The sequence below is a fragment of the Haliotis cracherodii genome, unplaced genomic scaffold (assembly GCF_022045235.1).
Source record: "Haliotis cracherodii isolate W230 unplaced genomic scaffold, xgHalCrac1.p SCAF_7, whole genome shotgun sequence".
Taxonomy (NCBI): Eukaryota; Metazoa; Mollusca; class Gastropoda; order Lepetellida; family Haliotidae; genus Haliotis; species Haliotis cracherodii.
The window spans coordinates 54,703,637-54,775,725 of record NW_027266330.1 but is presented as its reverse complement, the minus strand read 5'-3'; the positions used below and the strand labels follow the sequence as shown (position 1 = coordinate 54,775,725).

Genomic DNA, 72,089 nt, shown 5'->3' with positions numbered 1-72,089 from the left:
TGGACTTATATAGTCCGTTAACTCCCTTGCCTCAGGAAAATGTATGTGACCCAGGATGACACGGTATGTGACCCAGTATGTGACCCGGTATGTGACCCAAGTACTCCTGAGTCTACACACAAGGACAACTCTGTACTGTTATTTTCTTGCAGGTTTCCCAACTGAAGGCTGTGTTCATCTGCTGAAGACAGGTGTAGTAGACAGACGCATGGTCCTGAATTGTGAGTACCTAAACTGAAGATCAAAAGAAAGTTCACATAAGAAAATGTTGATTAACCCCCCAAAATGCATGCAGTCAAATGTTTGTAAGATGATGTAAACCATTGCCCGTAACGCAGCACACTCGCTTCCAAAGAACCAAGACCATGCAGCCATCGATGCACGTGCTGCGACCAAATAAAAACGTAAACATGTTTTTTGGTGCGGTATGATACCTGTATAAAAGTAGACCGAAAGTGTCCGACACAATCACATGAACCAAAAAGACACCAAACAAATGCCACGTTTAAATGCAGAACTAAGAGAGAGAGTGTCATTGGTATGGCCATGGTGGTGACTCAACAAGGTCAGATTAGCTTTCTAAACAACGTCAACGTGCCTGTACTGAGTGCGTGAGTGAGTGAGCTTGATTTAACGCCGCTTTTAGCAATATTCCAGCAATATCACGGCGGGGGACACCAGAAATGCCCTTTTGTATTGTACGCAGGTCGGGAATCGAACGCGAGTATTCGGCGTGACGAGCGAACGATTTAACCACTAGGCTACCCGACCGTCCCGTGCCCGTACTGCTTTGGCCCTTACGTTCTCCCATCGAGCACTTGTGGGATGATCTGGGTAGAGAGCTGAGGAGACGACCCAACCATTTAAACAACTTACAGGAACACATTCCGGCAATCGTCATCTGACGTTTGACGCCATCCATGAGACATTGAGGCGTCCATCCTCGCCAGGGGAGGTCATACGCGGTTTTGATGACGTCAACCCAATGCCACCTTAGTGTCCGCTGATGTTTCCACCCATTTATTGGCCACAGCCAAGGTAACGAACTTCTTTGGGTCTTTGCTTTCATTTTACATTTGATCAAATTGAATGTCAACTTTCTGTTGATCCTCAGCTTACATCATCCGTTAAGTGGATATATACCCACACATTCAGTCTACTGAATCACTGCACAGTCACAAGTTACCAAGAATACATCGTAGTAGACATCATTGAGGAACTGGCATTGCTGTCATCATCACAAACACTTTTGACATACATTTAGAAAAATATCTTCCCTTAAGGAAAATGTGAAACAGGCACCTTATAACTAGAGACAAGTGAAACATTAGCGTTGTGTAATATGAGTCCATGTCTATTTCTTTTAAACATGGGTAGATAAATCTCACACCCAAATAATTCAAGAGAGTGTCTCAGACCTTGCCTCAAATCGTTCAATGGACTCTGCTTTTATGATTATGGAAAGGGTTTGTCGCTTTTATTTATTTTCTTTCATTGATTTCTTATTGCAGATCCTCTCCCTCCCGACCGCTTAATATTATACCACTGAAAACAAACAGGGCCCGGAAATCATTCACGCCAGCCAGGATTAGTCTTTTAAATGATTACATGTTTAATACTTTTGAACAGTTCGCTGGACACAATTTTTTTCCTGTTATCCCTTTTATTAAAGTTTACTATTGCTGTGATATAAATACATATATTTTAAAATACCAATCCTTGTCGTCACATTGAAAGCATTTAATTTTCTACATGTTTTCACTCGTGGTTATATTAGTAAGTGTCTTATTTTCTTATGTACATACGAGTATTGAAATTTCAGAGATTTTCTTTTTTTGCATATTTAGCACTAATCGACTGTGCAAAACAGATTTCCCTTTGTCTTATCTTATCTTATCTTATAATATTCTGGAAAACTTAAGTTGTTTCTGATTTGTTGACAAATAATGCAAGCACAGGTAGACATTGTGTCGTCATATGAAGGTTCGAATACAAAAAAAGGATATGTATGTAATTAATATAAAAATCTGTTAATCATATATTTTCATAGAAGAGCCGGAGGTCTCACCAGCAAATACAATCCTTGCTCCATGCAGTTTTTACTGAAAATTGACGATAGGATGATGTCACGGAGTGTATTATCCCCCGCCACGAGGTGGGGTGGGGGATATTGGAACGGAGCCCGTCCGTCCCTCCGTCCGTCCGTCCGCTTCTCAAAGCGGACACAGTTTCTCAAAAACCATTAAGACAGAGAAATGAAATTTATACACTGATTATACTGGTCATGACATCAGATGGGTTCAAAAATTGGTGTCGTAAATTCATTTTTTACAAAGGTATGGCCCTTGCTCCATGCTTTTCAACTTTGTGCATACTGCGTGAATTGGGACACGTTTTCTAAGTAACTACAGGCCTTAAATGAATGAAACTTTCCAAGTCTCTAAATACTGAGTTCGAAAAGTTGTCTCCTCATTAATACTAATTTGAGAGTCATAGCCCTAGCTCCGTGGGTTTTTTTTCAAATAAGTTCATACTTAGTGCAAAGGGGAAAAGTTTTCACGGACACTTCTGAAGTCACTCGAATGAAAGATTGCAGCCTCATCTAAAGGATACTTTAGTTTGAAAGTTGGTCCCATAAATTATCTGTTTACAGACTTCTGGCCCTTGATCCAGGTTATTTTACTTGGTGCACAGTGTGTGCAATGGAGACATGTTTTCTCAGAAAATACTGGAGTTAGCTTATTTGTTGCTTAACGCCGCACTCAACAATATTCCAGCTATGTGACGGCGGTCTGTAAAGAATCGAGTCTGGATAAGACAACCCAGTGATAGACATCATGAGCATCGATCCACACAACTGAGATACGATGACATGCATCAACCAAGTCAGAGACCTAAACCCCCGGTCCCGTTAGTCGGGTCCAACGATTTACTTATCAAGACCGATGTGGCCTTTTGTGTGTATTAATTTCACATGAAATTAATTATTCTGATGACATAAAGCGGCGTCAGTGACCATCTCTTCTTGAGGCTTCATGTGACTTTTTTTATACTTAATATTTACTACTGTAGGAACAAACAAAATTCTATTGTGCCCCATGGCGAGGAGTGATGACATTGTTTTCATTTTAGTGTAGAGGCGATCTTCCTCATAATTAACAGAATGTCCCTTGTTTATTGTGTTATGGTTTGTGTCCTGTACTGATAGTGCTGCCTGTCTACTATCTCCCAACGTCAACCCGCCGAGACACGTGGGTACACAAGCCCCGACATTGCGACACCAGGTCACGTGACACTGTGATCATATCATTGTTTGACATGCAATCTACATGTCCCTCGTTATACCACGTTGACTCGTATAAAACGGTATACGCCTGTGATTGCGATTATTCGACCTCTGAATGTTTATCAAGTCTGTTTATCCCTGTTTTTTTAGTTTTATATCAAGTCTGATCACTGAATGTTGATGTCTTGTGTCTACCGCTCTGATTCATTTAATAACTTATGAACCATTCACTAGATCTCGGGGAAGAATAGGTCTTCAGCTACCCATGCTTGCCGTAAAAGGTGACTATGCTTGTCGTGAGAGGCGACTTACGGGATTGGGTGGTCAGGCTCGCTGACTTGATTGATGCATGTCATCGAATCACATAATGTCAATCAGTGGATTGTCAGGTCAAGACTCGCTTATTGACAGACCACCGTCATATAGCCATAAACAACAAACAAACAAACATATACCAGACCCATTAAGAACTACATTTACATTCGGGTTAAAGTATTGTCAGTTAGTCCAATGTAAACACAAATCATTGATCCAAATGTAATACACATAAGGTTTTATTTTCGTACAACTCCAATGGATTATGTTACGCTAGTCATATATCAGGACAGCGTACTTAGCTGTGAATTCCAAGCATGTAAATATCATTATAGACCGAAACTGTCACTATATTTGTCTCATGTTTATTCGCATGTAAACTACATTCATATTTTTCAGGTTTACACCTAAAGTATGACAAAGACAGAGTCAATCTCGACTATGTCCACATCAACACAGAAGGAGACCTGGTCAACAGGAGGTCGGACACCAGATCTGCAGGGGTGGGGAGACTGAAGAAGTACTGGGGCACATGTAGCACTGCCCCCCTCCCCCGGGCTGGCTGTCCCCAGTACTGGGAGATGAAATGCAGGGTCAGCCTGGATGAAACACTCACAGAGTACAGGCGCATCCTGGAGGTTGGTGTGTGCAGGGAGGAGCAGAGGGACGTGTGGCTTTGGCTAGGTGAACGTCCCGGCTCCTACAGCATGTCCGTCTCCCACTGTACTACACACGGCAGGATATGCAGGAAGACATGGAAGGAGGGGAAGAATGTGCTGTGTCTGCCTGACACTCTCCCCAACACAGCAGGGGCATCACACACACTACAGTACGGTGTCGTCTATGATGACGCCAGGAAGAAGATTGTCTTCATTGATGTGAAGGAGAATAAAGTGATATCGACGTCAAACAATGTAGACACCAGCCAGCCACTGTGGCCGATGTTCGGGGTGTATAACCCACATCGCCTTACTGTCAGCATGACACTTGTAGTGGGCAGCGACATCAACATGACAGAGGAGAAGAAAGCAATGATTATCAAGGCACTGTCGTGGTGGTGAGTGAGTGAGTGAGTTAAAGCTTTACGTCACATCGGTACTATTTATGCCATATCGTGACAAGAACATTTAAAATACTGACATTAAAATAAAACACATGTCATCGACGGACAGTAGAACAACTAGCATATCACAGTTTATAAGTAAAACTAGTTTAGAACAATTAAAAGAATAACCTATTATTCAACAATACATTATGAAAAACGGGCTAGAGATCGCCAGCAACCAAAGTTAGGCCACCTCACTGGGGCCAGTGGCGACTTACAATACTTCTGCTACCTGCACGGCTCCCCAGCAGGATTTACAACATCCCTTCAGATGCTGGCGATGGTACGCAAGTCGTGGTGGTGACAATGATTGTCAAGGCACTGTCATGATGATGGCAATGACTGTCAAGTTACTGTCGTGATGGTGACAATGATTGTCAAGGTACTGTCGTGATGGTGGCAATGATTGTCAAGGCACTGTCGTGGTGGTGACAATGATTGTCAAGGAATTGTCGTGATGGTGACAATGATTTTCAAGGCACTGTCATGGTGGTGACAATGATTGTCAAGGCACTGTCGTGATGGTGGCAATGATTGTCAAGGCACTGTCGTGATGGTGGCAATGATTGTCAAGGAATTGTCGTGATGGTGACAATGATTTTCAAGGCACTGTCATGGTGGTGACAATGATTGTCAAGGCACTGTCGTGATGGTGGCAATGATTGTCAAGGCACTGTCGTGATGGTGGCAATGATTGTCAAGGCACTGTGTTGATGATGGTGATTATGAACACATTGTGATTGTCAAATTGATTTGGTTTTTAATGATATGTTATGTTTTGAATATGTTGTATTCAATTCAATGAGGATACTATAATATTTAGGAAAATCATCACATTTTAAAGAGACCCATAAAGATTCCTGGGTAGAATAGGTCTTCAGCAACCCATGCTTGCCCTAAAAGGTGACTATGTTTGTCGTAAAAAGCGACAAACGGGATCGGGTGGTCAGGCTTGCTGACTTGGTTGATGCATGTCATCGATCCCAATTGCGTGAATTGATGCTCACGATATTAATCACTGGATTGCCTGGTCCCCAGACTCGATTATTTACAGACTGGCGTCATATAGCTGGAATATTGCAAAGTGCGGCGTTAAACAACAAACAAACAAACAAACCATTTTATGGACGCCTCCAGCATTTCTTTAGGGCATTTCGCAACAACAGTGAGAGTGAGACTTTTTTTCCCTGCATTCGTCTCCAGGGAGAAAATTCCTGAACATAGTTGAAGCATGCTTCAAAGATTACTGATGTGTCTGCGAGTGTAGTTTTACGCGTCTTGAAACAACATTTCCGCAAAATCACACCAGGGAACACCAGAAATTTACTTCCAAGATTTTACCCATGCATGTGTGGAATCAAACCAGGGTCAGTGGTCTGACGAGTGAATGCTCTTACCACTGAACCAACCCCCCCCCCCCTGATTATTGTGGAAATAATGGTTCACTTTCCCGTAATGTTCTACACCTGTTCCTTATAAGAGTTATGAATGCACACTATGCTGTCGGAAGAGGCGACTAACGGGATCGGGAGGCCAGGCTTGCTGACTTGATTGATGCATGTCATCGATCCCAATTGTGTGGCTCAATGCTCATGATGTCAATCACTGGATTGTCTGGTCCAGACTCGATTATTTGCAAACCGCCATCATATAGCTTGAATATTGTTGAGTGTGACGTTAAACAACAAACATTACATATATCTCTACTATAATTTATTTTCTTAATGTTGAAATCGTGTCTCCATGGCAACAGACTTGAAATGGAATTGAAGGGTGGAATAACCTAATAGATGTTTTATATTTGTTGACTTCTTGTGAAACCTTGTATGCTAATTAAAATGTTGTAAACTGACGGAAGGCATAGATCGTGTTCCATGCCGAGGTTATAAACTTTCAGTCTTTCTCATAGAAAATTAAGATCAATTAGTTTATGCCTATATTTTTTTAGAACTGGGCTTAGATTTAAATGTGTCATGTCTATAGCTATTTATCCTTATGTATAACTGCTTTATTAGGATTTGTACATGCATACAAAACGCCTTCGCCATTTGAGTATATGTATGAACCCAGTGAGTGAGTTAAAACTTTACATCGCATCGGCATTATTTCATCCATATAGCGACGAGACCAAGTTAATACATTTACAATTTAGTTTTTTATGCAAAGTTATAGTTAACAACAATTTATTAAACATATTTTAGCATAACAATATCATGTATACAGTTTTAAAACACGGGCTATAGGCCACCAGCAACCAAAGCTGGGCCACCTCGCTGGGGATCATGGGGACTTACAGTACCTTGGCATCCTGCATGATGCCCCGGCAGTATTTACGTCATCACTTTGGCTGATAGTGGTTGTGCACAATACTAGTCAATATTAACAAATAGTCATCAATGAGTTGGCTTACAAACACTGGTTGATGATAGTTACATCTATTATGAAAGGATTACGTGTCACACAGGAAGACAATAACTTTTCGCCACTTCAACCCTCTGGACAGAGCCTTCAATAATGTAAGTTGAAAATAGCATCACAAAAACAAGCATTTAATTATTCACATAAATATTTATAATTTGTTATGCAGACTACTTTCTTTCAAGTAATTTAAGTAACCCAAGTAGGTATGACCGATTGTTGCTTTTAATTCGTGAAGTTTATTGTTTCCGACCTGGGTGTCCCACTTCTTTTGCATGAAATCCCGAGTAGAACTCTTGATGGTTGGTTTGTCGCTGTACAGGATCAGTAGTGGAGATAATGGTTTGTCAAGAGCTGCAGCATTGGCTTTTGAGTTACCTGTTATGTCTACATGACTTGGTAACCAGCAAAAGATGATGTCGCATTGGCCAGTAAAAAGATCATTATAGATTTCTAAAATGTCGGAAAGAATAGGGTGATATGATGAGACACTTTTAAGTGCCTGAAGGCAAGACAACGAATCAGAGAAGATGATGACGTGTTTAGATTGGTTTGCTGTTTGATATAGCTGTTAGGATTGCTTTGGCCTCAGCAGTAAAGATAGAACAAGAATCTGGGATTCTTGAGGATACAGTTCTGGATCCAATGACGGTGGCACAAGCAACTTTGCCAACACCTCTGGACCCGTTTGTAAAATTGGACCTGTGAGAATTATATTTGGAGCGTAATTGGTTATATGGTTGTTGATATACCAACGGATTGGTATCTGACTTTTTAAGATGGTAAGAGTGAGGTCTACTTCTGGCCTTACCATCTGCCAGGGAGGAGAAGACAGAAGGTGATATAATAATATTTTAGCTGCAGTGATGTGGTAGAACCAGGTTTGATAGATTTCGAAACAGGTTTTCATATTGAGGGTGGAAAACACAATTGTATGCTGGATTAGAATTATTTGAGTGCAATTTAGTGATATATTGCAGTGAAAGTTTAATGCGGCGCTGTTCGAGTGTAAGTTTGTCAGCCTCCACATACAAACTGTCCATTAGAGAGGTCCTAAATGCTCCAAGACAGAGCCTTAAGCCCCGATGGCGTATTGTGTCTATTTTTTCCAAATTGCCTTTGCAGGCTCCACCATAGACAGTGGAACCATAGTCTAGTTTGGAGCGTATTAACGATCTGTACAAGGGAAGGAGGGTGGTCTGATCCCCTCCCCACTCGGAATTTGAAACGACTTTTAACAAGTCGAGAACCTTCAGACACTTTGCCCTTAGATATTTGAGTACCTTCTAAAAATAAATCTGGATCCTTAATCGGTTTGTATTTATGACAGAAATGAGTACAGATTGTCTTGGATTTTGAGAATTTGAAGCCATTTTCGTTCGCCCATTTTTGAATTTTGTTAAGCTGTCTTTCTATTGTATTCATATTCTTAACACGACAGGAAATGTTGAAATCGTCCACAAAAAGTGAACCATCAACGCTATTGTTTAACACTTTAGTGCGACTATTAATTTGGATGCTAAAAAGTGTGATTGATTTTATCTTGCTTTGAGGGACGCCCTGATCTTGGTCCAAATGATCAGATAGGTAGAGCCCACACATACTTGAGATTGTCTATTGTTTAAAAAATGAGATATGAACTGAGGTAATCTGTCCCTCAATCCAAATTCATGCAACTCTTTTAAAATGCCATGTTTTACGTTGTATCATATGCCTTCTCTTGGTCGAAAAAGATTGATAAAGTATGTTGTTTGTTGACAATGGAATTCTTAATAAATTATTCTAAACGCACCAAGTGGTTAATGTTACTTCTGTTCTTTCGTAAACCACACTGGATGTCACTGAGTAGGTACCAGACTAATCAACTGTTGACCATGCACGCCATGGTTTTACAGACACAGCTAGTTAATGATATTGGACGGTAATTGGATGGATCTGTATGATCCCGTCCTGGCTTTGGAAAAGGAATAATAATAGCATTGTGCCACGAAGGAGGGAAATGTCCGGTTATACGTATTTCATCAAATATACAAAGTAACGCTATGGTTTTACAAACACAGCTAGTTAATGATATTGGATGGTAATTGGATGGATCTGTATGATCCCGTCCTGGCTTTGGAAAGGAATAATAATAGCATTGTGCCACGAAGGAGGGAAATGCCCGGTTGTCCGTATTTCATCAAATATACAAAGTAACGTTTCCAAACATGACTCGGGCAAGTGTTTCTGGAGCTGATAGTGGATGTTGTTCGCTCCTGCTGCAGTATCATGAGCGTAAAGTTCCACCTTGTTGAAGGTGGTTCGTCAGACGGATTAATAGTTGTCAGTATTGCTAAAAAATGGTCACTTCCACAAAGGTCATAATGGACCGACCATTCAAATTAATTTAAAATATTGGAATCTTTCAGTAAAAGATCTAGGGTAGAGTATGTGCCAATGGCAAGATGCAGATATGTGTAATTACCATCATTGAAGATGCAAAAATCATTGTCTGAAATATAATCTTCAAGGACTTTTCCCTAATTATTTGTATCAGTACACCCCAATAGGGGATTATGACAGTTTAAATCGCCTATGATGATACAGCGCTTCGGGACCTGATCGTACAGAGTCTAAAGATCTAATTGACGGATGGTTGAGGAAGGTGGAAGGTACAGTGAACACAGTGTAAACGCTATGTTCAAAGTAACACGGACAGCAACAGCTTGTAGAGTAGTGTTGAGTGGAACAGGGCTATGGATTATGCTCTGCTTCACCAGGATAGAGGAACCACCTGTATTTTATCACCAGGAGGGGAAAACGAGTGGTAACAACTGTGCTGACGGATATCAAATAGATCTGTGTTTTTTTAGATATGTAACTTCGAGACAAAAAGCGTATGGTTTAAAATCTTGGATTATAAGTTGTATCTCTATAAAATAGTTCTAAAGACTTTTGCAGTTCCATTGTATAATTCGTTGTGAATTCATGGTGGTGTTTCCACTGGAGAAATGTCACTCTTTGTTTCAAACGTGAGGAAGACTTTGTAGTACTCATATCGGTTTCATGTAGAGATGGGGTTACCATCATCTTCAGAGGACCAAAGGAGTTATGGACCTCTACTGGGACCTCTAAAGGAGAGGTGGCATTTTGTGTTTGCAGCTGCTGTTTTTGCTGCTTCTTTTTCAATAATTTCTTTTTCCCTGTTTGTAAGTTTAGCAATTTCTGGTTCTGGTTCTGGTTAAGGTGTTGGTTGGATAAAGTAGAAGTGGTTGTGGTAAGACTTACAATCCTCTTCTTTGCTTCGTGGTACGAGAGATTCTGTTTTTATCATTTGTGATTCACGTTTCCACACAGGACAGGATTTTGCAGAAGCCATATGGTTCCCATCGCAGTTTGCACACTTCACATTCTTCCTGCAGTCAGTGGTCTCGTGCTTGTCACCGCAGCGGACGCATGGCAGGACTTGGATCCATGTCCAAACCCTTGGCAGGTGTAGCACCGGAGTGGATTGGGGATATACACCTCCACTCTGATGTTACAATAACCAGCTTTGATCGATTGAGGGATAGACGTTCGGTTGAATGAGAAGAGGTAGGTGTTGGTCGGTTGGAGCACACCATCCTTCTTTACAGTGAATCATTTGACAGCTGTTGCGGACGGACTGTTGGTCAAGTTCCTTGGCAATGTCATCTTCGGTCATGCTGGCCAGGCAGCGTGCTCTCTCATGGACAATGCCCTTACAAGAGTTCAGTGTCTTGTGCACTGAAACAACAACTTTGATATTGACAAATTCATTTAATTTGAGAAGATTGACAGATTGTTGTCTCAATGCACATTCTACAAGGAGAGAGCCATACCGAAGCTTGGTGACATTTCTAACCTCTCCGCAGATACCAGTGATACCTTTGGAGATAGCAAATGGGTTCAATTGTCTTCCTTCTCTGTCTGAAGATTCTATTACCAAGAAACGTCGATCGATTGGATGTGCCCTCGTAAGAAAAGGTATTATCAGTATATATGTATCTTCTTTTTGAACCAGGGCGTTGTGAAGCCATGATGAAAGGAAAATGATTCTTCACCCCTTTTCCCCACCCACCATGGAGTGGCTACAAGGACAGTCTAATGCTGCAGCGGATCTCCAAGCCGCAAAGACGGAGGATAAAGGGATGTTTATCTCCAGTAAATTTGACGCGAAAAGCTGTAGCAATCTATTAAATTAAGGTTCAGGCTTGTTCGGCCCATGACAATTAATTTGAGACAGAATTCGGAGGTCATAATCACCAGATTGCTCCATGGGCCACCGCCTCCTAGGCATAGGGCTCTAAGCAAGTTTTATACATCGATAGATGTGATAGAAACATTTGGAAAACATTGTTTTATAAATACCAAAAGTGTAACCAGCCCATTGATAGGATCGGGCCCATTCTACCGCCAGTCTAGGCAAAGTTAGGGTCGAAGTGGTGTGTTGGACTGAGGAGCACCATTGCGGGCTCCGTCGCTCTCAGCCACCAGACTCCCTTCCTCTGCCGACACAGGGTCGCATCCCACGGCAAAAAGGCTGCCCAATTCGTTCACCTTTTACGACCAGCAATGGGATGTTGAGGACAAATTCTTGTTTATCTTCCCCGGGTCCCCAAGGGACCGTAAGTACACAGGTGTCCCAACATTGCTTGTAAGTATACAGGTGTTGCGACATTGCCCATAAGTACACAGTTCTCCCCACATTGCCCGTAGGTATACAGGTGTCTCGACATTGCCCGTAAGTCCACAGGAGTCCCGACATTACCCGTAATAACACAGGTGTCCCGATATTTGCCGTACATACACAGGTGTCCCGACATTGCCATAGGTACCCATGTGTCCAGACTTTGCCCTTACGTAACGTATGTCCCAGCATTGTCATAGGTGCACAGGTCTCCCGACATTTATTGCCCGTAAGTACACAGGTGTCCTGACATTGCCAATAAGCACACAGGTGTCCCGACATTGCCCGTAAGTACACAGGTGTCCCGACATTGCCCGTAAGTATAAAGGTGTCCCGACATTGCCGGTAAGTACACAGGTGTCCCGACATTGCCCATAAGTACACAGGTGTCCCAACATTGCCCATAAGTACACAGGTGTCCCGACATTAGCCGTACATACACAGGTGTCCCGACATTGCCATAGGTACCCATGTGTCCAGACTTTGCCCTTATGTAACGTACGTCCCAGCATTGTCATAGGTGCACAGGTGTTCCGACATTTATTGCCCGTAAGTACACAGGTGTCCCGACATTGCCAATAAGCACACAGGTGTCCCGACATTGCCCATAAGTACACAGGTGTCCCGACATTGCCTGTAAGTACACAAGTGTCCCGACATTGCCCATAAGCACACAAGTGTCCCGCTATTGCCCGTAAGTACACAGGTGTCCCGACATTGCCCGTAGGTACACAGGTGCCCCGACATTGCCCATAAGCACACAGGTGTCCCGACATTGCCCGTAAGTACACAGGTGTCCCGACATTGCCCGTAGGTACACAGGTGCCCCGACATTGCCCGTAGGTACACAGGTGTCCCAACATTACCCGTAGATACACAGGTGTCCCGACATTGCCCGTAAGTACACAGGTGTCCCAACATTGCCCGTAGCACACAGGTGTCCAGACATTGCCCGTAGGTACACAGGTGTCCAGACATTGCCCGTAGCACACAGGTGTCCAGACATTGCCAATAAGTACACAGGTGTCCCAACATTGCCCGTAGCACACAGGTGTCCCGACATTGCCCTTAAGTACACAGGTGTCCCGACATTGCCCATAAGTACACAGGTGTGCCGACATTGCCCGTAGGTACACAGGTGTCCCAACATTGCCCGTAGTACACAGGTGTCCCGACATTACCCATAAGTACACAGGTGTCCCGACATTGCCCACAAGTACACAGGCGTCCCAACATTGCCCGCATGCACACAGGTGTCCCGAAATTGCCCGTAGGTACACAGGTGACCCGAAATTGCCCATAAGTACACAGGTGTCCCAACATTGCCCGTAGTACACAGGTGTCCCGACATTGCCCATAAGTTCACAGGTGTCCCGACATTGCCCTTAAGTACACAGGTGTCCCGACATTGCCCGTAGGTACACAGGTGTCCCGACATTGCCCATAAGTACACAGGTGTCCCGACATTGCCCACAAGTACACAGGTGTCCCGACATTGCCCGTAGGTACACAGGTGTCCCGACATTGCCCGCAGGTACACAGGTGTCCCGACATTGCCCGTAGGTACACAGGTGTCCCGACATTGCCCATAAGTACACAGGTGTCCCGACATTGCACGTAAGTCTACAGGTGCCCCGACATTGTCCTTAAGGACACGTGTCCGAACAAGAGTACTTATCTTCTTTTCCGCGTCGTTTCACATGCTTGACTTATCAAGAACACTCTCAATGTCAATATCAAAACTCCGAATATACATGTATGTTGCACACAACGTTATACTTTAAATGCTTTATTCAGTTTTTCCCAGATTTACAATAAACCACTTTATCACCCTTCATACAACATACAAACACAAACACGCACGCACACATACACACTGCACCAAATGCAACTTAATGCGCCAGAGGGTCTGCTTCAGAGGGCGCTTCAGTCGACGTGATGTCAGATTCACGTCCACGTTTACAGCTGTCCGTTGACCGTCTCAGCAGCGTGGCACACAACCCGGTGGCAGTTGTCAGAAACAGCATCGCAGCTGATAGAGAAAAGTTGTTTTATTATCAGTACCTTTATACGGAAAAACACTCTATCATAAATAATTGTTAGTTAATCATGTAATTTTATCATAAAAAATAGTTTGTTAATGATGTAATCTCAGCATAAATAATAGGTAGTTAATGATGTAATTTTATCAGCAATAATAGATAGTTAATGATGTAATTTAATCAGAAATAATAGTTAATGATGCAATTTTATCAGAAATGAAAGTTAATTATTTAATTTGATCAGAAAGAATAGTTAATTATATAATTTGATCAGAAATAATAGTTACTTATGCAATTTGATCAGAAATATTACTTCGTTAATTATTTAATTTTATCAGAAATAATACTTTGTTAATGATTTAATATCAACTTTATTATCAGTATCTTTAAAAGGGTAAATATAGATAATATTTATTTTAAGCACGTGTTGTTCAGTGATAAATTTGAATAAGGACTAACTACATATTAAATTGACACGTACATATGAAGACAGTAAAACAAGTACTAAAGTTACCTGAGAACATAAACACGATGATGTACTGTCCGCTTTTCTTGCATATAACTCCTATTCAAGAGAAAGCAGATATCATTATTCCCTCCCAACCCGTGGCGATTCCTGCCCCTAGCAATCAGTGCTGCTTGTATGAGTGAGTGAGTTAAAATTCAACGTCGCATCGGCATTATTTCAGCCATAGAGTGACGCTGTTCGTATGAAGCGATCAGGGGTCAGCTTCTGTGACTTGGTTTATTGCGTCTGTATATAGGGCGTTGGGCGTGGGGCGTGGGGCGTGAGGCGTGGGGCGAGGGGCGTATGGTGTGGGGCGTAGGGCGTGGGGCGTTGCTCACGATATCAATGACTCATTTCTCTGGTCAACATTCAATGGTTCACAAGCCGCGGTCATTAATCTCATTTCAAATAACCTCTTAAAAACGGATCTAAGCTCCGCAGTTAGCTTTACAGAGGTGCCTCACTTGGGCACGCCATAAACCTTTGATTCTGGGTTCGAATCCCGGTTCGTCCCGTTTACTTTTCCGGGTTTGTGAGCACCATATCCCTACTCATGGGTTTCACGAAAACAGTGAACGTCTGAGACCTTCATCATGTCGGGCTTTCCTCCCATATCAAGCTGAAACGCCGCGATATAACTGGAATATCTTTAGAAACGGCGTTAAAACCAACTCACTCACTCTCAAATATGACTTTCCTTGACAAATGTATTCAGGGTTGTGCTGTATGCTGCAACTTACCTGCTATTGGGGGTCCGAGAAGAGTCCCTATTCCGTACGAGAATGACGTTATTCCCACCCCCGAAGCGAGGAACTTGTCATCAAGAGTTTCTATGATTATCGGTATCAATACCACAAACTGGCCGCCTGTGTATAATCCCGTTAGAAATCCGTACATGATTCTCCCGGCTGTTGTAAGGCTGAAGAACGGTAGAAATAAGGTCAAAGTTGCAACAACACTTGGTAAGCAGTTATAGAATACACCACTGCCAACTGAAGTATCGTTCGCTGCAAATCCCACGAGAAAACGGGAGAGGATACTTCCAATACCGGAAGAGGAAATGGCAAGGGAGGAGTCTTGTAGTGACGCTCCGTTCTCGTACAAGAAGTCAGGCAAGTAGAGATACAGTGTTGATATTGACATAGAGTAGCAAAATATACTGCATAAAAGCATAGTAAATGACAGGCTTTTGAAAAGGGTTATAAACTGCCTACAGTGTTCATAAAGTGCCTGCATAGCTTGCCCGCTGGACAGTTGCGCGGTGGCAGGCTGTCTCTTCCGTTCTGTTTCAAATGGAGACGGTTCCAAGAGCATTGCAAAAACACACAGATTAAACATGACACCACCATTAAGAAGAAATGCTCCGTGGAGGCCATATTGGTTCAGCAGATATCGAATCAGGATTGGATGGATGAAAACACCAAGGCCAGATCCGCATGTGATGACACCAGAAACTAAACTGGATATCTTCGGGAAATGATAGCCAATAGACACCATGCATCCACCTTGGGCGAATCCTGTCCCCAAACCTGAAACATTAAAAGAGAAAGTAAATCTAACACATGTGTAACGGTAACAATTTGTTCCCGTGTTTTATAAGGTGAACAATTGACTTCCCCAAACTCACTACAGTGAGACAATCATATGATACTAGGATCCTATTCGGCCCCCAAACTCCCTACAGTGAGACAATCATATGATACTGGGATCCTTTCGTTCCCAAAATCCCTACAGTGAGACAATCATATCATACTGGGATCCTTTCGTTCACAAAATCCCTACAGTGAGACAATCATATCATACTGGGATCCTATTCGTTCCCAAAATACCTACAGTGAGACAATCATATCATACTGGGATCCTATTCGTTCCGAAACTCCCTACAGTGAGAAAATCATATGATACTGGGATCCTTTCGTTCACAAAATACCTACAGTTAGACAATCATATCATACTGGGATCCTATTCGTTCCGAAACTCCCTACAGTGAGAAAATCATATGATACTGGGATCCTTTCGTTCCCAAAATCCCTACAGTGAGACAATCATATCATACTGGGATCCTATTCGTTCCCAAACTCCCTACAGTGAGAAAATCATATCATACTGGGATCCTTTCGTTCACAAAATCCCTACAGTGAGACAATCATATCATACTGGGATCCTATTCGGCCCCAAAATCCCTACAGTTAGACAATCATATGATACTGGGATCCTTTCGTTCACAAAATCCCTACAGTGAGACAATCATATGATACTTGGATCCTTTCGTTCCCAAAATCCGTACAGTGAGACAATCATATCATACTGGGATCCTTTCGTTCCAAAAATCCCTACAGTGAGACAATCATATCATACTGGGATCCTATTCGTTCCCAAAATACCTACAGTGAGACAATCAGATGATACTGGGATCCTTTCGTTCACAAAATACCTACAGTGAGACAATCATATCATACTGGGATGCTATTCGTTCCCAAAATACCTACAGTGAGGCAATCATATCATACTGGGAACCTATTCGGCCCCCAAATCCCTACACTTAGACAATCATATGATACTGGGATCCTTTCGTTCACAAAATCCCTACAGTGAGACAATCATATCATACTGGGATCCTTTTGTTCACAAAATCCCTACAGTGAGACAATCGTATCATACTGGGATCCTATTCGTTCCCAAAATACCTACAGTGAGACAATCATATCATACTGGGATCCTTTTCGTTCCCAAACTCCCTACAGTGAGACAATCATATCATACTGGGATCCTATTCGTTCCCAAAATACCTAGAGTGAGATAATCAGATGATACTGGGATCCCATTCGTTCCCAAACTCCCTACAGTGAGACAATCATATCATACTGGGATCCTATTTGTTCCCAAACTCCCTACAGTGAGAAAATCATATGATACTGGGATCCTTTCGTTCCCAAAATCCCTACAGTGAGACAATCATATCATACTGGGATCCTTTCGTTCCCAAACTCCCTACAGTGAGAAAATCATATCATACTGGGATCCTTTCGTTCACAAAATCCCTACAGTGAGACAATCATATCATACTGGGATCCTATTCGGCCCCAAAATCCCTACAGTTAGAAAGTCATATGATACTGGGATCCTTTCGTTCACAAAATCCCTACAGTGAGACATTCATATGATACTGGGATCCTTTCGTTCCCAAAATCCCTACAGTGAGACAATCATATGATACTGGGATCCTTTCGTTCCCAAAATCCCTACAGTGAGACAATCATATCATACTGGGATCCTATTCGTTCCCAAAATACCTACAGTGAGACAATCAGATGATACTGGGATCCCATTCGTTCCCAAAATACCTACAGTGAGACAATCATATCATACTGGGATCCTATTCGTTCACAAAACCCCTACAGTTAGACAATCATATCATACTGGGATCCTATTCGGCCCCAAAATCCCTACAGTTAGACAATCAGATGATACTGGGATCCTATTCGGCCCCCAAATCCCTACAGTTAGACAATCAGATGATACTTGGATCCTATTCGGACCAAAAAATCCCTACAGTTAGACAATCATATCATGCTGGGATACTATTCAGGCCCAAGAATTCACATAATGAGACAATTTAATGATACTGGGATCGCATTCTGCGACAGAAAAGTCACAGAGGGATGCAATCTAATGATACTGGGATCGCATTCTGCGACAGAAATCACAGATGGATACAATCTTATGATACTCGGATCCCATTCTGCCACAGAAGTCACAGATGGATACAATCTTATGATCCTGGGATCCCATTCTGCCACAGAAGTCACAGAGGGAGACAATCTTATGTTACTGGGATCCCATTCTGCCACAGAAGTCACAGAGGGAGACAATCTTATGTTACTGGGATCCCATTCTGCCACAGAAGTCACCGAGGGAGACAATCTTATGATACTGGGATCCCATTCTGCCACAGAAGTCACAAAGAGAGACAGTCTTATGTTACTGGGATCCTATTCGGTCCCCGAAATCACAGAGGGAGAAAATCTTATGAATCTTGGATCCCATCCTGGCACAGAAATCACAGAGGGAGACAATCTTATGATACTTGGATCCCATTCTGCCACAGATGTCACCGAGGGAGACAATCTTATGTAACTGGGATCCCATTCTGCCACAGATGTCACCGAGGGAGACAATCTTATGTAACTGGGATCCCATTCTGCCACAGAAATCACAGAGGGGGACAATTTTATGTTACTGGGATCCCATTCTGCCAGAGAAGTCACAGATGGATACAATCTTAAGATCCTGGGATCCCATTCTGCCACAGAAGTCACAGAGGGATACAATCTAATGATACTGGGATCCCAGTCTGCCACAGAAGTCAGAGATGGATACAATCTAATGATACTGGGATCCCATTCTGCCACAGAAGTCACAGAGGGATACAATCTAATGATACTGGGATCCCATTCTGCCAAAGAAGTCACAGAGAGATACAATCTTATGATCCTGGGATCCCAGTCTGCCACAGAAGTCACAGATGGATACAATCTTATGATCCTGGGATCCCATTGTGCCCTAAAATCCCTACAGTGAGACAATCATATCATACTGGGATCCTATTCGTTCACAAAATCCCTACAGTGAGACATTCATATCATACTGGGATCCTATTCGTTTCAAAAATCCCTACAGTGAGACAATCACATCATACTGGGATCGTATTCGGCCCCAAAATCCCTACAGTGAGGCAATCAGATGATACTGGGATCCTATTCGGCCCCCAAATCCCTACAGTTAGACAATCAGATGATACTTGGATCCTATTCGGCCCAAAAATCCCTACAGTTAGACAATCATATCATGCTGGGATCCTTTTCGGCCCCAGAATTCACATAATGAGACAATTTAATGATACTGGAATCGCATTCTGCCACAGAAATCACAGATGGATACAATGTTATGATCCTGGGATCCCATTCTGCCACAGAAGTCACAGATGGATACAATCTAATGAACCTGGGATCCCATTCTGCCACAGAAGTCACAGAGGGATACAATCTTATGATACTGGGATCCCATTCTGCCACAGAAGTCACAGAGGGAGACAATTTTATGATACTGGGATCCCATTCTGCCACAGAAGTCACCGAGGGAGACAATCTTATGATACTGGGATCCCATTCTGCCACAGAAGTCAAAAAGAGAGACAATCTTATGTTACTGGGATCCTATTCGGTCCCCGAAATCACAGAGGGAGAAAATCTTATGAATCTTGGATCCCATCCTGGCACAGAAATCACAGAGGGAGACAATCTTATGATATTGGGATCCCATTCTGCCACATAAGTCACCGAGGGATACAATCTTATGATACTGGGATCCCATTCTGCCACAGAAGCCACAAAGAGGGACAATCTTATGTTACTGGGATCCTATTCGGTCCCCGGAATCACAGAGGGAGAAAATCTTATGAATCTTGGATCCCATCCTGGCACAGAAATCACAGAGGGAGAAAATCTTATGATACTGGGATCCCATTCTGCCACAGAAGTCACCGAGGGAGACAATCTTATGTTACTGGGATCCCATTCTGCCACAGAAGTCACAGAAAGAGACAATCTTATGTTACTGGGATCCCATTCTGCCACAGAAGTCACAGAGGGAGACAATCTTATGATCCTGGGATCCCATTCTGCCACAGAAGTCACAGATGGATACAATCTTATGATACTGGGATCCTATTCGGTCCCTGGAATCACAGAGGGAGAAAATCTTATGAATCTTGGATCCCATCCTGGCACAGAAATCACAGAGGGAGAAAATCTTATGATACTGGGATCCCATTCTGCCACAGAAGTCACCGAGGGAGACAATCTTATGATACTGGGATCCCAGTCTGCCACAGAAGTCACCGAGGGAGACAATCTTATGATAATGTGATCCCATTCTGTCACAGAAGTCACCGAGGGAAACAATCTTATGTTACTGGGATCCCATTCTGCCACAGATGTCACAGAGGGAGACAATCTTATGTTACTGGGATCCCATTCTGCCACAGAAGTCACAGAGGGAGACAATCTTATGATACTGGGATCCCATTCTGCCACAGAAGTCACCGAGGGAGACAATCTTATGATAATGTGATCCCATTCTGTCACAGAAGTCACCGAGGGAAACAATCTTATGTTACTGGGATCCCATTCTGCCACAGATGTCACAGAGGGAGACAATCTTATGTTACTGGGATCCCATTCTGCCACAGAAGTCAAAGAGGGAGACAATCTTATGATCCTGGGATCCCATTCTGCCACAGAAGTCAGAGCGTGAGACAATCGTGTGATGAGAGAGAATCATACTTGGAATCTGTGATTGAATACCAACTGGAGTGACTGGAAGAATGTGAACTACACATGCGACATTACCTAACTGGGCATTGGTTGTTTATGTATTTACTGACTTCATTCACGTGAAGTCCACATTGACACATACCTGCAACAAGTGCGTATGAAATAAACAGCAGCTTGATGTCGTGGATGAAGAAGCTGGCGCCAAATCCCAGCAGCCCCAGCAGCCCTGACAGTAGCACGCAGGTCCTGCAGTCATAGGAGTTGATGACGAGGCTGGCTAGCGGACCTGGGGGATGAAATTCAATCATGAGTCAATCATCATGTAATCTTTGTTGAATTTTAAATATTCAAATTGTTCAAAGCTGTGTGGGGCCTATAACCCACAAATTATTGAGGAAAGCTTGAAGAATTATCTTAAGGTTACTTAAGCCTATTTTGTGTTTCACAAAGTAATTACGAATGTACCTAAATATTCGTTATTGACATGCATTGGTGCGTGATGTTGGGTGAGTAATGGTTGATTTAAATTCAAATTGAGAACTTAAATCAGATTGTTTGTTTTATTTGTCGTTTAACGCCGCACTCAGCAATATTCAAGCTATTTGACGGCGGTCTGTAAATAAACGAGTGTGGACCAGACAATCCAGTGATTGAAATCATGAGGATCGACCCACGCAATTGGGATCGATGACATGCATCAGCCAAGTCAGCGAGCCTGACCACCCGATCCCGTTAGTCGCCTTTTACGACAAGCATGGTCGCCGTTTACGGCAAGCATGGGTTGCTGAAGACCTGTTCTAACCCGGATCTGCACGGGTCACTAAGTATGACTTGCACTTCAATAAGCATTGTTATACCTGTCAAAGAATACATGCAAGCAAACATTGATCCCAGCCAAGAAACGACCTCAATGTCATCAAATTGTTCCATCAGAGCCACATGGTACACCCCAGCAACGTAGCTCAAGCTTGGTCCACACAGTTTGATCATAAAACCAGAAAATATTATAATCCAAGAGTGACCCATGCCGGCAATTCTTGAATGCTGTGAAAATAAAGTCATTGATTAATTTGTTTTGTGGAGAGAGACAGGGACAGAGAGAGAGAGAGAGACAGACAGAGACAGAGACACAGAGACACAGAGAGACAGAGACAGAGACAGAGACAGAGAGACACAGAGACAGAGACAGAGACACAGAGACACAGAGACACAGAGACAGAGACAGACAGAGACAGAGACAGAGACACAGAGACACAGAGAGACACAGAGACAGAGACAGAGACACAGAGACAGACACAGAGAGACAGAGACAGAGACAGAGACAGAGAGACACAGAGACAGAGACAGAGACACAGAGACACAGAGAGACACAGAGACAGAGACAGAGACACAGAGACACAGAGACACAGAGACAGAGACAGACAGAGACAGAGACAGAGACAGAGACAGAGAGACAGAGAGGGAGAGGATATGGTAACTGGCTTAACACATTGTACCTATGCGCGTTACCAGAAATTCAGTGTTCTGTCGTGAGCGGTTCAGTGAGGTTTCAGTTAGGAAGGCGATGTTAAGGGGGAGACCATATTTTGATTAAGTCACACACAATAGCTGATAAATTGCGAAAGGATTAAGGTGTGTGGCAAGCAGGGCGTGGAGGGAGGTGGGGAGGTATTATAAACATGACATATGTACATTCCTATTTAATGTAAACGATACAGCTGACTTCATATTCGGCCAAGGTGGCGAGAGACGTACCTTGTCTATATGGATGGCGGTGTTTCACTATCCTGCTTCACGGGGCTGTGGCGGCAATATATGATGACTGACGAAAACAGGACTGCAGGATTGATTTGTCTGGTATTCAGCCGCCACGAAGATGAATAAGACGAATTTATATGTAAAAGTGTAAATATATGTCTCGTAAATCATGGACTCTATGAAACACCAGTGACCGTGTAAGTCAATCCCAGCTCGTATACACAAACTTCAGGTGAGCGGAGGTTCCGGCCCGTACACACAAACCTCACATGAGTGGAGTTTCCGGCCGGTACACACAAACTTCAGATGAGCGGAGGTTCCGGCCCGTACACACAAACTTGAGATGAGCAGAGGTTCCGGCCCGTACACCCAAACTTCTGGCGAGCGGCGGTTCTGGCCCCTGAACACAAACTTCAGATGAGCGGAGCGAGTGACGTACCTTGTCTTCACATGAGCTGAGGTTCTGGCCCGTACACACAAACTTCACATGAACGGAGGTTCCTGCCCGTACACACAAACTTCACATGAACTTAGGTTCCGGCCCGTACACACAAACTTCAGGCGAGCACACACAAAGCATTAAGTTGAGCGGAGCGAGTGACGTACCTTGTCTATTGATATATATGGGTCAGGTGTTTCAGAAATATCACTAACCTGCTTCACGGGTGTGTGGCGGCAATACACCCTGACTGACTAATACACGACTGCAGGACTGATTTGTCTGGTATTCAGCCGCCACGATGATGAATTAAACTTAATCTTATATGTGAATGTGTAAATATGTGTCTTGTATATCATGGACTCTATGCTAAAACACCAGTGAGCGTGTCGGTCAGTAAGTGTGGTTGTATCGGCAATACGTCAACCACAGAGCGACAACAAATTACACACACATTAAAACCATGAAACATCAATATTCATATCCCAGATTCAGAATTAAAACGTTTCTACACAAATACACAGCAATAAACTGTGGAGATCAAAGCTATAAATAGATATGTTCGTCAGTTACCACGGATGTGTTTACAAGCGTTTACAGTTAAATGAATGCTGTAAATAAATACCCCTGAATCTCCACACTTCCTAACATCATATTGTATCCGGTCCTGTGGTCATATGTCATCACAAATGCACTGTCACCTAATTAGAAGATCAACAACGCGATGCACAACAGCTGCAGCTCAGTGTATAATCGTGTCAGCTCTCGTGGCCTTCACCTTGCAGAATATTACACGGAGTATCACTATGGGTGCATAACGACATATTTGATTGCGTCAGTGTAACGCATCTGCTCGGGTCGTAGACAGTGCAGGCGGTCGTGGTGGGGTTTTCATGCTGGTGTTTTGTACTAGAATTAATTGATGTCACTTATTAATTTTTGTCATTATCAATTCACCGTGAACGATGGTTGCGTCCCGTACACACAAACTTCAGGTAAGCAGAGGTTGCGTCCCCTACATTCAAACTTCAGGTGAACGATGGTTGCGTCCCGTATAAACAAACTTCAGGTTTTGGTTGGTTTGGTTTGTTGTTTAACGCTGCACTCAGCAATAGTCCAGCTATTTGACGGCGGTATGTAAATAATCGAGTCTGGACCAGACAATCCAGTGATTAATATTATGAGCATCGACCCACGCAATTGGGATCGATGACATGCATCAACCAAGTCAGCGAGCCTGACCACCCGATCCCTTTTACGACAAGCATAGTCACCTTTTTACGGCAAGCACAGGTTGCTGAAGACCTATTCTACCCCGGAATCTTCACGGGATCAAACTTCAGGTGAACAATGGTTGCGGCCCGTACCCACAAACTTCAGGTGACCGATGGTTGTGGTTCGTACACACAAACTTCAAGTGAGCGGACTGAATCCAGTCTTTTTGAAGGTTGAAAAACATGAATACCCGACACGTTTTATGGATACAAACTTCTTTATTGTTTTTAACGACGTTTCCGGGGTTCTTGCTCTACCTCAATGAACGTAAAACATGAAGGGAATTCTCAATATTCCTGATTCCGAGCAAGTACTAAAACATAAACTTCATCAACTATGGCTAACATGAGACAAAGTCTGCCAGAGGGTCTGCTTCAGAGGGCGCTTCAGTCGACGTGATGTCAGATTCACGTCCACGTTCACAGCTGTCCGTGGACCGTCTCACCAGCGTGGAACAGAACCCGGTGGCAGTTGTCAGAAACAGCATAGCAGCTGGAAGACAGAGAGTTGCATTCGTAAGGTTTATTAAAGTGAGTGAGTGAGTGAGTTGGGTTTAACGCAGCTTTTAACAGTATTCCAGTTATATCATGGCGTGTCAGCTTAATGTGGGAGGAAAGCCCGAAGTGATGCAGGTCTCAGACGTTTAACACTTCGGTGGAACCCACGAGCACAGGTATGGTGCTGACAAACCTAGAAACATAATCGGGGCGAACCGGGATTCGAACCCACAATCATAGGTTTCTGGCGTGTCCAAGGAACGCAACTCTGCACAGTGAATCGCGGCGCCTTAGACGGCTGGGCCAACCGTGCCCCTCTAACCAAAACAGAATAAATCGTTTAGACATACTTTTTCAAGAATCATACGCATTTACCAGGTGTGGTCGTATTTCCACGTAACTGACATAAAACAGTCACATGAACATTAAACATATTTACCAGACACATTTGCATACAACCTTAACATTTTTGCTATGACTGAAATATGACGCATTCTGTCATGGTTGGAGGCGAGATCCAAGACACCGCCCGTCATCTAATAGACAAGAGATTGTGCCTTGTCGCATGACACACACACACACACACACACCAAATACCCAAATTCGCAAGCAAGTAAAAAAGTGTGGCCTAACTTACCCCTTAAAACTTTGTCATTGCCCCTACCCCACTTCCCACCCCACCCCCTCCTTTAAAAATCAAACGGATGCCACCTTCCTGAGGCGAGGGCGTTACCTGACTATAAAAAAAGTCCCCAAGCCCCCCAAAGTTCCCACCCTTGCCGAACTAGACATCCGGTTCGTCAATAACATGGATTCCAACGTGGAGATCTTTCCATGTTTTTAATCAAGGTGCCCAAGTGATTGGATGCCCTGCACGGGGTAAGATTCGTTTTATTACAATATAGATCATGATTATCTTTGAGGTCATTTTGATGTTGAGCAACGATCCATGCGTTGTACGAAGACACGCAATCAACCAAGTCACGGAGCCTCACCATACGATCCATTTGGTCGATTCTTAGGACCAGGAACCTGTTCCACAAAGCGATCTTAGTGCTACGTCGGTCGTAACCTCCATACTCTATCATAGGCCTACGATCAACGTAGCACTGGGGTCGCTATGTGGAACAGGGCCCAGAACTGGTTGCTGTATAACTTACCTGCAAATATGAAAACTGTGAAGTACTGCCCACTTTGCTCGTATATCAGTCCTATTAAAGACAAACTGAGTGAATATACATTTCATTGAAGAAACCATCACCATACAATACTCTGACATTGATAGATCTTCAATAAAAATATAACAAAACACCGGAGGAAAGGGAATGTCCAATCTAAGTCGAAAGTAAACGTTACGTGTTTTCAGATTTGGGGGTTCTTTAATAGTCATTTGAAACCGACGACATAGTTGACGCCCTTGCTTTTGGTTTGAAGTTGTTTTTGTAAAAGATGAATGCGTCCTTTGCTCGTTTGGTACAGTTACTGTCACACATTAGAGTGAGTGAGTCAGTTGGTTTTAACGCCGCTTTTAACAGTATGATTGTTCTGATTGTGCCCGGGGGCACGGGTGGCCCAGTCGTCTAAGGCGCCGCGATTCGCTGTGCAGAGTTGCGTCCCCTGGACACGCCAGAAACCTATGATTGTGGGTTCGAATCCCGGTTCGCCCCAATTATGTTTCTAGGTTTGTCAGCACCATACCCGTGCTCGTGGGTTTCACCGAAGTGGTAAACGTCTGAGACCTGCATCACTTCGGGCTTTCCTCCCACATTAAGCTGACACGCCGTGATATAACTGGAATAATGTTAAAAGCGGCGTTAAACCCAACTCACTCACTCACTCTGATTGTGCCCCATCACACATAAGAGATGAGGGTCTTGTTTGTGTTCACATCGGCAGTATTTCAGCCATATCGTGACCCCCCTGTAAATCAAATGTTTGTTTACTCACAAGAACTCCGTACATACCTGCTATTGGGGGTCCGATAAGCGTGCCTATTCCATACCATAAGGATGTGATACCCATCCCTGAAGCAAACAACTTGACATCAACAGTGTCTAGCAAAATTGGGAGAAGCGATATGAACTGCCCACCTGTGTAAGACCTGTAAGAAATCCGTACATAATTCTTCCTATCCTTGAAAGACTAAACAACGGTAGAAGCAAGGTTAAAGTTGCAACAAAAGTTGGTAAGCAGTTGTGAAAAATAGCACTGCCAATTGAGGTATCGTTCGCTGAAAATCCTACGAGAATACGCTAGATCATATTTCCGATTCCAGAAACAGAAACAGCAAGAGAAGCGTCCTGCAGTGACGCTCCATTCTTGTACAAGAATTCCGGCAAGTAGAGATACCATGTTGATATTGACATAGAGTAGCAGAAAAAGCTGAATGATAACAATAAAAAGGACATGTTCCTGAGAACTGTTAAGAACTGGACACAAGTCTGGCGAAGGAGCTGAATAATTTGTCTACAAGACACATGTGCCCTTCCAGTAGCATTCTTCCGTTCTATTTCAAATGGAGACGGTTTCAAGAGCATTGCAAAAACACAGAGATTAAACATGACACCGCCGTTGAGAAGGAATGCTCCCTGGAGGCCATACTGGTTCAGCAGATACCGAGTCAAGATAGGATGGATGAAAACACCAAGGCCAGATCCGCATGTGATGACACCGGAAACTTTACTGGATGTCTTCGGGAAATGATAGCCAATAGACACCATGCATCCACCTTGGGCGAATCCTGTCCCCAAGCCTGAAACGAAATACAGTAAACTACGGTTATAACGAACACGCTTATAACGAACTGACGATATAACGAACTATTGTGTTGGTCCTGTCTGTTTGCTGTATATATTACGTACATTTGCTTATAACGAACTACGGTTATAACGAATTGAAATTAGTGGTCCCTTTGAGTTCGTTATAACCGTATTTTACTGTTTTAACGGATAAACAATAATACCATTATAACATGTATTCGTAGCATATGCTTCAAAACGTACAATATAGATGTGTGCTTCTTTCAATTACAGTAAGTCAGCTTAATTAGAGTGAAAGAAAGCCAAAGGTAGCGTGTATTTATGTGAACCCAAAATTAGCGGATCCTGTATAGCTAAGGGGTGCAACATATATATGTGTAGTCAGTGTACATAATTTATACCAATGGGATCAGTGTCGACTTTTCATTTACAACATACTCCAGTATACAAGACTGAGTTTTTTTAAGATGAGAAAAGTGATATTTTCATTGAAGTGAACATAACACTTGATATTTCACTGCAGTGAACATAACACTTCGACGGAACTATTGTCATACAAGAGTTAGCTCCCCTCAAATTGTCTCCCTTAATCGTCATTCGTGACCAACTCGTGTTATACCGGGATAAGCCGAATAGCAACTCGTGCCCCTCTCATGGCCATTTTTGCGACCAGGTTCCGTCTTAGGGCAAACGGGCATACCTAAAACAATTGTCAACTCGTTGCGTAATGGTTAGCATATATTTTCCTGTATGTTATTTAGATTTCAGATGCAATTTAAAGCACATCTGTACATGCAGAATTATACAGTATAATCGAACACATTTAACTGTGTTCTGGGTATATTTTTAGATGCAATACATATCAAAATTAAAAAATTATTTCTGAGGGATTCTTTGACGAAGAACTTGAAATCAAACGCGCGCTCTGATTGGTTTGACGTATTTTCACACATAACACTCGTCGAAAGGGGGACGAGTCTTCTTGCAGGTTACGGAAAGGGGCGAGTGGTGACCAATGATGACGACGTAACTAAAGCCCCCGTGGGTTTCACCGAAGTGGTAAACGTCTCAGACCTGATTCGCTTCAGGCTTTCCTCCCTGTCATGCCGCAATATAACTGGAATACTTTTAAAAGCGCCGTTAAACCAAACTCACTAATGTTTTACGTCGTCTATTATCGTCAAAAAAGTGCGTGAACGATATTTTTTTGGATTATAAAAATCCTATAAGTCTGGTATGACAGAAATTTGTTTTTGAACATGATGAATGGGAAAAAGTAGTTCCGGCTATGCATCATTAACCAATGAAGTTAAACGATGTCCAAAACAGCCAATCAGCATTAAGCGACTGCTGTAGCTCTCTCAGGGGATGCTATAGGAAAAATACTAACCCGCATCTCCCTTCCCATGTATGGTCAATAAATGTGACACAAACTGTACGTAGCAGGAAATATACTTTGTGTATTTATAAGTGATACATATATTTACACATGTCATGTTGAGTAAACATTTGCTACATACCTGCAACAAGTGCGTATGAAATAAACAGCAGCTTGATGTCGTTGATGAAAAAGCTGGCGCCAAATCCCAGCAGTCCCAGCAGCCCTGACAGTAGCACGCAGGTCCTGCAGTCATAGGAGTTGATAACGAGGCTGGCTAGCGGACCTGGGGCGGTTGTCAGTCATGAGTTTCATAGATATACATTAATAAAGACAGATTGTCCTTAGTCAAAGGGTATGTGCACTCTTTTATGAATTTTAAAAAGTTAATATGTTCAAAGCTGTGTTGGGCCCCTCACTCACTTACACACTACTGGCCGCCTCCGTGGTCTAGTGGTAGAGCCGCCGTCCGGAGAGCGGAGGGTCCGGGGTACGATCCCCAGCCACATCATACCAAAAGACGTTAAAATATCGTACTTGTTGTTACCCTGTCTGGTGCTCTGCATAAAGGGGCTAAAACAAGGACTGGTCGGCTCGGAGTCAGTATAGTGTGTCTGAGTGGGGTTTTCATGTTAAACTGCGGCATGGTATCTCAGTGTGCTAGCACTATAAATCGGCATCAGTCTGGACTATTTAGCACAGAAAAGTGGGCTTGATGTAACAAGGGTGGAAACAAGACTAGTGGAGGCTCTTGCCACGGGAAGATGAGGCCTTAAGAAAGCACACAACTTTATAGATATCAAAGTCTGGTTTATTGCATTAGATTCTTACATCTTTACCATGTATAGAATATAACTCTCATCACTTGGTTGTAGTCACTCCTGCTTGGTTGGTTGGTTGATTTGTTGTTTAACGCTGCACTCAGCAATATTCCAGCTATATGACGGCGGTCTGTAAATAATCGAGTCTGGACCAGACAATCCAGTGATTAATATCATGAGCATCGATCCACACAATTGGGATACGATGACATGCATCAACCAAGTCAGCGAGCCTGACCACCCGATCCCGTTAGACGCCTTTTACAACAAGCATAGTCGCCTTTTACAGCAAGCATGGTTTGAGGAAGATCTATTCTACCCCGAATCTTCACGGGTTCACTCCTGCTTGGTAACGGTGTAAGAATAACAATCCATAAAACAGAAGCTGATGTCCAAGTTGTACGTTTTCATATTTACTTATGGAATGGCAATCAAACAGTTTAAGCCTTGTGTCACAATGGTCGGTCTGAACGGAGGTAACCATTTACGTGATTGTGTTAAAGATGAAGACGTTTAATCTCACCTGTCAAACTAAACATGCAAGAATAAATGGATCCCAACCAAGCAACGGCCTGCACGTCGTCATACCGCTCCATCAGCGCCACGTGGTACACCCCTGCCACGTAGCCCAGACTAGGTCCCAGGAACTTGATCATGAACCCAGACAGAATAATGACCCAAGGATACGCACTGTCAGCCATTCTTGAATTCTGCAAACATAACGTTATTGGTTACTCACCATCGAGCTTACGAAATACAACAAGCCCATTTTAACGGGAACATCCTAATTTTCTCTGCAAAAGAAAGTATACACACATGTTTGATAGTGGTAAAAAATGAAACCGACCAAAAAAATGTTATTCGGTGGTGATGTATTAATACAGGTGTCAAAGTTGTGTTTTCGAGACTGTTTTCAGCCTAGTAACGTTTGGATAAAGTTTGTAATATTTAGGTCAAACCAAATTTTCAAGTGTATACTTTCTTTTGCCCGGCACTGTATTTCTGAGTTCTACGAGGGCTGGTCAAAAGGTTCTAAGCCTAGCAAAGAAAACCAACAATTGCGAAAGTGTTTTAAATTTTATTTTGTTACCATCATCTCCCTGCTTTTCAAAACATTTCTCATATCGAGAGTGAAGCTTTTCAATTCCAGTCAGGAAGAGGTTTTCTGAAGCCTCCATAAAATACCAATTCACGGCAGCTTTGCGGTCATCGTTGTCGAAATATCGTTTACGGACATGTTATTTCAGTTTAGGAATCAGGTGGGAATCACTTGGTGCCAGGTCTGGCGAGTAGGGGGGTTAGGAGGCTCTATAAACCCACATTGTCCCACCAGTCTTTGCTGGTCGAGAGGTGTGAGAAGAGACATTCTCATGAAGTAGTAGAACTCCAGAAGTAAGCATTCCTCGCCGCTTTTTGGGGTATAGAATCTTTGCATACAAGAATATAGTGGCCAAAACATTCTCCACTGATCTTTGAATTTCCTCGATGTTGGAGAAATGGAATCTTGTCATTCCATTGATTGACGTTTTGATTCGGGATCTTAGTCGTAGACCCATGTTTCATCACCTGTTAATCTGTAAGTTGATCACGTACCTCAATCAGATCGACATACGAGTAGCATCGGGTGGCACTCCGATGTAACCCATCGGACGAGTGTGGAACCACCGATCACTGCATTCCTCCCTCTTTTCTGGACCTGCCCCCGTTCGTAGAATCAGTGAGTGTAGCTCAGGGAGGATCTAAAAGTGAGTGAGTGAGTGAGTTGGGTTTAACGCCGCTTTTAACATTATTCCAGTTATATCACGACGTGTCAGCTTAATGTGGGAGGAAAGCCCCAAGTGATGCGAGTCTCAAACGTTTACCACTTCGGGGAAACCCACGAGCACGGGTATGGTGCTGACAAACCTAGAAACATAATCGGGATGAACCGGGATTCGAACCCACAATCATAGGTTTCTAGCGTGTCTAGGGGACGCAACTCTGCACAGCGAATGGCGGCGCCTTAGACGACTGGGCCACCCGTGCCCCCGGTCTAAAAGAAAACCTCACCAGGACATGGGAAAAACCCAGCAGGGTTGGGCCCAAGTGTGGTGCACTCAACCGTAACTCATGGTTAATACTAGTCATACGTCTGAAATAAGAAAATCCCCAACCAGTTTGTTTGGTGGCAACCGAGTCGGTTCATGTAACTTAATAGACGACGACGCTGCTATGAGAATCCGAGAATCTAAACCGGATCAGTGGACTCATTCCAATCCTGACTAAGTCAGATCAAGGAATCACATTAATACAGGATGAATAATTACACTCTGTAGAGCTGCCTAGCATTGATATAGGCACACTCCAAATTGTTGGCAGTGGTGCTTTGTCGGGCAGCTGCCACACTAGCTGTAACTGGGCGAGGTCACAGATACGGGGCATCTGTTGCCAAGAGGAAGGGTTTCGAGTTCAGACAACACAGCACTGACAGTTGACGAACGGACGAATTACACGAGGTTCATTACTCGCGAATATGTTGCTGGGGCATTACAGAGGCCAAATTCCATCCGAATATGTTTCAATAGACCATACTTGGTGACGAAAGCACTTTTTTGTGATCCTTTGGTCAATTTTCACTTGCTAATAAGCTGAGTTTGCATCTAGCTTAGAGTACTAGAGATTACCGGCGAGCGTGACAAGACAATCTTCCACCAGGGGCAACGGAAATATGCCTTTTTTCATGACGTGATTAAGACCTCAATAACCTATACACCAGCGTACTGTGTTATCGTGTTTGCATATTAACACAGGGGGTGCAGCCCACTCTAATACAGCAGGTTGAATGACTCTTGCATCTAACATTTTCTTAAGATGTGTCTCTTCCTCCTTCGCGAATCCTAGTTGTGTCCTTCACAAACGCTGTTTAATTGGTTTAGCGTTTCCGGTATCGATGGAATGATGAAGAGCAGTAAAGATCCCCAAATCATCTTTAGCAAATACATCTTGATAGTCTGTAAGTAGTTGTGCCAGTTGATGAACTTCGTGACTTTGCAGTAACTCTGATGACCTTTCAAACAGACTTGTCAGTTGAGCAGGCATGTTTGCTGGATTACCAGTTCTAACAGCTGCAGATTGTTCCGAGGGGGATTCGACATGATGTATTTCCAGGGCAACCCCTAAGACTTGACGAGGCTGTAGCACCACTTGATCATCCGACGGATTGACAAGGCACACAATAGGTACACTTCCTCCAGTTTGGTAAGTCCTGGGCATCAGAAGATCATTTGTTAGGCGTGGCTCTATAATGAATTCTGAGAGTTGCTTGGAGATTGGACATTCAAGTTGCTGTACTGAGTTAGGCGGAATGATGGTCTTCTTCAATACCGAGATTCTTGATACTTGTGCTACCTATTCAGAACGGCATTGAGACATTTCAATGCTATCTAATCCAATCTGTAGTAGCTGTTGAGTCAGGTCCAGATGTGCCCCCTGGGGAACTAAGAAGTCCTAAAAGAACATCATCCTAGATTGGGCCCACTACTCCAGTAATCGAATAGGTTTCAGACCCTACTTGTCATCTGAGTGGTTGTGTTACAAATGAGGACAAATGTAAGTCTCAGTCGGCAGTTCTCAACTTGATGTCCCGCTTCTTCTCAGGCTTCTATGAGAGTTTATTGTAGAATAATGGTAACCTCAGCCACTGTGTCCACCACTGCCGCTTTGTGCTGGTCTTGGATTTGGACTGGTACTAGAAACATGGATCCACTTGTCCTCCGAGGTACTGGTTGTCCCAAGAGCTGTAGGCTGTAGACTGAGTGTGGGCTGTCGGGAAAGATGGAAGATGTACAGTGGGTGGCCACAATGGAGGGGATGGTGACAAAGGAACTTCAGGCTGATGTGATGGGGGATGGCCTTCTTTAATTTGTTTAAAGCCTCCTTAGGAGCTTGTCTGGCTTTGTTTTCTCTCCCCTGCTTTCCTTGAGCACCGAAACTGACTTTTCTCCAAATCCACTTTCATTGTAGTTGTTCGGACAATCCCTCCAGAAATTACCTGTTTTCTCACACTTGAAGCACTCCCCGATCTAGTTGGCGATAATGAGGGGCTTCTAAATCGTCGACTCATGATAGCCGTCAACTTTTTTTATATCTTTTGACATCTCCTCAACCCGAGCTTCAAGGCGGGTCAAACGTTCCGGGATTGGTTAGGGCCTCTTACAGAATAATAATACAAAGGATCTTGTTCTTCATATATCGAGAACCTCCGAGGACAGGAACATTGACAGCTACCAAAAGAATGGTCATAAATATCCCCATATTCTGGGTAATCCCTTTGGACATGATTAACACTAGGGTACCCCTCTGCATATGTGGATAAACCATATTCTGTCCCATCTTTCTGACTTATGTCCTCTCTAGGCCCAACAGAGGTGCTTGAGGTTGGAGGCCAAATGGGGTCACTCCGATTCCGCTTGAGCAGAAGTTTATCCTCCTCTGAGTCTGTTTTCCCTGTACTGCAATGCCTTCTCTCCCAGACTGTCATCTTGTGCCGGCTTGGCACCTCGATGGAGCAGTCCATTGGGTGGATGGAGTTTCATGTGTATCATTCCCCTGGGCTTAGTTACATAGGATTGGTTGAGTGGCCATAGATTTAGTTTGGCCTGTCGCCATCCGTTCTCTGTGCCCAAGGGTTAGAGCTTATCCCTACTCGACATTCCCCTCAGCACCTTGGAGGACCCTGGGGTCAATCTTCTCAGTATTGGGCTTTGTCCTAGAACTCTGCCTTAACACTTCCATACCCTGTACCTCAGAATGAGGGTTAGGCATGGTTGCCTGCCGAAATGGCCGGATCCAGGATTTTTAAGGCTACTGGCTTCCAGGTTTGCAAGAACCTCAGAGAAAACCTCCATCTCCCTGCTCCCTACTGAAACATTTTATTGACTTGAGACAACCTACTCGAGGAACTTTCCATAGCTGGAGTATACTGTCCCAAGTCTGATTTAGGTGTTTTGTTTTTGGATGGTGCATCCCAGGAGACCAAGAGCCTGCAGTCCGAGTACCAGTGGGAAAGGAAATGGTGCTCAGAGCCTATTCAGGGTTTTTGATAGAGGGGAGATTACGAAAATCCTCAGAGGGTTCCCAGAATAAGCCTGAGTTTTTCATCAGATAAGCACAGATTAATATAAACTGGCGACATGACTGGATTATCTGAACTAATCCAAAAGCCCTACTACATAATTCATAAAAATGTACAAGTTATGAAAAACCCATCTGGAACAAATATAATTGGGAAAGGAACAAAAGTGTCCGAGCCTTCCCTAAAGTATTCTTACTCTTGTACTACAACTAAAGGTAAGACAAAGCTGACCTGTCGGTACATATATGGTAGCTCTATGACATTAAACTAACCTAAGTAAAGAGATGCCAATATTATGGATATGACAAATCATGTACATGTCAAAGGATAGAGTAATGGAAGCTGCAACCTGCATGGCGGATTACACCTGGGCTAGAGAGACCATGGCGGCAGAGAAAACCCAAGATATACAATCAACTATACCCCCAATGGAAGAGAACTGATACCAACCCAAACAAGATGGTGCTACACGTTGCTATTAGGTTGAGGCAGTGGCAGCCGACTGCGAAGCCCATCGTCTGAAGAAGGATAGAGCTGCCAGTCGAAGAATGTTCCACTTTGCCGAATATACTGACTGCAGACCAGTAGAATGATGCCGTTCATATGAAGGACAGAGCATAAAAGTGGACGCATATTGTCAGCAACCGGACTTACAGGCTTCACAAACCAGAACCAAGTGAACGATATCGCCCCCCAGAGGACCGACTGCTCAGCTGCTAAGCATTAGCTGCCCTTACCTAACACAACCAGACTTACAGATGAACACACAATACGGCAGAACTGTACCAGCAGTGAACAAAGCAGATGGCATACCACAAAATAGTCTGTACGGTCAGCAGGTGTCTCAAACTGACATGCAACCTGGCCATACCAGGGTGAAATACTTGCATCATCTAATGTTTTACCTGCGCTAATATAACACAATCACATTTCATGCATGGCATAAACATGGCCATAATAATGACAAATAAATAAATAAACTAAACCATTGCAAAAGCTACAACACTTACCAAATGGATATAAATAATAAACTAATGCAAGATACACACCATGTCTGTAGGCTGATTGTCAGATGAACTCGTCTGAAAAACAGATTTGGTTGGAACAGGCTGGTCAGACGTAAGCCATGGCAAATCAGTGTGACAATGAATAGAAGAAGTTGGGACAGGGCGGGAAACAACTCCAGAATAATTCAAGGTTAAGGGAGTTGTTTACTCGGTGGTTTGCTTCAGTGTGGGAAATGTTTTGTTCACATATAACTTTGAGTATTTTGGATTCTGTCTGCCAGACAGGGCAGGACTTGACATGAAGCGACATGGTCATTGCCACAGTTAGCACATTTGGTGTCATTTGTACAACTTGTGCCATCATGATCGCCACCACAGCAAGAACAAACCACCAAGTAATGACATGATTTTGAACCGCGACCAAAGTGTTAAGTGAAACATCGGATTGGATTGAGAACATACACCACCACTCCTATGTTGCATTGCTTTAATAGATTAGGGAATAGATGAACGTGCAAAGGTCAGCAGATATGTATTTGTGTTTTCAATGCCGCTCTCTTTCCTGACGTCAAAGCGTTAAACAGCCTGATCTTCCAACTCTACAGTGATTTCACCTTCTGACATGTCAGGCAGGCAACGAGCCCTGTCTCGAATAATAACTCTGCAGGAGTTTAATTTCCTGTGTGCGGACACAGCAACCTCTACATTTGCAAATGTATGGATTAACAAACGATTCAGAGATTGCTGCCTCCGCAAACATTCCACCAGGAGGTAACCACAACGGGGACGAGTGATATTCTTAACCTCGCCACAAATCCAAGAAACAGCTTTTGAAATCGCAAAAGGATTGAGTTTAATGAGTAGTTGATCATCTGCCTCAATGACAAGAAATCTAGCCCACAAATCTATGTTCTGAGATACATTGTCCGTTGAATTGTCAATTTCAAGACGTCTCATTTTTTATTTCGATTTGAACCAGGTTGTTGGAGAAACAGAATGACAGAAAATAATTCAGAACTCCTGCTCCCCACCCAGCATGGAGCGTCAACAAGGACGTTGTCACATTGCAACGGATATCCAAGATGCAAACACCAGGGATACAGGAGTCCTTTACTCCAGCAAATATGCCGCGAATAGTTATATTTATCTATCAATTCTATGCCAGACTGGTTCGGTCCATGACAAAAATTGCAGACATACATTAACCTCATACATTATCACCAGATTGGCCCATGAGCCACCACCTTCTTGCATAGGACCCTATGCATTTTATGGCGCAAAAAAACAATTCAAGTGGAAAGCAATAATGTGCACACAAATGCTCACACAGGGCTTGGCATGAATGCCGATTGATTGGACCGGGACAATCCTACCACCCGTCTAGGCGAAGTAAGTTTCGAAGTGGTGTGTTGGGCAAAAGGAACACCGGTTCCTGGTTCCAGTGCCCACAACTACCGACACAGGAGCGTAGAATAGGTCTTCAGCAACCCATGCTTGCCGTAAAGGCTACAATGCTTGTCGTAAAAGGAGACTAACGGGATCGGGTGGGCAGACTCGCTGACTTGGTTGATGCATGTCATCCTATCCCAAATGCGTGGATCGATGCTCATGATATCACTCGCTGGATTGTCTGGTCCAGGCTCGATTACTTACAGACCGCCGTCATATAGCTGGAATATTGCTGAGTGTGACGTTAAACAACAAACAAACAAACACAGGAGCGCAACCCACGGCAAACGGGCTACCCAATTCGGTCTCCTCTTACGACCAGCAAGAAGGTGCTAAGGACACGTTCTTGCATCCCCTGGGTCACCACGGGGGTCATGTGAACGCAGTATAATACCACTGTATAATAATTAAAAGAGCAAATAAATGTGTCATAGTTACCTCTGATACCCAAATCGACACTGGTTATAAATATCCGACAGACAAACGTGTACTAGTGTGCATACAATGAGTTCAGCCTTCATCCACTTGATACATAAGCTTGCAATAACATTACCTCATTTCCATCGAATGAATGCATGGTTCGTGATTCGGCGAAACGTGCTCTGAATACATGGTGAATATTGTTTAGTATCTTGGCTGCTTGTTTAAAGCCGCACTCGGCAGTGGTCTAGCTATATGACGGAGGTCTGTAAGTAATCGTGTCTGGACCAGACAATCCACATGAGCATCGATCCACACCATTGGGATCAATGACATGCATCAACCAAATCAGCGAGCCTGACCACACGATCCCGTTAGTCGCCTCTTACGACAAGCATAGTCACCTTTTACGGTTGGACGCCTCCGTCGTCTAGTGGTAGAGCGTCCGCCCGGAGAGCGGAAGGTCCGGGGTTGGATCCCCGGCCTCGTCATACCAAATGGACCATAAGACGTTAGTTAGCATGAATTCATTACTGAGACTGTTAGTGGCTGTATCTTCAGAGGGGGTTGAGTATCGTTAACAAAATTGTCCCCCTGAGTCCGGTATCATTCAAAGTATTTTTCTTCATTTCTCTGTGATCCGCGTCATACCAAAAAACTTTTAATGATTGTACTTTTTGTTACCTTGTCTGGCGCTCGGCATAAAGGGGCTAAAGCAAGGACTGGTCGGCTCGGAGTCAGTATACTGTGTCTGAGTGGGGTATTCATGTTAAACTGCGGCATGGTATCTCAGTGTGCTAGCACTGTAAATCGGCATCGGTCCGGACTAGTACAAGCAGCCACACACACACACGCGTGCATGCATGTCGCTATATAAGTGCAATAATCTTGGACGCGACGTTAAACCCAATTTCCCAATATTGTTTATTAAGCAATGGGACAGTTATCAGATCATGCACGTGATCTGAACTACCAGTTGTTTGGGTTGAGTCCCGTCCGGGATACGAACCCACACCTGCCAGGGTGAGGCACCTAATCGCCAGCACACAAAGTCAGCGATCTAACCCACTCAGCCACCGAGGCTTCCACAAAAATACTAGAATCTGTACTTTACTAAGAAAGTGTTATCCCAGATATAACATTAGTTACATTTGACCACTTTCTAAATGGCATTGTGTATTCATAGCTTTCGGCCATGGGAGCCGTGCCGATTTACACTTGTCAGGGGGGTGCTCAAAGTAGTGATCTAGACTACAAGTTGTCGGACTTCCATTTTTGTGGAAGCCTCGGTGGCTGAGTGGGTAAGATCGCTGACTTTGTGTGCTGGCGATAAGGTGCCTCAGCCTGGTTGTGTGGGTTCGAATCACAGACGGGACTCAACCCAAACAAGTACGAGAATCTGTACTTTACTAAGAAAGTGTTATCCCAAATATCACATTTGTTACATATCGGGGAGGCCTGTTAGACGTCGGGCTCAGGTAAAGAAACCCAAGGCTCCCCAGAATATCGATTGGGTCGGTCCCTAAGCATGAGCAATGATTCACACCGTCGGGGTACGATGACTCATGTTTGCCAGGTCACATATTGTGTGACTACCCGATAACTGTTTAGTTTTGTTTGTTTGTTGTTTAATACCACACTCCATATTCCAGCTACATGACGTCAGCTGTAAATGATCGAGTCTGGACCAGACAATCAAGTGATCGATAATACAGACAGGCAGTTTATTCAGTATTTTAGGCTTCAAGGCCCATAATACAATGCAGATTGGATATTAACATTGTCACGTGATGTACATGATCAGATTTTAAATCATGTTTTAAGAATACAGAACCAGCATGGATCATATCAGGATTTTCAGAGTTTAGCTGATTTATCATTAACTGACGGTCTTTTAAAGTACCTTGCAACATTGAGAGAAATTTATGCCTTAAATGGGAATACGTTTCACATGTAAGTAAGACATGGTATTTATCCTCTACTTCTCCGGATGAACAGTTTGTACAAATAGAGTTCATAATTTCACCGTCTTTGGACCTGCGACATATATTTACATTACAATTATGCAATGAAATTCTAAGTTTACAATAATCTCTGATTAAACTTTTATCATTTAAACAAGTTAAATATCTTTCAGTTTGTAACAATGATTTTACTTTGCTGTAATTGCTGAGATAAAGTGATTCAGAAATACTTTGGTGCCACTGTTGACAAAATATATCCTTCAGCCTTTGCTTAAATGAATCTAAAAATACCTGTTGATCTCCCACATCTTGAGACCTCCATACACATGAAAAACTACTAACAAATAATAGATTTCACACATCTGAAACCCAATTATTTTTTCCATTATCATCAAGTACCTTTAACATTTTGTAACACTGATATGGGTATCTATCAGGCATCATTCTAAGTAAGTTCTAGTAATAAGTAAATACATCAATATTTTCCTAAACATAGTCAAAAGCTTTTATAAAGTCAATAAATACACAATAAAAACGACCTCTGGTTCTGCACAAATATTTAGAACAAAGAGCTTGTAAAACAAACAAGTTATTAACAGTAGAGTAGTTTGGTCGGAACCCTGCTTGAGACTCGGACAGTAAATCACTTACTTCCATCCATATTCTCAAACGTGTTTTTCTATGATTGACGTGAAGATTTTTCCCATAACATTTAGTAGTGAAATGCCTCTATAATTACTTGGTTCACCAACTGACCCAGATTTATATAATGAAACAATCATACTAATATTCCAGGATTCGGGAAACACACCCATGTCTAATTGAACAATAACTTCAAGTATGGTGCAAAGAGATCCGATGGTAGTTAAAGAATTCAGGGGGTATCCCATCTTCACCTGCGGACTTGCCCGTAGTCAGGTTATTGATAGCGTCCTTGACCTCTCTTTCAGTGATCTCACCTGACAGAAGATCATCCGAAAAGGGTAAATCATTAAAGTTATCACATGTATGAGAGAGCAGAAACTCCTCCACAACACAACCAAACTCATTATTATCAGTTCCTTGTAAGGGATTAAGACAATATCTAAAGTAAAAAATTAGCCAGTCACTTGGAGATATATAGCTTCTCAGTGGATGTGGCTGTATGGCCTTTTTCACTGTCTTTCAAAGCTGTTTACAATCACTGTGTTCGAATCCCGGTTCGCCCCGATTATGTTTCTAGGTTTGTCGGCACCATACCCGTGCTCATGCGTTTTACAGAAGTGGTAAACGTCTGAGACCTGCATCACTTCGGGCTTTCCTCCCACATTAAGCTGACACGCCGCAAGATAACTTGTGTTTAATGACAGGGTCTGTCATTGTTTCTGATATTTGGCCTCTGGATTTTATTCACACGAAAAGCTATTCGTTGTCTTATTAAACAATGAAAATAATCATATATAGATCTAATAATTTTGTAAGAAAAATTGATTAATTCCAGTCTGGTGTTTTTTAACTATGGGCTTGTGAAAATGTCGGGTCTGAATGGCATAATGATAAAGAATATGTTCATTATTTTGAATAATTTTGGTGCAGTGGCATACACATCCATGTATATTCTCTTTTTCACAGGATGAAAAAACTAAATATGTAACAGTAGTCATGGTGTGGCAATAAATCAACTGTAGACTCTTCAGAGTGAGGTTGTAAAAACTTCGTTATAAATTACACCATTGGCAGGTTTTCTAGTTGATAGGGAAATTCTACCAGATATCATTGCCTTGTTTGAGATCCAGACACCCAAACAGCTTGTCCTGAAAGTGGCCATGGGATCTGACATTGTCAAGAATACCAGACGAATATGTGTGAAACACACACTTTCAAGGGCTGTATCTTATCAAAGACATATTTGATAAAAATCAAAGTAGTTGCTAAAATTGAATAATGTTCCCATCTGTCTATTGTCATAAACAGTGTATTTTGTGTGGGGTGGGGTGGGGGGGTGATGTTTGGAGTGGTCTCCAAATTATGAAACATATTATTTATTATCAAAAATCAAATAATGCATTATAAGCAACACACATGCAAGTAACACATAACCATACCTTTCAAGCAAATAAATATAATTGTAATTCAAGATGCATCTACTGACCAATCTACATTAACTCCAAAAGGTTTTCAACAATCAGACATGTGAGAAAATTCGATCTTGTTTTTTACTACAAAATAACAATCTAAACGCATGCAAAGCTGCCGAACATGATGTCCTCAATAGGAGCAAAAACTAAAATTAACACAATCAGTTTTGGAACTTGTTATTAGGTAAAATTACAATGCAAAATTGGCCAATAAGTTCAGTACAAATTCTCCTGAATTCAAAGCAGAATCACTGATTGTGGTTGGTTGGTGTGTTGTTTAACGCCGCACTCAGCAATATTCCAGCTATATGACGGCGGTCTGTAAATAATCGAGTCTGGACCAGATAAATCCAGTGATTAATATAATGAGCATCGATCCACGCATTTGGGATCGATGACATGTATCAACCACGTCAGCAAGCCTGACTACCCGATCCCGTTAGTCGCCTCTTACGACAAGCATAGTCACCTTTTACGGAAAGTATGGGTTGCTGAAGACCTATTCTACCCTGGAATTTTTAACGGGTAGTTGAACCAGGGCCTAGATTTTCGAAACGATCTTGGCTGACAACTTATGGTCATTGATAAGATATCTTAAGGTTAAGATAAGATAGAATTTCGAAACTCATTTCTGTTAGGGATTGAAAAAGCGGGGTGTTTCCCAATGACGTCCCTGGGATTTCCCAGCTGCTGACAATAGCAACAGCATGGATAAGTGACACGGAATTCGTGATCACACTGTCAGGTCACATTGTTAAACATGCACATATTTGAGTGAAATTCTGCACAATCCTACATTTTGTTCTTATGATTAAAGATGCCATGACTATCCGAACACAAATAGCATTCGTGTGCCATATGCAATAGCATTTGTCAAAACCAATAAATGTTACAATCAATAAGTGTAGTGTTACCACACTACAGCTATTAGAATTGAAATAATATGCGAAAACATACTTCACTATTTTCCCTTAAAATGGTCTTCTCGTGAGCGCGCAGAACTGTATGATATAAACACATCGCGTACAAAGTCAAGGACGAAAGTAAGGGACGTTATTCTAAATGACAATGACGAGACCTTTGATCGAACTGCATATGCGTTCAGCATTTAATATGCGTGTTCAAGTCTGATGTTTAGTGATGTATACTGTATATGTTTGTGTTTATGTCAAAAGTCAAGTTTATATTAGTGTAAACACCAACATTATACGTGGAAACACTCAAAACAAAAATTGTTCATGACGCAGCGCACCCACAAGCAAGTTTTTATAACAATCTAAGCTTGTTAAGTTTGTTTTGTTACTTATGTATTTAATATATTTCACGAATTAACCAAGGACTTAAATACAATATCAATCTATAAGTATTTAGATGATGAAATTATTTTTTTATCTATCTAGATCCATAATTATTTTCAAAATTTAAAAGTGACTCTAGTTTCCGTTCGCAAAGAGAGATAATTTAGGAATTGTCTAGTTATGTTGTCTCATGGAACGCCACAAGTTAACGTGAACATACATATAATGTAGTCATATTCTATCCTTTTAAATTAAGTAGAGCTAATAAACTGATTTATCTGATTTCATTTAAATCTGGCTGAGGAGCGAAATACTTTGTAATGTGTCAAATCTATTCCAGAACGTAGTTCAATGATGTTTGTCTTTTCTGACAGAATTGCTAAGGATAATTTACTAGTATTTGTCCGTTGACCCCATACGTTACAACGATTTGATTGTCTGAATGGTCTCAAGTCTATCTATATTTTATTTAAACATAAAACGGGAAGATGTAGACTTAAATATTAAAAAGACCAAAATATTTTAAAACCGGTTTATTGAATGCAAAGATTATTGTGTTGAAAATGTGTATTTTATATTGATCAGTAAATTTTATTCAATAAACTTTTTTTCTGCGAACATATTTTGGAAAGTGAATTTTGGACAATGTTCAAACTATGCTACATTTTGACGAGAACCAGAACGAGCATGGGAACCCATTTTTTTATTTGATTTGTTGGTACGAAAATCTGTGCTTAACTTTTGCTGTCAAACTTTCAGTAAATTGTTATATTTAATGGAATACATCTATATGCCGTTTATCACCTGTTTATACAGAATGCAGTTGTTCAACAGACAGTTTTTAATCACTTTTTATCAAATACTTGTCTTTCAAGAGGATATAGATAACATAGGTATTGAAATTAAAACGAAACAAATTACTTTTGCACGACAAAATATTAGATATTGTATACAAATATTTGATCACATGTATTTCCTTGTTAAGTCAATAAAAACTACACTGTGTAGTAAAAATTCAGTTATTAAAACCACACGGCCCACACGATGTTAGATGCAAAAACTTATGCGAAACCTTTATGGTTTTTTTTAAATATGTAGATGCGAAGATAAAGACTAAAGCATTGACACAAATGCGATCCAGAAAATATAACAGCGGAACTCTGCGCTTCATGAAAACTGTAACATTGAGCAAGGTGTCCCGGGCGAATACAAAGGGAAACCACTCTCAACTAGAGTTTGAACTAAGATTAGCTCCCCCTGAGTTATCAATGAGGTCACGGTCATTAGTGTAGCCTGCCGACACCTTCCGTTTTTATCCTTCCCAAATTATCGAAAAGGTATGTTGTTTCACACTTCTACAGCATGGACTCAGATAGAAATATATTGTAAGCTATCGACTCCACAGTTATGTGGATCGCTTTCGCTATTAAGAACATTTTTTACGTGAAATCCTTGATGCGTTCTTCGTGTATTCGAAGTGTCAATTTGAATCACACAGTTTTACAAAATGAAATGTCAATGTTTGGACGTAAAGCAGACTAATTTTTTGTCAAAATAGCTATGGAAAAGTATGCCGCCATCTTGGATGAGGATAAAATACACTTATGACAGGCATGGGGCTATCTTAGATTTACCACAATGTTAAGATATCTCAGGGCTACGATAGTTTCGAAAATAGGCTGCGATAGCCTACGATTTCCTTACGATAGATTTACGACAATTTTAGGGCTACGATCGTTTCGAAAATCTGGGCCAAGGTATGGAAGCAGTACTGTTAAAGAATAAGAGTGTGAGACAAACAGATTAAAATGAATCCATAATTTTATCCACTGGATGAATAAATGATGACATCATTTTACATTATGTGATTTATTACTTTTGTCAGATCTACATGTCTATCATGCTCTGAATGATGTCAGTATATGCTTTAATACTGGCTTTAAGACCCAAAACCTATGGTACTCATAGTCAAGACAGGTTTCATTGGTACCGAGTAATCATCACCCTTAACTCAACTGTTTAATAAGAAATCAAATGCCAAATAAATGGCTTTTCATTTGAATAATATCCAGAGGCCAAATATCAGAACCAATGACAGACCCTATCATTAAATATCATTATTAAGGATCAAAAGTGTTTTGTTTTTTTTAATTATCACACTGGGCGTTCAATAACTCCGCTAAACCCACCACTTTACAATGGGCGAAAACGGGGCATAATCGGCGACATTTGCGCCATCAAATTTGCTAATATAAAGATGCTAACGGTATTTCATTGAGGTGGTCCTTTAATTCCATGTATTATGTGTACAATTTCGTGACAACAGTGAGTTATCACGAAATATTAACGCACATATCACTGTTGAAAATGGGGTGTGTGTCATTGTTCACAATTCAATGATGTGACGACCACTTTCGAGTCTCGAAACAGCTTAAACAATGTTTTCCTTCACTAAAAGTAACAATGAACGTTATTCTTGTGGCGTATACATTGCAAGAGCATTGATGAAAATGCTAAGAAAAAAATTCAACCACCCGTTCTAGAATTTTTCTAAAGTAAATACATGTGTCCGCCATGTTTGTTCGTCGAGTGGGGGCACGGGTCGCCCGGTCGTTGAAGGAGCCGCGATTCTCTGTGAAGAGTTGCGTCCCTTGGGCACGCCAGGAACCTATATTGTAATTATGTTTCTACATTTGTAAGCACCATACCCATGCTCGTGAGTTTCACCGAAGTGGTAAACGTCTGAGACCTGCATCACTTCGGGCTTTCCTCCCACATTAAGCTCACACACCGTGATATAACTGGAATACTTTTAAAAGCTGCGTAACCGAAAATCACTCACTCACTCACATTGCTCGTCGAGTGGAGGCGGCCATTGTGCACTCATTGCCTGGGTCAGTGAAGCGCCAGCTGTGCATGTTCTTGTTGTGATCATTTTGATCCGAGGAATTTGTCACTGACACCATAACACATTTTGCACCTCTTGGTCCGCTAATTTTGCTTTTATGGACAAAAATATACGAATTGCGTTCCTCTTTTTGAAGAGTATATGTCGGAGATATTCCCTGAGTTGAGTAAATTAAATATATCTATCTAAATATTCACAGCGCTCGTTATCACAAATTATAATTTATTAACAGCAGCTGTGCTTTTATTACCATGGCCAACAGCTGTGCGGATCGATCAGTGGCTTGTTATTCACGCTAGAGAAGCTTTACATTGCGAATGAGATGCGGGATACTGCAGGATGACGAGAGAGCTGTTGTATCCAAAACGTGGCAGCTGGTCGGCGATTTGACTGGTCAGAATGCTTCATGTTGGTCGAGGCTTGACCACCGGACCACGGCTAGGCAGGTTGGCTCTCTGCCTCTGAGATGCAGTCTGGCCATGTCTGTCCAGCAACCATAGTCATGATTATAAAGGTGCAGTATTTGTCATATCACAAATAATGTGTTGTGAAACCACTGTTGGACTCCTGTGTTTAAAGGACAGATATCCCAACAATTCAGCCCAGGATAGCAGCCTTGACCAGCTGTAATCTGTGTCTTGACACGCTTGCGTTTTGTCAACATACTGGAGTCTCCGCTGAGTTCATCTCTCCCTCAAACAAGACGTGTCAGCTGCAGAAAAGTCAAATACACCCACTGGAAGACATACATCGCTCGCTACCCGCTTCATAACGCTGGAGGGTGGGATTGTCTACGACTGAGTTATGTGAGTATGTGTGTTTGGTTTGAATAATTATGTGCTTCAGGTTTTGTTTTTGTTTTGTTTGTTGTTTAACGCCTTATTCCAGCTATATGACGGCGGTCTGTAAATAATCGAGTCTGAAACAGACAATCCAGTGGTTGACATCATGAGCATCGATCTACGCAATTGGGATACGATGACATGCATCAACCAAGTCAGTGAGATTGGGGTCTTTCTTGTATCCCGGACAGTATGCGTTTTTCAAATGCATGTGAACGAGCTCTTTGTCTGTAGTGTGGTCTAGTGGTAATAGCCAGGGGACATTAAAGGGGCAAAAACAAGGGCTGGTCGGCTCGGAGTCGGTATACAGTGTCTGAGTGGGGTATTCATGTTGAACTGAGGCATGGTATCTCAGAGGGCTAGCACTATAAAAGTGGCACCAGTCCGGACTAGTACACACACACACACATGCACGCACACACACACACACACATACATGTAAGAACTGCCAACTGAGGACCTGAGACAAAACCATGCCAAATGGGGACTTAACTATCTTAAAGCAATTTCTACAATATTTTTTCGTATTTCTAAAAAAGAATAGCTGGGCAATGCATTTATCATAAGGGACTTGAGAGAAAGACACTTTGAAATTGCTAGACATAATACTAGCAACTGAGGACTCAGAGTACACGCTGGCAACTGAGGACTCAGAGTACACACTGGCAACTGAGGACTCAGAGTACACAATGTCAGCAGTGTTTTGTGGCCTGAATACCATTCTTTTATGACATATTAGAGCATACCAGACGACTTCTCGTCGTCATCATTCTAGTTTTCTTATCATATACTACGTGTATGAGACATCTAAATAAAGCAGGGCTCCCACACTGACTTTGTTTCGTTGTCTTAATGCCATCTAAACACAGCTCATTTACCGCCTATCGGGATTTTCCCCATTCTATTATCATATACTAGGGCATAGCAGACAACTCCTCAATAAACTAGGCTTCCGACAATGAAATTTGACTGTTCAGGACTAAATACATCTGAACACGGTGGAATTTGAGCCAGTCGGGATTATTTCCATTCTTCTATCATATAATAGGGCATAACAAACGACCCCTGAATAAGCTTGGCCTCCGACACTGTCATTTGTCTTTTTTTAAGACTAAATACACAAAAAAACTGCCCATTTAGGAAAAGTTGGAGGTATTCCCGTTCTCTTAACATATACTAGGGCGCATCAGACGACTCCTGAATAGACCAGGGCTCCGATATTGTCATTTGACTGTTTCGTTGTCTTAATGCCATCTAGACATAGGTCATTTACCGCCTGTCGGGATTTCCCCCTTCTATTATCATATACTAGGGCATACCAGACGACTCCTGAATAAACTAGGCCTCCGACATTGACAATTGTTTGTGTTCAGGACTTGTTACATCTGAACACAGCCAACTTAGAGCCAGTCGGGATTTTTCTGTTCTCGTAACATACACTACAGAATACCAGACGATTCCTGAATAAACGAGGGACTCCGACACTGTAGTGTGCTGTACTTTGTGTGGCCGATATACCGTCTAAACACAGGTGTGTTTGGATATAATGTAAATCACCTAACATTATAAGATTCCCTTACCACATTCGTACTATGGGATCTCAAACATTTCATTCAAGTCATGGATCTGGACTCAGTTGCAACTGGGACTTGGAAAACACACCTTCAACAGAGGATTTGAGGAGTAAACTCAGGTTCATTTGTCATAAACCTTCCAAATAAGTGGTTTTACGCAGCATTTAGCAATAGTCCAGCAATATCACGGCGGGAGACAGCGGAAAATGGATTTCACAAATTGTACCCATTTGGGGAAACGAACCCGGGCCTTAGACGTGACGGACCAACGCTTTAACCACCAGGCTACCCCATCGCTCCCACCTTCCAAGTGAGAACATGGAATACACACATGCAACTGAGGACTTGAAGTTTACACTCAAGTTCATTTGTCATACAACTCCTTAAGCAGCTTTTAGCAATATTCCAGCAATATCACGGCGGGGGACACCGGAAAATGGGTTTTAACACATCTTGCCCATTTTGGGAATCGAAACCGGGCCTTCGCCGTGACGAACCAGCGGTTTAACCACAAGGCTACCACATCGCCCCCATTGTCATATCACTCCTTCCAAGTCTTGGATCTGTGGACACAGTTCCAACTGGCCATTTGTAAGCCTACCACTTTCGCTGGATAAACCAGAGCTTATGGTCTCAGTTTTGTGATCAGGCATATTCGAGGCAGTGGTTCTATTTCAAACCCCTAACATATTTAAAGGAACCAACCATGAAATAGAATACAAAAGAAGGAAATTTGCACACATAAGTTTATTAACATGTCACACACATATACAATACAATTGCTGACCACGAGGAATAATGACTGACTGAAACAAGGTATTCAGATTCTACAATGAGTAATATTAAATAACTGACACCATATTTACCTGACAGCCGTACACTATTTATTCAAACTAACAAACAAATTTATTCAAACTCCAATTTATCCACATCCACTTCTTTAGCCATCACAGCTACAAAGGGTCACGTATTCACATTAAGGACAATGCATCTTGGTGTCAATCAAAATACAAACGACAGCTACAACTTAAAGTCGGTGTACATATCATGTCGTCTTTCAAATGAATTCAAACGGTTACTTCACAAAGACAGTGTGTACACTATTCCATATTTTGAATGAAATATAAATGCGGATGCAAACACATACTTTTACGTTACAAAACCAGTGTGCATACCATTTTTAATTTATTTTTTTTATTATACATGATACAAAATAAATGAAATGAGTCTATGCCAAATCTACCCATACAAATTTTAGAAATTTAAAATGAAGCTTGCCCTGGAAGCATTTACAGTTAGTTTTGTTTATTTTTAAACCATGCCTGTTACAACATCTTGAACGAATGGTTTGTGTCTTTTATGCAGATGTTGTCAGTGTGGGAAAGATATCTGTATCAAAACATAACAGCAAATAAGAAGGTAATGTACCTGGGCCCTGGTAAAAATATATATGTAGATATGCATGTTGTGAATGTGAACCCCACAAAGGATTAGTCACCATTAGTAATGCTTAACACTAATAGTTAGTCAATACACAACAAAACTAAAAAATATAAAAGATAGTAGTGTCTGTCTGTCAAATATATGTACCCATGTAGATGAATCCTGGCGTCTAATGCAACCTTATCAAATTTTGCCATACAAATCGCCCGAAATCAAACCCCAAATACCTAACATAAGCACATGACTGGACATTTTGTACCCAATTTCATGGTACTCTGACCAAAACTCTCATCAGACTTAGTAATGGGACATAGTCCATCTTTTTACCACAAAATTATGATATATTCCTAAATCAATCTGTATAGTTGTTTTTCATCACTGAGGCTCAACATGTTCATCACTAAGGCTCAACATGTCCAACAGACACTAAACATTAACATCATTGAGGCTCAACACATCCATCACTGAGGCTAAACATATTGATCACTGAGGCTAAACATATTGATCACTGAGGCTAAACATATTGATCGCTGAGGCTAAACATTGAATACTGAGGCAAAACATATTGATCACTGAGGCTAAACATATTGATCACTGAAGCTTAACATATTGATCACTGAGGCTCAACATATTGATCACTGAGGCTAAACATATTGATCACTGAGGCTCAACATATTTATCACTGAGGCTAAACATATTGATCACTGAGGCTAAAAATATTGATCACTGAGGCTAAACATTGAATACTGAGGCAAAACATATTGATCACTGAGGCTAAACATATTGATCACTGAAGCTTAACATATTGATCACTGAGGCTCAACATATTGATCACTGAGGCTAAACATATTGATCACTGAAGCTTAACTTATTGATCACTGAGGCTAAACATATTGATCAGTGAGGCTTAACATATTGATCACTGAGGCTAAACATATTGATCACTGAGGCTAAACATATTGATCACCGAGGCTAAACATATTGATCACTGAAGCTTAACATATTGATCACTGAGGCTCAACATATTGATCACTGAGGCTAAACATATTGATCACTGAGGCTAAACATATTGATCACTGACGCTAAACATATTGAATACTGAGGCTCAACATATTGATCACTGAGGCTCAACATATTGATCACTGAGGCTAAACATATTGATCACTGAGGCTAAACATATTGATTACTGAGGCTCAACATATTGATCACTGAGGCTAAACATATCGATCACTGAGGCTAAACATATTGATCACTGAGGCTCAACATATTTATCACTGAGGCTAAACATATTGATCACTGAGGCTCAACATATTGAATACTGAAGCAAAACATATTGATCACTGAGGCTAAACATATTGATCACTGAGGCTCAACATATTGACAACTGAGGCTCAACACATCCATCACTGAGGCTCAACATATTGATCACTGAGGCTCAACATATCCATCATTGAGGCTTAACATATTGATCACTGAGGCTCAACATATTGATCACTGAGGCTCAACACATCCATCATTGAGGCTTAACATATTGATCACGGAGGCTCAACACATCCATCATTGAAGCTTAACATATTGATCACTGAGGCTCAACATATCCATCATTGAGGCTTAACATATTAATCACTGAGGCTCAACACATCCATCATTGAGGCTAAACATATTGATCACTGAGGCTAAGCATATTGATCGCTGAGGCTCAACATATTGATCACTGAGGCTTAACATATTGATCGATGAGGCTTAACATATCGATCACTGAGGCTTAACATATCGATCACTGAGGCTCAACATATCCATCACTGAGGCTAAACATATCGATCACTGAGGCTAAACATATTGATCACTGAGGCTAAACATATTGATCACTGAGGCTCAACATATTGATCACTGAGGCTAAACATATTTATCACTGAGGCTCAACATATTTATCACTGAGGCTCAACATATTGATCACTGAGGCTAAACATATTGATCACTGAAGCTCAACATATTGATCACTGAGGCTAAACATATTGATCACTGAGGCTCAACATATTGATCACTGAGGCTCAACATATTGATCACTGAGGCTAAACATATTGATTACTGAGGCTCAACATTTTGATCATTGAGGCTCAACATGTTCAACACTGAGGCTCAACATATCCATCACTGAGGCTCAGCACGTTCATCATTGAGGCTCAACATATCCAACAGACACTCATTATATACATCATTGATGCTCAACATTTTCATCACTGAGGCTCAACACATTGATCAGTGAGGCTCAACACATCTATAACTGAGGCTCAACATGTTCATCAATGAGGCTCAACATGTTCATCATTGAGACTTAACATGTTCACCAAAGAGGCTATTTCCTTTTCTCATTTTTTCAAGTACTTAAACTTTTATCCAATTTCGTTATTTTGTTTCTAATGAAGTGTTTTATTTGTTCCCAAGATCTGTTTTTGAGGGCAGAGTCCTTTTTCTTGGCATTTAGACAGGACAACTTTCCTGGAATTTTGCGCTTTTTGACAAATTCTGACAAGTGTGTGGCAACTGCCCTTTTTTCTTCGGCCGTCCATGCTCGAGGAGTGGTCCTTTTCCTTTTTGGGGATTTGGCAGACTCTGAAAAGAAATCAGTTAATAAAAGTATTTGAGATAAACATAACAAACCTTATGTCAAAAATTACACATCAGTATGGTAGTCCCTAATGATTTGATAAATATAACAGGAATTTTCTGACATGGGCCCACAAGCGAAGGTTGATTCAAAATATATACTATTAAAGGATACCAAAATCACAAAATCATTCCAGCAGACGTCCTGAACCCATTTACAAAAACCTATTAAATTAATTATTGGAGATAGCAAATACGAACTGCTGAAGATAATAAACCTATTTTTCGGTCGTGGCCATGTATGCTGTTTGCATGAATGATTCTGTTATAATTATCAATTTAGGTGATCAGAGGTATCTTACAAACAAATCATCAGCAAGAAACTACGTCTTTAATCATATTCTTAATGATCATGAACAATTAGCTGTGGTAAGTGTACATCTAGCCACATTCATGGTGTTAGGATTGATTGATGTAAGTATCAAGTTGGCATGACAAATCATCAGCAAGAGACAATCACATCTTTAATCATTTTCTTAATGATCATGAACAATTAGCTGTGGTTAGTGAACGTAACCACATTCATGGTGTTAGGATTGATTGATGTAAGTATCAAGTTGGCATGACAAATCATCAGCAAGAGACAATCACATCTTTAATCATTTTCTTAATGATCACGAACAATTAGCTGTGGTTAGTGAATGTTACAACATTCATGGTGTTAGGATTGATTGCTGTAAGTATCAAGTTGGCATGACAAATCATCAGCAAGAGACAATCACGTCTTTAATCATATTCTTAATGATCATGAACAATTAGCTGTGGTTAGTGTACATGTAGCCAACTCTTGAGTGTGGTTACAAAAGTTACAAAGCCTTTGACAATCGTGTCAACTACACATATCAGAAAAGTCAATTATCACCAGCTTTGGACATGTGACATTACCTGAAAATATAACCAAAACAACAAAAAAGCATCCCTTCCCCATAGTAAAATACATATACACGAGACATGGAAGTAACTGGCAACATCTTGATGAAATTCATGTTATGAAAAGAGTCACAAGAAGAGATAAATTTGCTGTTTGACATATTGTTAAATTTATCATGCACAATGCATGAAATATTGTTTGTATATTTTCAGATGGCTTTAGTATTTAATCATTTTAAGTACTTAAAATGCATTTCACATTGCACATTTAGACTTTTTTTTAACAAGAACAAGGAATAAGACATACATTATACAATGATGTACATGATACATATAATACACATGCAGTCTGATGCTGGTCAAACCAAAAGACCTTAATTGTCACTGTTACCTCAGTACTTCAGACTGACATGTGGCCTGGGTCATTGATCTCACATACATCCTTATCTGGCCCTTGCAACAAATTTCAAAAACTAACCTCACATGTAATTGCTTACTTATCCCTCAGCATTCAAATCTGTCTGAAGCTCTGGTGTCTTTCATATCATATTGTCCTGACAAAAATTGCAGGGGATACTAAATGTGAAGATTACTACTAACCTGACTGATCAATTGTCATCGACTCAAAGTCCTTGCCAGCATGTTGAGACAACTTTCCTGTGTTAAGAGCATGAAGGACTTTTGTGACCTTAGCTAGTTCCAATGTTCTTTCATGTAGTTGGTAGATGTCCCTGTGAATTCGGATGTCGTGGCCCATGAACTTTGCCAACAGATCTTGGTTACTAGCAGTCAGGCCAAGCACTTAAGATAATGTTGCTAGTTGCATACGGAGGCGTGTTGAGGTGATCCGTGAAGGATGCTTCGCTCCACACTCTTTTGCCATCTACCGAAGAGCATCGCACCCTCTGATTGGGAAAATGCTTCTTGGTTTCCCAAATAAAAGGTTTGATTCTACATTCACCTTGGATCGCATGTCTACCAGATCCTATAACAAAGAATATTAACAAATATATTACTTAGTCAATTGTCAGTGATGCCAGGAACATAGCAAAGCGTTTTATCAAACACGTTTTAAATTTGTAGATTAAAGTTGTCATTGCCAATAGTTCATACACTAAGAATACTAAGTTAATATGTGATGTGAACAATTTTGATTCTGAACAATTTTCTCAAACTTATGATAAACACTTGTATTGAAAACACTACTTCCAGACTTTGAACTCTTCTTAAAATGCAACAATTACAGGCTTCAGCAGCTCAAGTGCTACAGCAATGAATGATACAATTCAAATTCAAAGAATACCTGGACCTTTGATAGACATGGCAAAAACATTATGTGTGTTAGGATTTGTAAAGATGGTTTCATGTTTGTGGGGGTAACCATGACTTAAAAAATGAAAGATGATAGGGACCAAGTTAAAACATATCTAGAATTCTGACATTGACCTTTCTGTCTTGTGACTGTCTGTGAACGTTTGCTATAGGATTTCCAAAAATCCATTTAGAATAATAATCTTTATTGTGAATACATTGTGTAGAAGACCAAACGTAAATCACCGAATTCGGACAACCCTAAGCTGCCCAGTTTCAGTAATTAGCTAAAGAGAATCCTACATTCCATATGGTTGACTTTACCTTGAGGTTTTTCTCCATTTTTTTTGTCAATATTAGTGAAACCTTTCTTCCTTTCTTTTCTCTTGTTTCAATTCTTTTGTGGGTTTCGCATAGTGTTACCTCAACTCTGTTCAAACTGCGTTTCATCTCGGATTCTAAAGAACAATTTTCATTTTTTAAGCCATTGTTAAAGTCAGAGAGTTTGAGACGCTGGACTTCCCCGCTTCGTTTTCGGTTGAAAAGAAGTACCTGGCAAAGACATATTTTTGAAAACTTTATGTATTTTCTTTCAACATCAGCCTGATCAGTGTTGTAAACCTGTGACGCTTTTTTGTCGAGATATTGGTGCAGGCATACAACATCTTCCACAAGCGGCAAGAGTTGTGGTCGATTGTATTTGGCGGTGTTGAGGGTGGCATGAGCATGGACGGAGATTCTCTCCATCCATTCATCTTTGTACAATTCTAGAAACCCTTTGGCCTTTTTTTTCAATTCTTCATTCTCTTGCCTTGTTGCAAGGTTTCTAACTATTCCTGCACATTTTTGTAGGTTGTAACCTAGTTTTAGGGCAAGGGAGGGAGTTGCAAACGTATGACTTGAGAGGTCATACCCCGCAACAGTTTGAACTGCTGTTAAGACAGCATCAAACTGTTTAGGGGTCAGACACTCTGTCAAGGTACTTACATTTTGATTTGCCTGCTTGATTGCAATCAATAACCTCCCCAACTCTTTCATTTTGGGGGCAATGTGCTGGTTCGAACCCACTTTTTCATAGTTTCTCTGACCAAAGAGCAGAATGAGGGAGTCCTGTTTCACAATGTTAGTGACACAGTCCTCCCTCATTCTGTCCAGGATGTTAACATCAAATTCCCCCTTGTGTTTAAGAGGCAGCAACTGCCTTGAATTATCTAGAGTTCTCCCCTGTGACGCTTCTTTGCTAAATTTTGGGCATGTCTTTTGGTGTTTCCTCATTGATGTCTTGATAACAAAGGCGTGGCAAAACTCACAGGGGGGATAATTTTTCGCAGGTTTAGCTTCGCCGTCCCGTGATCTATATTTTAAAAGAAGGACACCTTGGTTTTGACTTAAAACTGAGTAATTATGATTGAAGTCCCCTTCTCTTAACAACACCTCCCATGCATTTTTTCTTTCTTTTGATTTTTTTTGTTGGCAGAGAATGCTTGCCACCCTAGGCTCATTGGCATGGCATGACTCCATGTGTCTTGGCAACTTTTAATAGTATTTTTCACAAAAGACACAGCAATGTTTCTTCAGTTGTCTTTTTCCTTGTACTTTCTTACAAGACTGTACTAAAATCTGTTGTGAAGTTTCTGTTGATTGTGGTATTTTTCTTGTTACAATACTGGGCCAGTTTGCCGTCTGCACAGACTCATCATCAGATGAATCTGGCACAAAATCTGTGGAGTCCGATTCTTCTTGGACATAGTCCTGATCATTAGGATCAGTACTATCAGTGCCTATAAAAAAAAAATGACAACATCTGATAAGTAAAATGAAACTTATGTGAAAAACTATGACACAACAATGAGATATTTTAAACAGTGCTAGTTCATCCACCTCTATCTTCATAGTTTTATTCACAATGCATTCCTTTTGGGTCCTTGCAATACATTCATGATGTCATTGAGCCCTCTAACTTGATATCAGTAGGGCTCCTGATGCTAGTTTTGTACGCATCTTCCATGATAAATCTATATTGATCATTTGCCTTTCTTTAATACAAGCAAATTAACTATTAAAGGTTGCAGACAGCATATTTTATGTTATAAAACATGACATCAGCAATTGACAAACATGCCATTAATTATTCTCTTGTAATAATCAGTTTAGGTGATCATATGTATGTTACAAACAAATCATACATTGTGCTAGGATTGATTGATGTAAGTGTCAGGTTGGCATGACAAATCATCAGCAAGAGACAATCACGTCTTTAATCATATTCTTAATGATCATGAACAATTAGCTGTGGTTAGTGTGCATGTAACCACATTCATGGTGTTAGGATTGATTGATGTAAGTATCAAGTTGGCATGACAAATCATCATCATTGTGTGTTAGGATTACAGTTGTTAAGAAATAGGGTTTAGAAAATTTGTTACAATTTTGTCATCACCAGCTTTTGACCTGTGACATTCCCTGAAAATAATAAGTAAAACTCCACAAAGCATCGCATTCTCAAAGTCGTTTTTCATATCATAGTCACTGAAATACCAATCAAAGGTGACTACTAGATACCCAGTATGAAATGCTCACAAGAACATCTCTTGGTATCACATATATCTATTCAAGTAATTTTAGGTAACAAAACCTTGAGCCTTTCCTCTCAGTATCAATAATAATTGATGTTTTTAATTTGAAAAAAAAAACCCAGACATATTGATTAAGAGGGTACATTATGGTGCAGGAATATGAAACTTTTACAACAAAGAATTCTTTTTCAGAAGACATTCAAAATCTCACTAAACTGTTATCTGTATACTGTAAACCATGAAATTAATGCATCACCAAATTAATGTTTTCCAACACTCAGACTAACTTGTACTTTTATTACCATTGAAATATATACATACAAATCAGTGAAAGACAAGGACTGTACACTGAGAATTGTCATGAAACATTTATATCTGATTTCACAATATGGATAAAAAAATGTATCAGAATATGTGCCATTAATTGAACAAAGGGAAACACACATTTTGCACATTATTTTCATGCTCACTTTGATTTCATGATTCACAGTATAGAACTGTGGTAAAGCATGTCCATACAACAAATGCATACCTAATTCCTCATTCATCTTGGTGCAAGCGTCCACCAGCTCCACTCCATTTTTACGATTGGTATCCACGGCATCTGCATGAAAATATTTAAAAATAGGAAATAATAACAACAACATTTGAATAGATATTCAAACCACCACATATTAACTGAATTCACATGAAGGTTGGTTGGTTGGTTGGTGTTAACTCCACACAAATTGTTAGGTAAGTTCAAATATCTCAGCAGCCCAAGCTGTAAGAAGAGCCCCCTCAACTCCATCTATCACTCGTATACCTTGATCTTACCTTTATCCTCTCTCTCATCAAAGACTTCTTCCTCTAGCTCCATCTCCTTTGATTCATCCAACTCCTCCTCCTCTTCTTCCTCCTCCTCTTCTTCCTCTTCTTCTTCTTCTTCTAATGTCTCTATCAAGGGAAACAATTACATGTTAATGAATGTATCCGCATGTATTCAGTTTGCCATATTATCTGAGGTTCACATATGCATTGCTTATTGGCAAAAGGCTGATTCAAAATATATACTATTAAAGGATAACAAATTCACAAAATCACATCAGCAGACGACCTGAACCCATTTACAAAAACCTATTAAGTTAATCATTGGAGATAGCAAATACAGCAAAGTATGTTCATAACGAACAAGCTTATAACACACTGCTGAAGATAAGAAACCTATTTTTTGTTACTGTATGCATGAATGATTCTGTTATAATTATCAATTTAGGTGATCAGAGGTATCTTACAAACAAATCATAAGCAAGAAACTACCACGTCTTTAATCATATTCTTAATGATCGTGAACAATAAGCTGTGGTTAGTGTATATGTAGCCACATTTATGGTGTTAGGATTGATTGCTGTAAGTGTCAAGTTGGCATGACAAATCATCAGCAAGAGACAATAACGTCTTGAATCATTTTCTTAATGATCATGAACAATTAGCTGTGGTTAGTGTATATGTAACCACATTCATGGTGTTAGGATTGATTGCTTAAGTATCAAGTTGGCATGACAAATCATCAGCAAGAAACTACCACGTCTTTAATCATATTCTTAATGATCATGAACAATTAGCTGTGGTTAGTGTATATGTAACCACATTCATGGTGTTAGGATTGATTGCTTAAGTATCAAGTTGGCATGACAAATCATCAGCAAGAGACAATCACGTCTTTAATCATTTTCTTAATGATCATGAACAATTAGCTGAGGTTAGTGTATATGTAGCCACATTCATGGTGTTAGGATTGATTGCTGTAAGTATCAAATTGTCATGACAAATCATCAACAAGAGACAATCACTTCTTTAATTATTTTTTTAAAGATTATGAACAATAAGGTCAAATATATATAAGCACATACATTGTGTGTTAGGATTACAGTTGTTAAGAAATAGGGTTTAGAAAATTTGTTACAATTTTGACATCACCAGCTTTTGACCTGTGACATTCCCTGAAAATAATAAGTAAAACTCCACAAAGCATCGCATTCTCAAAGTAGTTTTTCATATCATAGTCACTGAAATACCAATCAAAGGTGACTAATAGATACCCGGTATGATATGTTCACCAGAACATCTCTTGGTATCACACATACTGAACAACAAAAGTTTCTGTGATATTGAATAAGATTTAATGCAAAGTTGTTGTTTTTTATACCAAATCTGAAACAATTTCGGTTTGCAACAGATAAAAAACTCCTGTAAGTGTTCAAATGGATGATCATTTTGTAAGTCGTGGCTAACGACTTTCACTTGGTTGACATAAAATGAGGATTTGCAGATTTTTTTGTTTCAGTAGCTAGTCGTATATTGAATCTTGATTGACTGCCATTTTGCTCTCTGTGACGATCAATATCATATTTTGATAATTAAGTACAGATGAAAAAAATATTCAAATAACTATTGCTATCAACAATATTTTAGCATTTGTGATTATATCATATTATCTTGTTTTTAAATAATTTTTAGTTTAAAAAAACAAACATTTCCCGTGAGGTCATGTGATAACCAAATATGGGTTAATAGTCTCGATCCAAATGTTACAACACGTACACTTGAGCAGATATGACTCATGAATATTAATTACACCGTTCACTACGTTAACAGATCGTTATCATAACAGAAACAAACGTATGTTTTCCATGTATATCTAAAATGATATTATTTGTTATTAAATGACCGGTGAATTTAACAATTTAAACTGAAATAATTCATCATATTATGAATACGTAACAACTTGTAATGTGTGTGAAAAGTCATACTAACATACACTATTTGAAGGGGACGTGGCCTAAATGCAAATGTCGAATTGGGAGTTTAAATTTTCCGGACACCTACCTGATTCCATACATGTACTACAATATTGAAAACCAACCTTTATTTGTTTGAAAAGTACACTAAAATATTGGTGTCACAGGAACTTTTGTTGTTGATTATATATCAATTCAAGTAATTTTAGGTAACAAAACCTTGAGCCTTTCCTCTCAATATCAATAAAAATTGGCATTTTTAATACGTTATGGCGCAAGTATGTATTAGCATACTTTTAAGTATGAAAGCATTCAAGACATTCAAAATCGAACTTAACTGCTATCTGTTTACTGTAAACTATGAAATTAATGCATCACCAAACTAATGACAGCTCCTGTTTTCTATAATTTATCCAAAACGTCCAAGCGGTGAAAATGATGAAAGCGGGATGACATAATAAATCATCATCTGGGGGTAATGTGAGGGATAAAAAACATTACACTAAAGTAAATTTCCATTTTCGTACATCAAAAGAAGAAGATCCTATCACCAAATGATGTGAGTGAAAATAACAATGCCTGTAACTTTGTAACTTACTAGTAATATTGTTGGTGGAGGGGATTCTGAGTTGTTTGCACAAAATGGCAACAATCAAAACTAAATCAAATTGACACTTTGTAGACAGATTTTTTCTCTCGAAACAAATGGCGAACAAAATATACAATAAATTTAAAGAGGGAAAATCAACTATACATTATTGAAGTGTGGAATACTTGCATTTAAATGATATTTGTCAAAACAAGACAAAATATTTAAAAAATGCCTAATTTAATACATATATTATTTACTTCAAGATAAGAGAGAAGCAGGCGATGACGGTATAGGCTTGGGGCATGTGAACGCCAGTATCCTCAGCTACTTAAATTGTGTAAATTGTTCTGAAGCTACATTGACAGGAAACTGCAGTGAACACAGTCCCTGAAAATTCTACAAAAAGATAATTATGCTTGAGGCTCTTGAATAAATACACCCTCATAGTATTAAAGACAAAAACTGGTTTTGTAGATATGTAGCTGAAACATAACTAACCTTGAGTACCTTCCTTTCAATGATACTTGTTTACTTACCAATATGTTTTGGAATTATAAACAAAGAAGAATCGAAAGCATGATGGCACTTTCTTTTCTCTTTTTTTCCCTTCTTTCCCTGAGATTTTCTCGCAATCATAGATTAGGAGAAATTCCCCCTTTTCTCTTGCTTGGGTGGTGACAACACCTCTACCTAAAAAACATTTAAAGACAAAAGGACAAAGTCAGAAACATTTTAGGCTAGCAATTCATAAAGTACGAGGACTGGCTGAAAAGTTCTAAGCCTAAGTGAAATATCTCAATGGGATTGAAACAAACTTTTGCCACCAACAAGTACAATCATTTAATGAATCATAGACATAAGAACTACAACTGTAGTGTTATTATTGTCTTTGTACCAGACCATGTTGTGAACCTACCCATTGAAATCTCCAGAAATGGACAAAGCTGGCTCTAGGGCATTCCGGAAAACAATACCTGGGTGCATGACATGGTGACGGCTGATCGACGATTGACCACTTGACATATCGCCAGTGTTGTGGGCATCTCTCGTGAGAGGGTGGAGCATATTATCACCGAGTGGGGAATGACAAAAGTTTCTGCAAGATGGGTGCCAAAGCTCTTGACAGCGGATCAGAAATGTGTCACATTCCTGACGTCCCATGACAATTTATGCCGTTTTGATTTTTTGGCCCGATTTGTAACCATGGATCATGTGGATAAAACCTAATTTCATCACTTTCAACCAGAAACCAAAATTCAGTCTAAACAATGGAAGCTTCGAACTCATTGACCATCCCCATTATTCACCCGATTTGGCCCCGTCAGACTTCCACCTGTTTCCCAAAATGAAAAAAAAACTAGCCAGTCGCCATTTTCCTAGTTACGATGACGTCATTTCTCTTGTGAATGACTTTTTAAGGGTGGCTGAAGAAAATCTCTTTTTGACCGGCATCCAGGCCTTGCAGCATCGCTGGCAAAAGTGTGTAAACCTGGAAGGGGACTATGTGGAGAAATAAATGAAAACCATCAATTTGGTACGGGTCTTTCACGGTTAGCATGGTTAGGCTTAGAACTTTTCAGCCACCCCTCATAACTAAGAGGTTTGGAGTAAATTACTAGGTTTTCTCGCATATCTAGTTCAAATAAAAAAATACCCACAATCCTGCACTGATAAGTGTCTTGTTGGTATTTTTATTGTGTCTATGATAGAGACAGATTGTTGTTGCATCTATTCTGATGGCTATATTGATACATGTACTTTAATTCAAAACAATTCACAAGGAAAATCAAATTCAGCTATGTAATTCTATATTTAGAAAACTTGTACAATAACTGATAATGCCATAGGATAATGATGCATATAATCATATTTACCTTTGCCGTCAAAATTCTTGATCACAAACCCCCCAGGGTCTGATTTCCTTAAAGCCCACTTTTGGGCCAAAGAAATTTGATCTTCATTGCGCTGTAAACACAAAGAACATTTTTTTGTGAGCACATGTATTCAATTACACTGATTTCACAAATCAAGTTCATATTGCTTTTCCTTGGTGGCTTCAGACCCTGATTTCTAAAAACAAACTTCAGTTAAAAAACTGACTTTAAGTCTGCGATTTTACACAAAATTTGAAAAAAAACTGACTTCGATTTTAAGTTTACAATTTGTGTTAGGTAGGAAGATAACATAAGATTTTTTGCAGGTCATAAAATGGTGCTGATGAATAGGCGTAGTTGTCACAGGCAGAAACAAAAATCGACTTTGCCAAGGAGATTAGTCGGTAGACAGAATCCTCTCGAGTTCATGGAACCTGGGAGTTGTTTATGCGGTTCTGTTTCCGTGCGGGGAGCATTTTTTATTATTGTTTCCCTTGTTTATGAGAAACTTGAATGATGCTCCAACCGAAGCAGTCCATTACCTGTTTTAACGCAGGTTCTTGTAGCCCTGCGTTACCTGGCCACTTGATCTTCTTATTCTTTGATCGCTGATTCATATGCGAAATCAGTAATGAATTCATTTTTGCATGTTATGATAAAATATCACCAGAAAGAATCACACAGATTATGATCTGCTTCATTTCTATAGTCTCCTTGGAGACTCGGGATATCCATGCAAGTCAGTTTAATTGACACCTTTCCTCACAACCTCATGCCGGGCTGAAGAAGGATATGACAGAAGTCATTCTAGAACTAGAGTTTGAGTAGAACACCTCAAAATGCGGGTAAAATTGTAACTGTCATTCTAGATAATATTGGTATTGATAGAAAACCTATAATAAATGTTGATCAGGATGAGTGAGTGAGTATGGTTTTACACCACTTTTAGCACTATTCCAGCAATATCACGGTGGGGGACAGCAGAAATGGGCTTCACACATTGTACCCATGTCGGGAATCGAGCCCGGGTCTTCAGCATGATGAGCGAACGCCTTAACCACTTGGCTACCCGACCGCACCTTGATCAGGATGACAAATGACAATGTCAGTGTCCATGTTGCTGATGAATGGACAGGTAAACAGCAGCTATTCAGCTTAATGCTCGTACGAATTATATAAACTGTTTCCTGAGAACAACTTGTTTTTGACCTAAAGCAGGACCCAGGCCACTTATCATACACATGTTGTAGGAAATACATTAAGTGGGAAGGGGGCAAAGGATTTGCTTGCTCATTTTTCTTTCAGATTATCAATGTAATAAATTGCAACTGACATTTACTGACCTATGCATAAATGCATTGATAATATCTGTGTTGGATGTAGCTCCAACTATTTTGATACATTGATACTTGTTATATGCGGTCATAAGAACTTTGCAATCAACAATTGTTTCGATGAATTATTAATGCTGGTAAATATTTGGTATCTACATTCTACAGGTAATCAGTTGCTATTAGACAGTCCAGGTATAGTCAGGGATGACTTTGCTAGTTAGATTAAATAGGCATGTGGATCCACCCATGTTACTGTCAATAGGAATGGAGGAAATGCCAACAAACGACAAATTTCCTTGCATTATTTATTTATATATCTTAGCAATTAAAATAGCCACAAACATATAGAGTCAACAATTATTCCATATAGCACTTTTCGTCTGAGCACCTCCAGTATGCACAGTCCTTCTGACTACCGATCTACCTACCTGTGGTTGGAATATTTCAGTCACAAGGAGTTCTATCAAAACTATTTCTCTTGTCCATATCAGTGATTAATATCTATATGATCATTTCACTTACATTTCTTCAGCAAAGAAAACCCTTTAGTTAATTATATCCAATTACTGAGAATTTGAATAAATACACTGTTTTATTAATCACCATCTCATGTCCCAACCCAAACACCACCATACCCATTGACAGACTCTCCCAAACAGATCATACATATTAATCTGTCACACATCATATGTTATAGTGGAAGGAAAAAAATCATCACAAAAATGGTCTTTACTATCTGGCCAAAAAGGCCTATGAGACACAATATTATGCTGGTTATACAATAAGTGCACTCAAGCATACTGAAGCTCCATAAATTAGATGGCTTTGGTTGAAATAATTGCCTCGTCCTAGGTCGACTACCTTACTGAAAGCACAAACTGTAAACACTGATCCTGTAGATATTTGCAGTACATAAAACATGACATACATGAACCTGTGGACCAAACATGTCATCTGGGATTCAGTTGCTAATAATCATTTTTGGATCAATTTGGTCCATAAAGGACTGTATAACAGTCATCTCTATAATAGGACACACTAATAAGACACACTAACCAGGGTTCCCTGTCTCTGTTATTAGTTACTGTTACATGTACAATGTATGTAGACATGTACTGCAATACTGACCATAACAATCACTTCAGTAGAAAGCATAGTTCATATAAATTATGAAACTTATTATAACAGTATTTTTTAAGAGTCAGGGATGGGCAATGAACAATTAATCTATCAACATATTATTATGTATATGATAACCCACTTTTGTTATATTGGTTAGAATTTTGACAAAGAGTTAAATGATGTAGCTTTCAATATCTTTTTTTTTCAAAGTTAAACAGCCATTCAAATTAATGGTGTTGTTCAATGCCTCCAGTTTTCGCCTACCCACCAATCAACAGGCAGCATTATGTCTGTGGACAGACATATAGACGTATTTCTTCATTACCATGGACCCTTGGCCAAAACTTCAAATATTTGTATGATAGTAGTTTATACATAGCTATTATATAACTGTTTGTCCATTGTTAAGTCACTGTAATTGTGTCAATGTTACATAACTGGGAATTACTTTTTAATGTATATAATACCTACATGCTGGGGTTTGTCAAATGTATGCAACCATGTACCTGTCTTCTTTCATGATATTTAAGTTGTTTGTCAATGTTATATGTATATTATATTTAGTGTGACACGATACTAATTAAGCGAGTAAAAGTGTCCCAATAACATCAAAATTTAAATACCCAAAACAATTACATGTTTGCATTTAAGTAATTTGGTATTGAAACATTTATTAATAATAAGGATATTAACACAAGAACATTGCATCGCAAAATAAAAATACATGCAGTGAATTAGGATTTTCGATGTGTTTACCTTCGACCGGAATAGAACCGATGTATAAAGATTAATCTTTAAGACTACCATTCAAAAGCTTCATTACATCTAACTTAAATATTATAAATATACACTTTGCTATCATGAAGATCAATGTGTGAACCCATCACACACGTTAAAATGACAACTGCATTTTTGCCAAGTACTTTATGAAAATATTATTTTCGAACCATTACTTTCAAATTTGCAGTTAGTTTATTCGTTAAATAATAAATATCAAAATATCATACGAAAAAGCAGTCACTAATCCATTTCAGCATGGCTCCATATAGATCTATATACAAATATTTATTCTAAATATTTGAGAAAATATAAATTTTAATTATGAAAAATATTTTTTTTGAAACATGAAATATGTTTGTGAAATATATTCTTGTAATGATACACCATTAAACGTAAAGTGAATCGATTAACAACTGTGTAAGGGGTCGTAACTTGTTCGGGTCTGTCTCCCTATCCTATTGAGATCAGGAAGGGCAGAACAGCTGTCAGGTCGACGTGTTGTGACCGCATCGAGTCCGGTTTTGGATCGCAATGTTGATGTTAGTAAAAATAGTGCTGAGAAGCTGATATAAAGTATAATAGTGTGCCATCAACATCAACTGACATCGCGATCTTGGGCATCGTACGGAATAGGCCAAGGATCTATATATCAATCTTTATTACACTGCAAAAAAACAATTTTAAAAATAAATACACCCGACATAAATCTTGATCCCTCTCATGAGCTTTACCAGTTGAATACTAGATCTATCAATAATATGTGTTAAATCGAGTTGACCAAGCTTTCCAAATAATAGGCCCGAAATACTCAATTCATAATGCGATGAGGCATAAGGGTCAAAGTGTCAAAGACGAAGTCGATCTCGTCAAGATCATATTCATAATATATAATGAGGCATCTGAATTTAGATATATTTTCATATGGGCATCGTGGGATGTGTTTTTTATCATCGTCAACTCTTACTAGGGTTACTTCTAAGAACATTTGATACAACTTACCCGAATCGTCCTGCCTCTCCTCGCTCTCATCCTGCTCAATTTTCCCGCGGCCTGAGCACTCCACTGCGCAAGCGCGACGATGATGTTCCGGCACTGCAGTTCCGGTTTCAACATACACAAAACATGGTGCCAGGGAAGTTTGTGTATATGGTCTCACACTTTCCATGACAAAATGGTGAAGTGAAGACTTTTAAAGTGTTCACGTTTTTGATGAAAGGAGGTCATAATAAATCCAAAAAATACTGTAACACAACTGAGGACCTGGTTGAGGTCCTCAGTTGAATTTGAAGCCGTCAGTTGCTGCTGTGTATTCTTGTTGGGGTCCTCACTTGACACACACACACACACACACACACACACACACACACACGCCACGTTAAACCCCCTCACCTCACCTCACCTTGTTCGCATTGTCTAACAGTAACAGGTGCCGAGGCTGAACACTCGACCCTTCGGTTCAGAACTTTTGACATTTTCAATTTTATTCAATTTCATTCCAAATATTTGGTGTACTCATAGATACATGGAGTTTTTACAATTCCATGGGGGGGCAGGGGTGGCCCAGTCGTCTAAGGCGCTGCGATTCGCTGTGCAGAGTTGCGTCCCTTGGGCACGTCAGAAAACTATGATTGTGGGTTCGAATCACGGTTCGCCCCGATTATGTTTCTAGGTTAGTCTGCACCATACCCGTGCTCGTGGGTTCACCGAAGTGGTCTGAGACCTGCATCACTTCGGGCCTTCCTCCCACATGAAGCTGTCATGCCGTGATATGACTGGAATACTGTTCAAAGCGGCGTTAAACACAAATCACTCACTACAATACCATGATATTCCCTCATCCTATACACTCTGGCCGAGCAAACTCATTCACTCCTTGAGAGGGGCGGTGGGGCAGTCTAGTGGTAAAAGCCTTCGCTTGTCACGCCGAAGACCCGGGTTCGGTAACCCACATTGGTACAATCCGTAAAGCCCGTTTCTGATGTTCCCTGTCGTGATATGGGTGGAATATTGCTAAAAGCGGCTTAAAATCATATTCACTCCTAGAAAAGAAAAGTGCTGCGGACTTCAAAGGATGCGTTCACTGTTTCAGAACCAGCAACAATGGAGGTCGATGACATGGAGATGAGGACACCCGAGAAGAAATCTTCTTTTGTCCAATTTAAGAAAAATTTCGAAGACCCCGTCTACAAGAACAAGTTCATATGTACAATGTTCCTGTTCTGGGCGTTTATTGTCCTGGTAAGTTCAGTGATCGATAGAACTGTCTAATCGGCCAGTCAGCATCAATCTGTTGAATTCTCTGTACGAGCGGGAGAAACATTCAGACATGAATATCTAATTTCTGTTCCTCGAAAACAAATATAATCAGTTCCGATAGCAACAAAAGCTGTTATGGAAATTTAATACATCATGTCCTATAAGCGCCATTTTGTCGACGCCTAAAGGGGAGTACTATCGAGAATTTGTTGTTTTTGTTGTTTTGTGGTGGTTTTCTTCTGCTGAAATCGATCGTTTTAGAAAGCTGATTAGTTCAAGAACCAACACATCCTTCATTAAAATGAAGATTATCCTGATGCAACCTTCTCTGAAGGTGTGGTCAGACCTCAATCTTATTAAAATCAGATCTAAGTTCCCGCTGCTGCTAAACAAAGATCTGAGGACATACCATAACGGGTCACGTCAGAACGACCTTTCTCGAACCTTGACCTCCCACTGAAACGACTAACAAGAAGTCGGCATCAGCCAATTACAAAGCAGCTTTCTCGAGCTTTACGGCACTCGTTTCAACCTGGCGACTTCCATTTCAGACTACCTTGAAAAATATGTTGACACGGTTCTCGATTAAAATTTTGAAAACTGAACAAACGAACATTCCGGAATGTCAAATATATGGTTGCGGTTGCATGGCATGGCAGTGCTTCCCAGAGGTTGCATGATTAGAAAACACATTCCGACTGTCACTTTCATGATCTGGTAAGCGACGCTTTGATTGATCGGATGAAAGGTCGTTCTGACGTGTTCCAAATTGGGATGTCCTCAGATCTTCGTTAAGGGGTAGCGAGAACTAAGATCTGATTTTAATGAGATTGGGTCAGATCTTCATTCAGTGAGGCACGTGTCGGGGTATGATGTCAGTATGATGAGACTGACACGCCGTCTTATAACTAAGTAGTGATCAAAGTGATCTGGCCTGAGAAGAGAAGATACGGGTTATAAGAGGTGGCTATGCTTCTCGTTAGAGTGGTCAGGCTCACTGACTTGGTTGATGCATGTCATCGTATCCCAATTGCATGGATCGATGCTCATGATGTCGATCAGTTGATTGTCTGGTCCAGAACGATTATATACAGACCGCCATGATATGGCCTGAATATTGCTGTGTGCGTCGTTAAACAACAAACAATCAAACAAACGATCAAAGCGATCTGAAACTCAACTCGTTCATTCCCCCGGGAGTTTACGGGTCACAGTGAGGGTATATAGTGGCCTTTGTGATTTCCAGGGTAGAGTAAGTCCGCAGTGCCTAACACAATGCTTGTCGTTAAACTAAATGAAACCCCGTGGCGATTCTGGGTTAGAATATGTAGAATATTGGTCCTCATCGAACTAATGGAGGCGACCAAACAGAGCGGGTGGTCATGCTTGTTGACTCGTCTTTTTTTGGCTCTTCTTTTAACAAATTAATTCACATTAGGTGTCACGATTTTGCAACAGACCCAACAGGACCACGTGCAGTCGTGGTCTGTTCAAACTAAGTTGACATTACTTGGTCCATTTTCTGATGGTTAATAATTTGTGCAGGAAACTCAACTCCTTAACATAGTTATGTAATGTACACATCATTTCAAAGAATTTCACATTTATACACATTATAGTTTAAAGTAGAAGATAATTGAGAATCGTTTTGTGGGTGGACACACTCTTATTTAACACTCCAAATAATAGTGACACCCATTCCGGGTTTCAATGGGTGTCATCATACACCGATCGCTGTTCACAATATCAATCACTGGATTGTCTGATCCAGGCTCGATTATTTACACGCTGGCGCCATATACCTGGAATATTGCTGAGTGAGACGATCAACAACAAACACACATACATTAATTCACACTTTCTGCAGGGTTTTTCTGCTGGCCAGGGCGGCCCGTCCTTCCTTGACCTCATGCTGATCACCAACACAAAGGTGGAGCAGGCCTCGGCGCTATTCACATCAGGAGCTGTTGGCTTCATGATCGGTGCGTTCGTCAGTGGGTTTCTGTACGAAAAGTGTAACAAGCTGCTGTTGTTAGCGGCCTGCCTCGTCGGTAGCAGCATTTTCTCCGCCGTCATCCCGCTCTGTACTCCGCTGCCAGTGATGATCGCCATGTACTTCCTCAAATTCTTCATGACTGCTGGTGTGGACACAGGTAGATATATTTGTTTGTTGGTTTATGGTGCTGTTAGCAACAACATGGCTTTGCCAGGGCGGTCTGTAAATATTTCGATCCTGGAACAACGTGCAATGCATTCTGGATACGATGACGCGCTATCAGCCATCGTTCTTCAGTTGTTTCAGTTTTAAAAAGTAATAAGCAGGGTCTTAAGTGCAAAAGGTACTGCCAGCCACCATGAGTCGCAGAGAGATAAGTGATGTCATTTGATTGCGACATCATGGTAACCGATGAGGACATATGGTCCGCAAAGTATTGGGATGCAATTTGCAAGCAATATCTCCTGTGATATTGTTGATAAAACTTGTTACACACCATCAGCAAGTCACTGATGTGTTGTCACCAATGTAACTTTCATTTTTGACATAAAATCAACAAAAAACGTATCATGCAACAACTGATGAGGCTCTTTTACTTGCAGGTGGCAATGCCGACTTGCTCCGACTCTGGGGCAAGGATAGTCGTGTTTTCATGCAGATTCTTCACTTCTGTTTCGCCCTGGGAGGTCTCATAGCCCCTCTGGTAACAGAACCCTTCCTTGCCCCAAAGTCCGCCAAACCCATGATCACAACGGACTCGGCCAACGAGTCCCATATTCTTGAGTATGGATACAATTCAACCAATGCGTACGTCCAGGACCTTTTGGGATTAAATGGCACCAGTAACAAGATGACGACTGCTTCTACTGAAGACGTCCCGAAATCTGAAATCCTTTTTGCTTTCATAATCACAGCTGTCCTGTTCCTCTCTGCGGCCGTTCCCTTCTTCGTAGAGTTTTTTCTCCGTAAGGTTGACAAAAACCGGAAGCCGGAAGACGATCAACAAGATGACCGACAGCGCATACCACTTCCGGTCTATGTAATAACTGTGGCTTTGATTGGGGCATTCTTTTTCTGTTATTGCGCTCTTGAAGAGACGTTTATATCTTTCCTGGCGGTATTTACCGTGGAAGGGATGGGCTGGACCAAGCCTGATGGAGCTTTGGTAACGTCTGTGTTTTGGGGGAGCTTTGCTGCCTTTAGGTTTCTGGGGATCTTTTTCATTAAGATGTTGACTCCATCCTCAATGATAATTCTGTGTCTTATAATTTTGTCAGCGAGTTTGGGCGCATTCCTGATCTGTTCCCTCTTTGCGGTAAATATTGGAATTTGGATTTCGTCTGTGGGGATTGGTCTGGCAACATCTATCGTATTTCCAACGACCTTCACGTGGGTCGAAGAGCACGTCATCAAGGTCACGGGAAAGGTTACGTCTGTTATTATGATATGCGCAGCATCGGCGGGAATGGCGACACCGTTGTTGCTAGGATACCTGATGGAGGAAGTGACGTATATGTGGTTCTCGTATTTGCTGTTTTTACAGTCAGTTATTCTGTTAATTATACATATCGTGCAGCGGTTGCATGCTGTTTTTGTGTTAAAGAAATATCACAGTGCAGCTGAGGTTGAATCAACCAATGAACTGGCTATACCACAGGAAAAGGGGGAAATGTTTGATCCAAACGCTTGACGTGCAAAAGCAATGTGCCAACGCACATTTGATATCTGATATGTGATAAAGTTGATATGTAATAGCATGATGAAAGCGATAAATTTACATATAAAGGTTTTGCCAAGCATGTGTTTTACCCACCTGAAATGTCATTTAAGCAAAAGAAAACTGTTCTGGGACTGGTAATATATTATACGGGAGGTGTTGGGTTGGGTGGGGAGGGAAGGAGGGGGGGGGGGGGGGCGACGTGACACAGCGGAAGAGGGGGCGCCAAACAATACTATATCACAACTATATTGGGGAGGGCGTGTATTTTTATGTTTGAAAAGCGAATTCACCATTTCTGGCGCGTTTACGGGAGGCAACTCTGCACAGCGTGGCACCTCTACGGGAGACAACTCTGCACAGCGAACAGTGACGCCCTAGACAATTGGACCACCTATGCTCACTGATATTTAAAGACATCCAAAGATGATGTGAGGTGAAATGAGGTTTAACGTC

At 40.9% G+C, this 72,089-nt stretch overlaps 3 protein-coding genes and 2 pseudogenes across 3 annotated transcripts in view; 2 read left to right on the top strand and 3 right to left on the bottom strand.

The window, feature by feature from the left end:
- LOC139447310 (transcription intermediary factor 1-alpha-like) overlaps positions 1-4,914 on the top strand; it is a 9,333-nt gene extending 4,419 nt beyond the window's left edge. Inside the window, exons 6-7 of the mRNA XM_071228612.1 lie at positions 153-221; positions 4,001-4,914. Coding sequence (XP_071084713.1) covers positions 153-221; positions 4,001-4,662 — 731 coding nt within the window. The 3' untranslated portion in view covers positions 4,663-4,914. The remainder of the gene's footprint in view (positions 1-152; positions 222-4,000) is intronic.
- Positions 4,915-13,619: 8,705 nt separating this feature from the next.
- Positions 13,620-23,048, bottom strand: LOC139447977 (monocarboxylate transporter 12-like). The gene is made up of 7 exons (XM_071229477.1): positions 22,756-23,048; positions 22,452-22,718; positions 21,554-21,740; positions 20,839-20,982; positions 15,102-15,890; positions 14,368-14,418; positions 13,620-13,843 (listed from the first exon to the last, which is right to left on the bottom strand). The coding sequence occupies exons 3-7, from the start codon at positions 21,720-21,722 to the stop codon at positions 13,704-13,706; spliced, it is 1,293 nt and encodes a 430-aa protein (XP_071085578.1). The 5' UTR covers positions 21,723-21,740; positions 22,452-22,718; positions 22,756-23,048; the 3' UTR covers positions 13,620-13,703.
- A 1,460-nt stretch (positions 23,049-24,508) lies between these two features.
- On the bottom strand, positions 24,509-30,324 carry LOC139449012 (monocarboxylate transporter 12-like; annotated as a pseudogene).
- A 15,914-nt stretch (positions 30,325-46,238) lies between these two features.
- LOC139448302 (sodium-dependent glucose transporter 1A-like) lies at positions 46,239-71,606 on the top strand. Its single transcript, XM_071229852.1, has 4 exons — positions 46,239-46,705; positions 67,754-67,902; positions 69,788-70,073; positions 70,519-71,606. Exons 2-4 carry the CDS (start codon positions 67,765-67,767, stop codon positions 71,604-71,606), a joined length of 1,512 nt encoding a protein of 503 aa, XP_071085953.1. The 5' UTR covers positions 46,239-46,705; positions 67,754-67,764.
- Positions 48,360-66,829, bottom strand: LOC139449011 (uncharacterized; annotated as a pseudogene).
- Positions 71,607-72,089: the final 483 nt, after the last annotated feature.

Coding starts and splice junctions, on each gene's coding strand:
- LOC139448302 (XM_071229852.1), top strand. CDS start 67,765: ATGGAGGTCGATGACATGGAGATGAGGACACCCGAGAAGAAATCTTCT. Junction 67,903..69,787: donor TCTGGGCGTTTATTGTCCTG/GTAAGTTCAGTG, acceptor CACTTTCTGCAG/GGTTTTTCTGCTGGCCAGGG. Junction 70,074..70,518: donor GACTGCTGGTGTGGACACAG/GTAGATATATTT, acceptor TTTTACTTGCAG/GTGGCAATGCCGACTTGCTC.
- LOC139447977 (XM_071229477.1), bottom strand. CDS start 21,722: ATGGGTCACTCTTGGATTATAATATTTTCTGGTTTTATGATCAAACTG. Junction 20,983..21,553: donor TTGCATGTATTCTTTGACAG/GTATAACAATGC, acceptor TTCATCCCCCAG/GTCCGCTAGCCAGCCTCGTC. Junction 14,419..15,101: donor TCTCGGACCCCCAATAGCAG/GTAAGTTGCAGC, acceptor TCTCTTGAATAG/GAGTTATATGCAAGAAAAGC.